We start from the raw sequence: 72,089 nt of genomic DNA, 5'->3' as shown, positions 1-72,089 counted from the left end.
GTTAATGAAACCGAAAAGAAATTTGAAGCGGGACAAACCGATGGGCGGAGACGGGGAAAGAGAGCCGTACGATGTGGTCGGCCCAAACTTTTCGCTGTTTGCTGTGCTATGTGGGCCACCTGATTTGGATAAGAGGGAAGGCGCTACGTGTAACGCTAATCCGTAGTAATATTAGAAGAAAAGGGAAAATAATACAACTTATAATACGTTTTTTGGATAAATTATGATTATCGTACTTTTTTTTTTGTAATTTTATTGTGCGACTTTAACTCTCGTACGATTCTAATATATATATATATATATATATTCCGATAAATATTAATTTTTAATATGAAAGGACCGAATCTTTTCATTTGATAATCACTAATTTAAAAATATTTTGTGTGGAAATCTAGTGATCTTATGTTTCTTTAATCTCAATCTTTCTCACCTCTTTGGCTCTATATTTTAAGAATTACAAATACTCTAAATTAAGATAATATGAATAGCAACAATGGTCCAAAGTTTGTCAGTTTTATGAGATAGCAAAAAACTAAATATCGTTTTATATTTTTTATCCTAACTAAGTTCACTCCCTAATAAATAAAAATAAAAATTAAATTTTCAATATGAATTCAAATTGATTTAAATTTTTTTTTGAAATAACTTAAGTCTATCAATTTTATTTCTTTCTCTTGTCTCTCTCTCCTCTCCAAAACATATTTCTTAATTATAAAAGAGCTCCATGTTTTGCTCATAAAAAAATCATGAAAAATATATCCGTATACACCAGTGGAAAAATTAAAAATTTATTATTTAATATAATTTACTGATAGATTTAATATGAGTTTAAAATAGCTGACTTATATTTATATTTTATAAATTAATAATAATATTTTAGTACTATTTGCATGACACATACTTAAGTTTTCCAAAAAAATAAATATTTTTATTTTTTTCATGTCACATCAAAATAATAATTATACTCTTATTTAAAATCTTGTCTCGTTCCTTCCAAAATAAATACATTTTTTTTTAAAATTTAAAACTTATTAAGTCTACAATAAATTATAATAGTTGTGAGCTTTAAGCCCACGATAACTCCTTTTTTAAATAGAATTCGCAATATCAAGAAATTCTTTAAAAATATTAAAAAAAATATATAGTACCTACCAGCTTATAACAAAAAAAACATGCTTGTAAGCTTATATTATTTTAGAAATAATAATAATAATAATAATAATAATAATAGTAATATGTAAATACATAAGCCCGTTTACTTACATGCATGTTAAATCTATTTGTGTGCTTATATGCTGCTTATAAACTTATTTGCTCGTTTATATACATGCTTGTAAGCCTACAAATGAGAATTAGTAATTTAAAAGTTTTTTATTGATAAAATAATAATATTTTTAGATTTTATCATTAAAGTCAAAGGTATTAATTTTATATATCATTTATTTCTATCCAAAACCAATAGTTATTTTTACCTTTTCATAGAATAATTATATTTAGTCTAGCTCACAATTAAACAATCACATTTTTTAGCCTAGTTCAAGATATCTAAATTAGAACTGAAAAATAGGACTAGCTAATTAAGTTCGAAGCTTAGGCTTAAACTAAACACAACTTATGACAATTTTATATAGAGTATGAACTACAAAGAGAGTTTAATGACAAATAAAAGTTCATGCTTCTTTAGAATTTGATCTAATCATAAATAAGGTTAAATGTATTTCTCCAAAATAATGTTAAAAAAAAAATCTATAACAATGACTTAAGAGGGTACCTAGGATTTTATTTTGGAAGAAAGTCCATAGACTAGCTTACGATCTATTACAATTTGATACATAAGGAAAAGAGGGAAAATAGGACTACAATCTTAAAATATGCATTACATTTGGCTTTGGAACAAATGAGAATAGGTATCAAATACTCAAGCTCAACAAAAAGATGGAGGAGAGGGCGATAGCCTTGAAGCAAGCCTCCAGCTTGGCCAATTGCCGCAGCAAAACAAATAAGAATAGCAAGGGTCTTAAAAGGCAATGGTCTACAACAGAGCTAGCAAAAACCAAAATACAGATTCACAAGGAATAGATTTGGTGAATGCATGAAGACTACTAGAAAAGTAGTCACACACAGACCTGCGAATCAAAGCAAATAGAACCAAAATAAAAAATAAATAAATAAATCAATGAGAAAGAAGAAGGTGGAGGAGGGAAAGGGTAGATCTGGGGATTACATCCACATTCATATATGCACATATGCATGATACTCATACAAATGAAACATATACATATAAATCTCATGCACGTTCACATACATATACCAAACGGAACAAAGCCAAAGAGAAAATGTTATGGTGATGGGGGAGCCTTGGGCGAAGCCGAGTCAAGTGAGAGTGAGGATAGCACAACATAGACGACCGTGACGGAATCATCACTGAGGAGTGAATAGAGATTGAGTAAAATGACAAGCTAGTCGAGGATGATACAATGGGAGTGGCGCGAACATCAAGAGGGAGAGACCATGGAGGATGGTAGCAAGGAGTCTAGAAGAGGCGACAGTAGCGAGGGAGAGGAGAATGTGAAGAGGGCTGTGAGATGTGGATGAAGAGTGAGAGCAAGCTGGGCGACAGAAAGGGAAGCAAGAGGATGAAGAAAAAGGGTGAGGAAAGGAATGGAGAGGGGAGAAGACTCTCCCCTCCACCTAGGCATTTAGCTAGGGGAGGAGAGAAAAAGAATTGTCGGGGTGATGAAAAAACACTCTCAAGAGGAGGAGCCGAGGAGGGAGGAAATCGCCCAACCTTAGCTTAGCGGATCATTCAGCTAAGGCCCACACACCAATAGTTTTAAATGGGGTCCACCTTTTATAGTCAATTTTATAACAATATTGTATTAAAAACCTTTCTGGATTGATTTTATCTTTTGAGTTCAAAATATTGATATTAATAATAATAATATTATTATCCTTAGTATCTGAAAAATGTTTCGCCTACCTTAGAAGGTCTTTTCAAATGCTATTGTAGCAAATTTAACCTACAGTATGGTTTAATTTAATTAACATTACATTTTTAACTCTATCGATATTCTCAATCTTCTATTGCTTATTAGTATCATTTAAAATGATTTTATAAAGGATGCATAGTATTACTCAGATTATTACAAGTAGTGGTAAGTTACAGTCAGAACGTCTTTATAATATAGTCGATGATTATGTCCAGCATGGGAAGGGCAAACTGATAATGTATTGAAGAAAGATGGAATAATTCTATTATGTACGTCATACTTCTCGGTTATCATTTAAAGAGGTTTTATTAATGGTTCATAGTACTAATATTCAATTGCTTAGCTATTGGAATAATCCTAATGTTGTTTACATGAGATAACAACTAGTCACGAAGCTCAGAGACGGCCCAAAGGTCGTGACCATGGGCTTAAAAAAAAGAAGAAGAAGGTGATAGTGCATCCTTAGCCCATAAAGCCCCTCAAGAGAGAAAGTCTAACACTAATAACAAAGCCCTAAGGGCTAAGACCATTGACCTCGTCGAGCCCACAAACTTTCATGAGTTAGGATAAGAGGTGTTGAGTCTAGGGATTAGGGGAGACTGATCGGTGGTGGTCTAGGGATTAGGGGAGTCTAGGGATTAGGGGAGAGGTGTTGAGTCTAGGTTGGGTTGTAGAAGGCTTAGTTAAGTGGTATGAAGTTTTAGGTTTTAGATATGGTAGGTTAATGACTCTGATAGAGTTGTGTATGGCTAGAAAGAAGGCCAGCATGGTGAGGGAAAAAGCCGCAAAGAGAAGAGAACAACAAGATAGAGAAATTTTGATAGGAGAGATAGAAAGAAAGAAAAAAAAAAGAAAGATAGGAGAAAGATCAATCCATACGATAATTCAATGCATACATGAGATACAGTCATTAGACACTATTTATAGATAACTAAAACTGAATAAGAAATAAACTAATAGGCTTATCAAATCAGTCATATGTATCTCTTAATATCTCTTGCTTCATATTTTTCGAATACCAAAATCATAGATCACTACATTATCAACTCAATATCTCTTGCTTCATATTTTTTGAATGACTTAGTTTTTAATTATTTTACTATAACTGTGCACAATTTAAATTATTTTACTCAAACTCAATTTAAGCTTAGACCTTATCAATCCACTACATTTTCTTCCACCAATCTCTGATCGAGAATCCTCAGATAGCTCGTTCTCCTCTAGATCCAACCTAGTCGAGCAAGTTGCTAGCTCCTGCCCAACTCTTAGCCTAACAAAGCAACCTCCATCTACTCTCTTCCCCATTAGATACAAAAAAAAATAAAAAAAATAAAAATGGAACTATAGTTTGTCTCCAAGAAATCCCTTCACCGGCATAGACAATCTCCGTCTCTCTCCCTCTTCACCGACAACCATCCCGTCCTCTACCTCCTCTCGCCATCTCTCTTTTGTGTCTTAATAGTTTCTTCCGCCTTTGATGCTGGAAGTCCAAACGATTAATCTTTGATCTTGAGAGGAATTGCACACTAGATCTAATCCATTGCTAGTATAAACATTTGTCTGACCATCTTTCAGCTAAGCTTTATTCAAGGTTTTATTTTTTGCTCTCTTTTATGATAACTATTCTTCTAATAGAGTATCTCCGAGGGAGAGCTCTTTATTTGGACTCCAAATATAGAGCCAAGAGCCCAGTGCACTCTAATGCACCCGACTCTATATTTATTATTTAATTAATATAATATATTATATTATATTTTAAATCACTTAATAAGTCCTCTTAATATTATTATTTTTTAATAAAAATATATAGTTAGAAAACTCTTATTGATATCTTTATAATAAGATTAATATTTAATAGTTTCAGAAATAATTTTAAATTACTATTTTTAAGTAAATGTACTGAAATTATATTACGCGAAGTAAACATAAAAAAATTAAAATAAAGTTTAACTTATTAAATTATTTAATAAAGAATACAGACGGAATTTAAATTTTTACATTAAGCTTTTGTAAGACAAAAATAATTTTTTTTAAAATTAAATAGTATTGGAGCCAGCTCCAAATTTTTAGATGGAGCTTTAAATTTGGAGCTCCGCTATAGCCGGCTCCTTTGGAGCCCCATTTGAAGCCCGATTGGAGCTTCCCTGGGCTCCAAACTCTAAGCAAGTCTACTTTTGTGCAGAGTCTAAAGAAGGAACGAGTAAGCAATTTGTTGATTGTAAGAATTGAATTTCTGTAATTCATGATTATTGGGAAACGGTTTTGTAGGAGATGTCGGAGATAAAAAATATGACAATTTTTATTCTCTCTTCTTGTGACTAACTTCAAGATTCTTACTTTATTGACTATTTTCTGCATTTATTTTGCCCACAATGTATTTCTTCTTTACTATTTTGCCCATACAAACCCTCTTATGAAACTATATTGTTTTAGAATGCCCACAATCTAGTTCTTCTTTATTTGTTTAAGCAAATACTATAATACCTCTCTAAAATTTATAATTTTAATTTAACGGCTATAATACCAGTTTCATACCCGGTATCGATTTCTCACTACCGGTTTCAAAATTGCATTACGTAAAAATATTGACATATTAATCAAGAATATTGATTAAGTGTGCATAACTTTTAGATTACACATTCTTTTCTTCCTTTAAGATTTATCTCTCTTAGATATGATTGTGATAGATATGATTAATCCTTCATCCAAAATCACTCCAAAACTTTTCAAATATAGATTTTTTGCGACAGACCTAAAATAAATTTCTCACTACCGGTTTCAAAATCGCATTACGTAATCATCTCGGACTACCCGTCTCAATTGTTAGATGGAGAGAAGTCGAGGGTGAATTGTTAGCTAGAGAGAAAGAAAAGGCTTGTATTGAATTAGTTGTCAATTTCACGATGCCTTTATGTTTCATTTGTTAATTAGTCTTCATGAGTGACGATACCTTACGTAAGAATGCGAATACAGTATTCATTACTAGCAGGTTCTCCCTTTCTTCTTAATACTAAACTCTGAGGTTTGGTCAATTTATGTTTATTAGTTGGAAATTTGGAATGAGTTATTGACTATTTGAAGTTTGCCAAATTTTTCCACGATTGTCTATTTCACCGAGCTCTTCCACAGTGAGGGTTCATGTGTCAAAAACTCAGTCAAAAGAGGTTTATATTAAATTATTTGTCTTTCTTTGGGTGCCTTTATTTTTTATTTGCTAAATTGTTTTTATTAAAATTGTAAAGAAAATGAGTGAGGGTGACTGGATTTTAGACATGCCGATGCCTTGTTAGATATTTCTCTTCATACCATATTACCAAAAAAAAGAGAGGTTATTACGTTATTGCCACCTAATTTTCTTTTAAAATATTATTATTGACGCTCTATGCTTCAAAATATTAAAATTACCTCAAAGTCTATTATGCTCCTTCAAAATGCCCACTTAGTGAAATCTAACTAATCATAATTAAAATATAACTTATATTATGAAAACAACTATTTTGCCCTGTATAAATTATTAAAAATAATTTAAAAGCTATTCAATATTATATCCAATATCAATAGCAGAAAATATTTTATTTTATGTAAGATAAAAATGATTGATACTTAGGGGTGGCAATCGGGTCGGGTTAAATTCGGGTCGGGTCAACTTTAACTTGACACGAACACGACTCGATTAGTAAACGGGTTGCATTTGGTAAACACGAACACGACCCGATTAATAAACGGGTAACACGATCCGACCCGCCTAACCCGTTTAATAAATGAATCGGGTTAACACAACACGCTAACACGACCCGTCTAACCCGTATATTTAAATAGGTCGTGTTAACCCGACACGTTAACCCGACCCGTTTAATATAAATCTTATATAAAATTTAATATTTTTTGATTTATAATGTATTATACATATAAAATAGCTTATTACTACTCAAAACTCATACATAATTAAAATTACAATACTAATCCATATATGTTCATCTCCTCAGGCCAAACATGTGTCACATTCCCACCAAAGTATTAACATTTCCTCTACTGGCTCTTCTTCCTAAATTTCAAAATTTTTTTTTAATAATAATAAAATACTTGCTCTTCTTCCTTCTCTGCCTTCCTATTTTACAGGAGACTACGGCCATGGCGTTCCTTCGTCACCTCTCTTCTTCTTCCACCTTCTCCATCCGCTTCCTCTCTGTCACTCCTCATGGCTTCTCCTCCGCTTAGGCGACGAAACCCTAACAACCGAGACGAGCATCCCCTTCACCAAAGAATGGGATCAATCCCCTCTCTTGCTCCGTCGACACGACCTCCTCCGAGCTCCTCTCCTTCCAAACCATATCCACCATGCGTCGCATGGAGATCGCCGCCGACTCCCTATACAAGGCGAAGCTCATCCGTGGCTTCTACCACGTCTACGACGGCCAGGAGGCCGTTGAAGTCCGCATAGAGGCCGCTATCACTAAATTTGTTATCTAACACCATCATCACCGCCTACCATGACCACTACGTCTACCTAGGTCACGGCGGCAGGCCGTATGCGGCAGATAGCGATCGGAGAGAGGAGGCGCGGCGAAGTGTTTTTCCCCTTTTGGTGAGATGAGGCGAGGCTGCGAGCTGGAGGGTGGAGGCGGAGAGTGGAGTGTGATTTAGGTTTTTGACTTTACCTTATGTATATATGGGTTGCAAGTTAGCGGATTAGTGGGTTACCTCGACCCGACAGGACCCAACCCATATACTTAAATGGGTCATACGGGTCAAAACGGGTCACCTATATAAGCCGAACAGGACCCGATTATTAAACGGGTTAGACAGAGTTGACATGTTTATGACCCGAACCTGATTATACTAAACTCAAATCCGATTAAGAGTCGGGTTATCGTGTCGGGTTATCGGGTCAGGTCAAAATTTGCCACCCCTATTGATACTTATTATATATTCTAAATTTAAAAAAGAGCGCTTCTTCTTTGGTTAACAATTAATTGTAATGATATTTTGAAAATGTAAATAATTTCAGTAGCAATTATGATACTTTGAACGATATAATGATAATTTTGAGAATTTCACCGACAATTATGTAAAACATATCGAAAAAAAAGTCTTAAAAAAAAGGGAAAAAACTAGAGTAGGAGGAGAGTCAAGAGGGATATGCCTATAAATCAGGGCAACCAATGGAATCCCACAAACACGATAACATGGCCATGGAAATAGTATTAGCAGAGTACGCCAACTCCTACATCACCATCTCTCTCATCTCTCTCCTCTCCATCTTCCTCATCCGCCACTTCTTCTTCTCTAATTCGCCCACCGGCCTTCGGCTTCTGCCGAGCCCTTTCTCCCTTCCCATCCTCGGCCACCTTCACCTCCTCGGTCCAATCCCCCACCAAGCCCTGTACAAGCTCTCCGTACGCCACGGCCCCCTTCTCCACCTCCGCCTTGGCTCCGTCCCTTGCGTCGTCGCCTGCTCCGCCGATACCGCTAGACTCTTCCTCAAAGATCACGATGCCATCTTCTCCGATCGCCCAGAGTCCGCCGCTGTCAAATATCTCTTGTTCAATTCATCATCCTTCACCTTCGCCCCCTACGGCCCTTACTGGAGATTCATGAAGAAGCTCTTCATGACGGATCTCCTCGGCAACCGCGCTCTCGGACAACTCAATCATGTGAGACGGGAAGAGCTACTCAGGCTTGTGAGTCATATTTCATCGATGGCAGAGCAAGGGAGAGCTTTCCACGTTGGTGGGGAGATCATGAAGCATGCGAACAACATTGTCTCGACAATGGCGCTGAGCATGAGGTGCTCGGAGAATGATAAAGATGCTGAGACGGTGAGGCATGTCGTGAAGGAGGTGGCGGAGCTGACGGGGAAGTTTAACTTGGGGGACTACATTGGAGTATTCGAGAAGTTGGATTTGCAAGGGTTCAAGAAGAGGTTTGAGGTGACACGGAAGAGCTTTGATGAGCTGATGGAGAGGATATTGAAGAAGAAGGAGGAGGAGAGGAGGACGAAGAAGGAGATGGGGTTGAGTGGTGGAGATGGGGAGAGAGTGAAGGATTTCTTGGACGTCTTACTTGATATATACGAAGATAAAGAGGCAGAGATTAGGCTAACCATGGACAACATCAAGGCTTTTATTCAGGTACGGTAAAAAATCAGTCTTCTTTTTCCGTGTCAATCGGCTATCTGCAAGAGCCTCAGGGAATATCTCTAAACTTTGGGAAGAATGATTTCTATATTTTATCTTCTAAGCAAATACTTCTATATTTCACTAACATTTACAATCTTTATCTATTATGATAGCCAATTTTCAAATTAAGTTTAGGTTTCCCGGTACTGGTTCCAACACCATGGTATATTAGTCCAGTAGTTCTTCAACAAGATTACTCATTATTATGTCCTGATTATATGAGATATTATTTAATATTAGGAGATAGAGTATAATTTAAATTTGATTTTTATCTCTATAGAGTTTAGTCTAAATTCGATTTTTTTTTATCTTATCAAAATTTATTTTAAGTTTATTTGAAAATAACAAATATATATATATAATTATAAAAAGAATAGAATTTAATTAAATTTTCATTAAGTTTTTTTTTTTGTTATTGTAGTTTGTTTTGTATATTATCTATAACCTAAGAGTAGTCAAGCAAGACAAATGACAAGAAATATTCAGCAACTCAAAGAAATAGAATCCTCATCAAATATTCCTCATTATTTACAAATGACGAAGCTAGTGCAGAACATAATTTACCATACATAGGATACTTATCTGTTTCATTTCTTAGGATATCTTCGTTGCCGGATCCGATACATCTGGAATAACAATTGAATGGGCATTAGCAGAGCTGATAAACCATCCAAGTGTCCTACAAAAAGTGGTAGCAGAGATCGATTCAGTCGTTGGCAAAAGTAGGCTAGTTGATGAGTCTGATATCCACAACCTTCCATATCTACAAGCCATTGTGAAAGAGACACTACGACTTTATCCTTCTGGCCCATTAATCCCACGGATGTCTACATCGGACTGTACTGTCGGCGAATATGACATCCCTGCAAAAACTAGGGTGTTCATTAATACATGGGCCATTAATAGAGATCCAAATTATTGGAAAGACCCACTAAAGTTTTATCCAGAAAGATTCATGGAAGGAGAGCAACAAGCAATTGATATAAGAGGGCAGCATTTCCATATGCTTCCATTTGGGGGTGGTAGAAGAAGCTGCCCAGGTGCTTCCTTGGCACTACTTGTCATCCAGCCTACTCTTGCAGCAATGATACAGTGCTTTGATTGGAAAGTCAATGGCCCGGTAGACATGACGGAGGGTCCGGGTATCACGCTTCCAAGAGCTCAACCCTTGGTGTGCACGCCAGTTTGTCGTCTAAATCCATTTCCATTGGCATAACAATTTGTTTAGCCAACGGATTTTGCTGCCACAGCCAAAATAAAACTATGATTTTCTCTGAGAAGCTATTAGTAGAGTTGAAGCCCTTATTATGAGCTTTGTATGTGACTAGGTACCTCATTTAAGAATAAAAGAATATGATCCACAATATAGAATTAAACTCTCTAAATGATTGAAAATTAAAGACCTAAAAGATTATATATCTCTGACCATTGGTGTTCAAATTCACATTTCAAACTTTATGAGTTTTCTCATGTTAGTTTTGACTCTTTTAAGCTCTCAAACACTCTAAACTAATGGTGTGGTTTTTTTGAATTGAGTGAATGAGCTTAGGAATCATATTCACTATATATAGTCTAGCTCCCGTCAAGTTTCATGGCTATGAGTTATCATATTGAAAAAAAACGTTCATCTCATAAGAAAATCTTCATCTAATCAATGAGAAAATATTGTAATCAATATGAATGTTTGATATAAGAAAAAAAAAACGTTTGGACCATAATAAATTAGGTTAAAAGTAAAAAATGGTTACATTCTCTCACTTGGTCTATATGTTTGACCTAATTGATCCATTAACTTAATCCCATTGATTATCTTTTTTAAAATAAACTCACAAGTCATGATGATAAGTTCTTTGATAACAAGTATTACTTTCTATGTATTATGATGTATTTAGTTCTCAAATATTATACTTTATATAGTAATACTTAATGAATAAACTCTATGTTTTATTCTTGGTCCTATGAATTTTCTCAAGTAATTAAGGTGCACATTAATATGAGAAAACATTACAATTATAAAAGTTTCATTCATATATTGTGTATATAATTACATAGTGGAATCAATTCTTATTTTCTCTACATGATCTTTAATTTTATTGGTGGTATGCCTTTAGTCAAAGAATCAATGATCATTAATTTAGTGCTTATGTGCTCAAGGACCACTTCTTTTTTCCTTCACACATTCCCTTATGGCTACATACTTAATGTCGATATATTTACTTCAACTTCCACTTTTGTTATTCATAGTTATAAAAACAGCAGCTGAATAGCTATCGAAAATTCTTAAATAGTATAAAAATAGAATCTATAATTCTAAACTTAGATATGAAACTCTTAAGTCATACACCATGTGAAGTAACCTCAAAATAATAAACGAACTCGACTTCCTTAGTAGAAGTGGCAATCAAGGTCTGCTTAACACTCCTCCATAATACAACTCCACTAGCTATCATGAAAATAAATCAAGATGTTGATTTATGTGAATCAACACAAACAGCGAAGTCAGAATCTGAGTATCGAATCACTTCTGAATTTTCTATTTATCTATACATAAGCTTGTAGTCTTTAGATATAGATTTCAGTGAATAATCCTTCATCCAAAATCACTCCAAAACTTTTCAAATATAGATTTTTGCGACAGACCTAAAATGGATTTCTCACTATCGGTTTCAAAATCGCATTACGTAATCATCTCGGACTACCCGTCTCAATTGTTAGATGGAGAGAAGTCGAGGGTGAATTGTTAGCTAGAGAGAAAGAAAAGGCTTGTATTGAATTAGTTGTCAATTTCACGATGCCTTTATGTTTCATTTGTTAATTAGTCTTCATGAGTGACGATACCTTACGTAAGAATGCGAATACAGTATTCATTACTAGCAGGTTCTCCCTTTCTTCTTAATACTAAACTCTGAGGTTTGGTCAATTTATGTTTATTAGTTGGAAATTTGGAATGAGTTATTGACTATTTGAAGTTTGCCAAATTTTTCCACGATTGTCTATTTCACCGAGCTCTTCCACAGTGAGGGTTCATGTGTCAAAAACTCAGTCAAAAGAGGTTTATATTAAATTATTTGTCTTTCTTTGGGTGCCTTTATTTTTTATTTGCTAAATTGTTTTTATTAAAATTGTAAAGAAAATGAGTGAGGGTGACTGGATTTTAGACATGCCGATGCCTTGTTAGATATTTCTCTTCATACCATATTACCAAAAAAAAGAGAGGTTATTACGTTATTGCCACCTAATTTTCTTTTAAAATATTATTATTGACGCTCTATGCTTCAAAATATTAAAATTACCTCAAAGTCTATTATGCTCCTTCAAAATGCCCACTTAGTGAAATCTAACTAATCATAATTAAAATATAACTTATATTATGAAAACAACTATTTTGCCCTGTATAAATTATTAAAAATAATTTAAAAGCTATTCAATATTATATCCAATATCAATAGCAGAAAATATTTTATTTTATGTAAGATAAAGATGATTGATACTTAGGGGTGGCAATCGGGTCGGGTTAAATTCGGGTCGGGTCAACTTTAACTTGACACGAACACGACTCGATTAGTAAACGGGTTGCATTTGGTAAACACGAACACGACCCGATTAATAAACGGGTAACACGATCCGACCCGCCTAACCCGTTTAATAAATGAATCGGGTTAACACAACACGCTAACACGACCCGTCTAACCCGTATATTTAAATAGGTCGTGTTAACCCGACACGTTAACCCGACCCGCCCGTTTAATATAAATCTTATATAAAATTTAATATTTTTTGATTTATAATGTATTATACATATAAAATAGCTTATTACTACTCAAAACTCATACATAATTAAAATTACAATACTAATCCATATATGTTCATCTCCTCGGGCCAAACATGTGTCACATTCCCACCAAAGTATTAACATTTCCTCTACTGGCTCTTCTTCCTAAATTTCAAAATTTTTTTTTAATAATAATAAAATACTTGCTCTTCTTCCTTCTCTGCCTTCCTATTTTACAGGAGACTACGGCCATGGCGTTCCTTCGTCACCTCTCTTCTTCTTCCACCTTCTCCATCCGCTTCCTCTCTGTCACTCCTCATGGCTTCTCCTCCGCTTCCGGCGACGAAACCCTAACAACTGAGACGAGCATCCCCTTCACCAGCAACCGGATCAATCCCCTCTCTTGCTCCGTCGACACGACCTCCTCCGAGCTCCTCTCCTTCCAAACCATATCCACCATGCGTCGCATGGAGATCGCCGCCGACTCCCTATACAAGGCGAAGCTCATCCGTGGCTTCTACCACGTCTACGACGGCCAGGAGGCCGTTGAAGTCCGCATAGAGGCCGCTATCACTAAATTTGTTATCTAACACCATCATCACCGCCTACCATGACCACTACGTCTACCTAGGTCACGGCGGCGGGCGTATGCGGCGAGATAGCGATCGGAGAGAGAGGAGGCGCGGCGAAGTGTTTTCCCCTTTTGGTGAGATGAGGCGCGGCTGCGGGTGGAGGGTGGAGGCGGAGAGTGGAGTGTGATTTAGGTTTTTGACTTTACCTTATGTATATATGGGTTGCAAGTTAGCGGATTAGTGGGTTACCTCGACCCGACCGGACCCAACCCATATACTTAAATGGGTCATACGGGTCAAAACGGGTCACCTATATAAACCCGAACAGACCCGATTATTAAACGGGTTAGACGGGTTGACATGTTTATGACCCGAACCTGATTATACTAAACTCAAACCCGATTAAGAGTCAGGTTATCGTGTCGGGTTATCGGGTCAGTCAAAATTTGCCACCCTATTGATACTTATTATATATTCTAAATTTAAAAAAGAGCGCTTCTTCTTTGGTTAACAATTAATTGTAATGATATTTTGAAAATGTAAATAATTTCAGTAGCAATTATGATACTTTGAACGATATAATGATAATTTTGAGAATTTCACCGACAATTATGTAAAACATATCGAAAAAAAAGTCTTAAAAAAAAGGGAAAAAACTAGAGTAGGAGGAGAGTCAAGAGGGATATGCCTATAAATCAGGGCAACCAATGGAATCCCACAAACACGATAACATGGCCATGGAAATAGTATTAGCAGAGTACGCCAACTCCTACATCACCATCTCTCTCATCTCTCTCCTCTCCATCTTCCTCATCCGCCACTTCTTCTTCTCTAATTCGCCCACCGGCCTTCGGCTTCTGCCGAGCCCTTTCTCCCTTCCCATCCTCGGCCACCTTCACCTCCTCGGTCCAATCCCCCACCAAGCCCTGTACAAGCTCTCCGTACGCCACGGCCCCCTTCTCCACCTCCGCCTTGGCTCCGTCCCTTGCGTCGTCGCCTGCTCCGCCGATACCGCTAGACTCTTCCTCAAAGATCACGATGCCATCTTCTCCGATCGCCCAGAGTCCGCCGCTGTCAAATATCTCTTGTTCAATTCATCATCCTTCACCTTCGCCCCCTACGGCCCTTACTGGAGATTCATGAAGAAGCTCTTCATGACGGATCTCCTCGGCAACCGCGCTCTCGGACAACTCAATCATGTGAGACGGGAAGAGCTACTCAGGCTTGTGAGTCATATTTCATCGATGGCAGAGCAAGGGAGAGCTTTCCACGTTGGTGGGGAGATCATGAAGCATGCGAACAACATTGTCTCGACAATGGCGCTGAGCATGAGGTGCTCGGAGAATGATAAAGATGCTGAGACGGTGAGGCATGTCGTGAAGGAGGTGGCGGAGCTGACGGGGAAGTTTAACTTGGGGGACTACATTGGAGTATTCGAGAAGTTGGATTTGCAAGGGTTCAAGAAGAGGTTTGAGGTGACACGGAAGAGCTTTGATGAGCTGATGGAGAGGATATTGAAGAAGAAGGAGGAGGAGAGGAGGACGAAGAAGGAGATGGGGTTGAGTGGTGGAGATGGGGAGAGAGTGAAGGATTTCTTGGACGTCTTACTTGATATATACGAAGATAAAGAGGCAGAGATTAGGCTAACCATGGACAACATCAAGGCTTTTATTCAGGTACGGTAAAAAATCAGTCTTCTTTTTCCGTGTCAATCGGCTATCTGCAAGAGCCTCAGGGAATATCTCTAAACTTTGGGAAGAATGATTTCTATATTTTATCTTCTAAGCAAATACTTCTATATTTCACTAACATTTACAATCTTTATCTATTATGATAGCCAATTTTCAAATTAAGTTTAGGTTTCCCGGTACTGGTTCCAACACCATGGTATATTAGTCCAGTAGTTCTTCAACAAGATTACTCATTATTATGTCCTGATTATATGAGATATTATTTAATATTAGGAGATAGAGTATAATTTAAATTTGATTTTTATCTCTATAGAGTTTAGTCTAAATTCGATTTTTTTATCTTATCAAAATTTATTTTAAGTTTATTTGAAAATAACAAATATATATATATAATTATAAAAAGAATAGAATTTAATTAAATTTTCATTAAGTTTTTTTTTTTGTTATTGTAGTTTGTTTTGTATATTATCTATAACCTAAGAGTAGTCAAGCAAGACAAATGACAAGAAATATTCAGCAACTCAAAGAAATAGAATCCTCATCAAATATTCCTCATTATTTACAAATGACGAAGCTAGTGCAGAACATAATTTACCATACATAGGATACTTATCTGTTTCATTTCTTAGGATATCTTCGTTGCCGGATCCGATACATCTGGAATAACAATTGAATGGGCATTAGCAGAGCTGATAAACCATCCAAGTGTCCTACAAAAAGTGGTAGCAGAGATCGATTCAGTCGTTGGCAAAAGTAGGCTAGTTGATGAGTCTGATATCCACAACCTTCCATATCTACAAGCCATTGTGAAAGAGACACTACGACTTTATCCTTCTGGCCCATTAATCCCACGGATGTCTACATCGGACTGTACTGTCGGCGAATATGACATCCCTGCAAAAACTAGGGTGTTCATTAATACATGGGCCATTAATAGAGATCCAAATTATTGGAAAGACCCACTAAAGTTTTATCCAGAAAGATTCATGGAAGGAGAGCAACAAGCAATTGATATAAGAGGGCAGCATTTCCATATGCTTCCATTTGGGGGTGGTAGAAGAAGCTGCCCAGGTGCTTCCTTGGCACTACTTGTCATCCAGCCTACTCTTGCAGCAATGATACAGTGCTTTGATTGGAAAGTCAATGGCCCGGTAGACATGACGGAGGGTCCGGGTATCACGCTTCCAAGAGCTCAACCCTTGGTGTGCACGCCAGTTTGTCGTCTAAATCCATTTCCATTGGCATAACAATTTGTTTAGCCAACGGATTTTGCTGCCACAGCCAAAATAAAACTATGATTTTCTCTGAGAAGCTATTAGTAGAGTTGAAGCCCTTATTATGAGCTTTGTATGTGACTAGGTACCTCATTTAAGAATAAAAGAATATGATCCACAATATAGAATTAAACTCTCTAAATGATTGAAAATTAAAGACCTAAAAGATTATATATCTCTGACCATTGGTGTTCAAATTCACATTTCAAACTTTATGAGTTTTCTCATGTTAGTTTTGACTCTTTTAAGCTCTCAAACACTCTAAACTAATGGTGTGGTTTTTTTGAATTGAGTGAATGAGCTTAGGAATCATATTCACTATATATAGTCTAGCTCCCGTCAAGTTTCATGGCTATGAGTTATCATATTGAAAAAAACGTTCATCTCATAAGAAAATCTTCATCTAATCAATGAGAAAATATTGTAATCAATATGAATGTTTGATATAAGAAAAAAAAAAAACGTTTGGACCATAATAAATTAGGTTAAAAGTAAAAAATGGTTACATTCTCTCACTTGGTCTATATGTTTGACCTAATTGATCCATTAACTTAATCCCATTGATTATCTTTTTAAAATAAACTCACAAGTCATGATGATAAGTTCTTTGATAACAAGTATTACTTTCTATGTATTATGATGTATTTAGTTCTCAAATATTATACTTTATATAGTAATACTTAATGAATAAACTCTATGTTTTATTCTTGGTCCTATGAATTTTCTCAAGTAATTAAGGTGCACATTAATATGAGAAAACATTACAATTATAAAAGTTTCATTCATATATTGTGTATATAATTACATAGTGGAATCAATTCTTATTTTCTCTACATGATCTTTAATTTTATTGGTGGTATGCCTTTAGTCAAAGAATCAATGATCATTAATTTAGTGCTTATGTGCTCAAGGACCACTTCTTTTTTTCCTTCACACATTCCCTTATGGCTACATACTTAATGTCGATATATTTACTTCAACTTCCACTTTTGTTATTCATAGTTATAAAAACAGCAGCTGAATAGCTATCGAAAATTCTTAAATAGTATAAAAATAGAATCTATAATTCTAAACTTAGATATGAAACTCTTAAGTCATACACCATGTGAAGTAACCTCAAAATAATAAACGAACTCGACTTCCTTAGTAGAAGTGGCAATCAAGGTCTGCTTAACACTCCTCCATAATACAACTCCACTAGCTATCATGAAAATAAATCAAGATGTTGATTTATGTGAATCAACACAAACAGCGAAGTCAGAATCTGAGTATCGAATCACTTCTGAATTTTCTATTTATCTATACATAAGCTTGTAGTCTTTAGATATAGATTTCAGTGAATAATCCTTCATCCAAAATCACTCCAAAACTTTTCAAATATAGATTTTTTGCGACAGACCTAAAATGGATTTCTCACTATCGGTTTCAAAATCGCATTACGTAATCATCTCGGACTACCCGTCTCAATTGTTAGATGGAGAGAAGTCGAGGGTGAATTGTTAGCTAGAGAGAAAGAAAAGGCTTGTATTGAATTAGTTGTCAATTTCACGATGCCTTTATGTTTCATTTGTTAATTAGTCTTCATGAGTGACGATACCTTACGTAAGAATGCGAATACAGTATTCATTACTAGCAGGTTCTCCCTTTCTTCTTAATACTAAACTCTGAGGTTTGGTCAATTTATGTTTATTAGTTGGAAATTTGGAATGAGTTATTGACTATTTGAAGTTTGCCAAATTTTTCCACGATTGTCTATTTCACCGAGCTCTTCCACAGTGAGGGTTCATGTGTCAAAAACTCAGTCAAAAGAGGTTTATATTAAATTATTTGTCTTTCTTTGGGTGCCTTTATTTTTTATTTGCTAAATTGTTTTTATTAAAATTGTAAAGAAAATGAGTGAGGGTGACTGGATTTTAGACATGCCGATGCCTTGTTAGATATTTCTCTTCATACCATATTACCAAAAAAAAGAGAGAGGTTATTACGTTATTGCCACCTAATTTTCTTTTAAAATATTATTATTGACGCTCTATGCTTCAAAATATTAAAATTACCTCAAAGTCTATTATGCTCCTTCAAAATGCCCACTTAGTGAAATCTAACTAATCATAATTAAAATATAACTTATATTATGAAAACAACTATTTTGCCCTGTATAAATTATTAAAAATAATTTAAAAGCTATTCAATATTATATCCAATATCAATAGCAGAAAATATTTTATTTTATGTAAGATAAAGATGATTGATACTTAGGGGTGGCAATCGGGTCGGGTTAAATTCGGGTCGGGTCAACTTTAACTTGACACGAACACGACTCGATTAGTAAACGGGTTGCATTTGGTAAACACGAACACGACCCGATTAATAAACGGGTAACACGATCCGACCCGCCTAACCCGTTTAATAAATGAATCGGGTTAACACAACACGCTAACACGACCCGTCTAACCCGTATATTTAAATAGGTCGTGTTAACCCGACACGTTAACCCGACCCGTTTAATATAAATCTTATATAAAATTTAATATTTTTTGATTTATAATGTATTATACATATAAAATAGCTTATTACTACTCAAAACTCATACATAATTAAAATTACAATACTAATCCATATATGTTCATCTCCTCAGGCCAAACATGTGTCACATTCCCACCAAAGTATTAACATTTCCTCTACTGGCTCTTCTTCCTAAATTTCAAAATTTTTTTTTAATAATAATAAAATACTTGCTCTTCTTCCTTCTCTGCCTTCCTATTTTACAGGAGACTACGGCCATGGCGTTCCTTCGTCACCTCTCTTCTTCTTCCACCTTCTCCATCCGCTTCCTCTCTGTCACTCCTCATGGCTTCTCCTCCGCTTCCGGCGACGAAACCCTAACAACTGAGACGAGCATCCCCTTCACCAAAGAATAGGATCAATCCCCTCTCTTGCTCCGTCGACACGACCTCCTCCGAGCTCCTCTCCTTCCAAACCATATCCACCATGCGTCGCATGGAGATCGCCGCCGACTCCCTATACAAGGCGAAGCTCATCCGTGGCTTCTACCACGTCTACGACGGCCAGGAGGCCGTTGAAGTCCGCATAGAGGCCGCTATCACTAAATTTGTTATCTAACACCATCATCACCGCCTACCATGACCACTACGTCTACCTAGGTCACGGCGGCAGGCCGTATGCGGCAGATAGCGATCGGAGAGAGAGGAGGCGCGGCGAAGTGTTTTTCCCCTTTTGGTGAGATGAGGCGGCTGCGGCTGGAGGGTGGAGACTGGAGAGTGGAGTGTGATTTAGGTTTTTGACTTTACCTTATGTATATATGGGTTGCAAGTTAGCGGATTAGTGGGTTACCTCGACCCGACCGGACCCAACCCATATACTTAAATGGGTCATACGGGTCAAAACGGGTCACCTATATAAACCCGAACAGGACCCGATTATTAAACGGGTTAGACAGGTTGACATGTTTATGACCCGAACCTGATTATACTAAACTCAAACCCGATTAAGAGTCAGGTTATCGTGTCGGGTTATCGGGTCAGGTCAAAATTTGCCACCCCTATTGATACTTATTATATATTCTAAATTTAAAAAAGAGCGCTTCTTCTTTGGTTAACAATTAATTGTAATGATATTTTGAAAATGTAAATAATTTCAGTAGCAATTATGATACTTTGAACGATATAATGATAATTTTGAGAATTTCACCGACAATTATGTAAAACATATCGAAAAAAAAGTCTTAAAAAAAAGGGAAAAAACTAGAGTAGGAGGAGAGTCAAGAGGGATATGCCTATAAATCAGGGCAACCAATGGAATCCCACAAACACGATAACATGGCCATGGAAATAGTATTAGCAGAGTACGCCAACTCCTACATCACCATCTCTCTCATCTCTCTCCTCTCCATCTTCCTCATCCGCCACTTCTTCTTCTCTAATTCGCCCACCGGCCTTCGGCTTCTGCCGAGCCCTTTCTCCCTTCCCATCCTCGGCCACCTTCACCTCCTCGGTCCAATCCCCCACCAAGCCCTGTACAAGCTCTCCGTACGCCACGGCCCCCTTCTCCACCTCCGCCTTGGCTCCGTCCCTTGCGTCGTCGCCTGCTCCGCCGATACCGCTAGACTCTTCCTCAAAGATCACGATGCCATCTTCTCCGATCGCCCAGAGTCCGCCGCTGTCAAATATCTCTTGTTCAATTCATCATCCTTCACCTTCGCCCCCTACGGCCCTTACTGGAGATTCATGAAGAAGCTCTTCATGACGGATCTCCTCGGCAACCGCGCTCTCGGACAACTCAATCATGTGAGACGGGAAGAGCTACTCAGGCTTGTGAGTCATATTTCATCGATGGCAGAGCAAGGGAGAGCTTTCCACGTTGGTGGGGAGATCATGAAGCATGCGAACAACATTGTCTCGACAATGGCGCTGAGCATGAGGTGCTCGGAGAATGATAAAGATGCTGAGACGGTGAGGCATGTCGTGAAGGAGGTGGCGGAGCTGACGGGGAAGTTTAACTTGGGGGACTACATTGGAGTATTCGAGAAGTTGGATTTGCAAGGGTTCAAGAAGAGGTTTGAGGTGACACGGAAGAGCTTTGATGAGCTGATGGAGAGGATATTGAAGAAGAAGGAGGAGGAGAGGAGGACGAAGAAGGAGATGGGGTTGAGTGGTGGAGATGGGGAGAGAGTGAAGGATTTCTTGGACGTCTTACTTGATATATACGAAGATAAAGAGGCAGAGATTAGGCTAACCATGGACAACATCAAGGCTTTTATTCAGGTACGGTAAAAAATCAGTCTTCTTTTTCCGTGTCAATCGGCTATCTGCAAGAGCCTCAGGGAATATCTCTAAACTTTGGGAAGAATGATTTCTATATTTTATCTTCTAAGCAAATACTTCTATATTTCACTAACATTTACAATCTTTATCTATTATGATAGCCAATTTTCAAATTAAGTTTAGGTTTCCCGGTACTGGTTCCAACACCATGGTATATTAGTCCAGTAGTTCTTCAACAAGATTACTCATTATTATGTCCTGATTATATGAGATATTATTTAATATTAGGAGATAGAGTATAATTTAAATTTGATTTTTATCTCTATAGAGTTTAGTCTAAATTCGATTTTTTTTTATCTTATCAAAATTTATTTTAAGTTTATTTGAAAATAACAAATATATATATATAATTATAAAAAGAATAGAATTTAATTAAATTTTCATTAAGTTTTTTTTTTTTTTTTTGTTATTGTAGTTTGTTTTGTATATTATCTATAACCTAAGAGTAGTCAAGCAAGACAAATGACAAGAAATATTCAGCAACTCAAAGAAATAGAATCCTCATCAAATATTCCTCATTATTTACAAATGACGAAGCTAGTGCAGAACATAATTTACCATACATAGGATACTTATCTGTTTCATTTCTTAGGATATCTTCGTTGCCGGATCCGATACATCTGGAATAACAATTGAATGGGCATTAGCAGAGCTGATAAACCATCCAAGTGTCCTACAAAAAGTGGTAGCAGAGATCGATTCAGTCGTTGGCAAAAGTAGGCTAGTTGATGAGTCTGATATCCACAACCTTCCATATCTACAAGCCATTGTGAAAGAGACACTACGACTTTATCCTTCTGGCCCATTAATCCCACGGATGTCTACATCGGACTGTACTGTCGGCGAATATGACATCCCTGCAAAAACTAGGGTGTTCATTAATACATGGGCCATTAATAGAGATCCAAATTATTGGAAAGACCCACTAAAGTTTTATCCAGAAAGATTCATGGAAGGAGAGCAACAAGCAATTGATATAAGAGGGCAGCATTTCCATATGCTTCCATTTGGGGTGGTAGAAGAAGCTGCCCAGGTGCTTCCTTGGCACTACTTGTCATCCAGCCTACTCTTGCAGCAATGATACAGTGCTTTGATTGGAAAGTCAATGGCCCGGTAGACATGACGGAGGGTCCGGGTATCACGCTTCCAAGAGCTCAACCCTTGGTGTGCACGCCAGTTTGTCGTCTAAATCCATTTCCATTGGCATAACAATTTGTTTAGCCAACGGATTTTCTTGCCACAGCCAAAATAAAACTATGATTTTCTCTGAGAAGCTATTAGTAGAGTTGAAGCCCTTATTATGAGCTTTGTATGTGACTAGGTACCTCATTTAAGAATAAAAGAATATGATCCACAATATAGAATTAAACTCTCTAAATGATTGAAAATTAAAGACCTAAAAGATTATATATCTCTGACCATTGGTGTTCAAATTCACATTTCAAACTTTATGAGTTTTCTCATGTTAGTTTTGACTCTTTTAAGCTCTCAAACACTCTAAACTAATGGTGTGGTTTTTTTGAATTGAGTGAATGAGCTTAGGAATCATATTCACTATATATAGTCTAGCTCCCGTCAAGTTTCATGGCTATGAGTTATCATATTGAAAAAAAACGTTCATCTCATAAGAAAATCTTCATCTAATCAATGAGAAAATATTGTAATCAATATGAATGTTTGATATAAGAAAAAAAAAAACGTTTGGACCATAATAAATTAGGTTAAAAGTAAAAAATGGTTACATTCTCTCACTTGGTCTATATGTTTGACCTAATTGATCCATTAACTTAATCCCATTGATTATCTTTTTTAAAATAAACTCACAAGTCATGATGATAAGTTCTTTGATAACAAGTATTACTTTCTATGTATTATGATGTATTTAGTTCTCAAATATTATACTTTATATAGTAATACTTAATGAATAAACTCTATGTTTTATTCTTGGTCCTATGAATTTTCTCAAGTAATTAAGGTGCACATTAATATGAGAAAACATTACAATTATAAAAGTTTCATTCATATATTGTGTATATAATTACATAGTGGAATCAATTCTTATTTTCTCTACATGATCTTTAATTTTATTGGTGGTATGCCTTTAGTCAAAGAATCAATGATCATTAATTTAGTGCTTATGTGCTCAAGGACCACTTCTTTTTTCCTTCACACATTCCCTTATGGCTACATACTTAATGTCGATATATTTACTTCAACTTCCACTTTTGTTATTCATAGTTATAAAAACAGCAGCTGAATAGCTATCGAAAATTCTTAAATAGTATAAAAATAGAATCTATAATTCTAAACTTAGATATGAAACTCTTAAGTCATACACCATGTGAAGTAACCTCAAAATAATAAACGAACTCGACTTCCTTAGTAGAAGTGGCAATCAAGGTCTGCTTAACACTCCTCCATAATACAACTCCACTAGCTATCATGAAAATAAATCAAGATGTTGATTTATGTGAATCAACACAAACAGCGAAGTCAGAATCTGAGTATCGAATCACTTCTGAATTTTCTATTTATCTATACATAAGCTTGTAGTCTTTAGATATAGATTTCAGTGAATAATCCTTCATCCAAAATCACTCCAAAACTTTTCAAATATAGATTTTTTGCGACAGACCTAAAATGGATTTCTCACTATCGGTTTCAAAATCGCATTACGTAATCATCTCGGACTACCCGTCTCAATTGTTAGATGGAGAGAAGTCGAGGGTGAATTGTTAGCTAGAGAGAAAGAAAAGGCTTGTATTGAATTAGTTGTCAATTTCACGATGCCTTTATGTTTCATTTGTTAATTAGTCTTCATGAGTGACGATACCTTACGTAAGAATGCGAATACAGTATTCATTACTAGCAGGTTCTCCCTTTCTTCTTAATACTAAACTCTGAGGTTTGGTCAATTTATGTTTATTAGTTGGAAATTTGGAATGAGTTATTGACTATTTGAAGTTTGCCAAATTTTTCCACGATTGTCTATTTCACCGAGCTCTTCCACAGTGAGGGTTCATGTGTCAAAAACTCAGTCAAAAGAGGTTTATATTAAATTATTTGTCTTTCTTTGGGTGCCTTTATTTTTTATTTGCTAAATTGTTTTTATTAAAATTGTAAAGAAAATGAGTGAGGGTGACTGGATTTTAGACATGCCGATGCCTTGTTAGATATTTCTCTTCATACCATATTACCAAAAAAAAGAGAGAGGTTATTACGTTATTGCCACCTAATTTTCTTTTAAAATATTATTATTGACGCTCTATGCTTCAAAATATTAAAATTACCTCAAAGTCTATTATGCTCCTTCAAAATGCCCACTTAGTGAAATCTAACTAATCATAATTAAAATATAACTTATATTATGAAAACAACTATTTTGCCCTGTATAAATTATTAAAAATAATTTAAAAGCTATTCAATATTATATCCAATATCAATAGCAGAAAATATTTTATTTTATGTAAGATAAAGATGATTGATACTTAGGGGTGGCAATCGGGTCGGGTTAAATTCGGGTCGGGTCAACTTTAACTTGACACGAACACGACTCGATTAGTAAACGGGTTGCATTTGGTAAACACGAACACGACCCGATTAATAAACGGGTAACACGATCCGACCCGCCTAACCCGTTTAATAAATGAATCGGGTTAACACAACACGCTAACACGACCCGTCTAACCCGTATATTTAAATAGGTCGTGTTAACCCGACACGTTAACCCGACCCGTTTAATATAAATCTTATATAAAATTTAATATTTTTTGATTTATAATGTATTATACATATAAAATAGCTTATTACTACTCAAAACTCATACATAATTAAAATTACAATACTAATCCATATATGTTCATCTCCTCAGGCCAAACATGTGTCACATTCCCACCAAAGTATTAACATTTCCTCTACTGGCTCTTCTTCCTAAATTTCAAAATTTTTTTTTAATAATAATAAAATACTTGCTCTTCTTCCTTCTCTGCCTTCCTATTTTACAGGAGACTACGGCCATGGCGTTCCTTCATCACCTCTCTTCTTCTTCCACCTTCTCCATCCGCTTCCTCTCTGTCACTCCTCATGGCTTCTCCTCCGCTTCCGGCGACGAAACCCTAACAACTGAGACGAGCATCCCCTTCACCAGCAACCGGATCAATCCCCTCTCTTGCTCCGTCGACACGACCTCCTCCGAGCTCCTCTCCTTCCAAACCATATCCACCATGCGTCGCATGGAGATCGCCGCCGACTCCCTATACAAGGCGAAGCTCATCCGTGGCTTCTACCACGTCTACGATGGCCAGGAGGCCGTTGAAGTCCGCATAGAGGCCGCTATCACTAAATTTGTTATCTAACACCATCATCACCGCCTACCATGACCACTACGTCTACCTAGGTCACGGCGGCAGGCCGTATGCGGCAGATAGCGATCGGAGAGAGAGGAGGCGCGGCGAAGTGTTTTTCCCCTTTTGGTGAGATGAGGCGGCTGCGGCTGGAGGGTGGAGACTGGAGAGTGGAGTGTGATTTAGGTTTTTGACTTTACCTTATGTATATATGGGTTGCAAGTTAGCGGATTAGTGGGTTACCTCGACCCGATAGGACCCAACCCATATACTTAAATGGGTCATACGGGTCAAAACGGGTCACCTATATAAACCCGAACAGGACCCGATTATTAAACGGGTTAGACAGGTTGACATGTTTATGACCCGAACCTGATTATACTAAACTCAAACCCGATTAAGAGTCGGGTTATCGTGTCGGGTTATCGGGTCAGGTCAAAATTTGCCACCCCTATTGATACTTATTATATATTCTAAATTTAAAAAAGAGCGCTTCTTCTTTGGTTAACAATTAATTGTAATGATATTTTGAAAATGTAAATAATTTCAGTAGCAATTATGATACTTTGAACGATATAATGATAATTTTGAGAATTTCACCGACAATTATGTAAAACATATCGAAAAAAAAGTCTTAAAAAAATGGGAAAAAACTAGAGTAGGAGGAGAGTCAAGAGGGATATGCCTATAAATCAGGGCAACCAATGGAATCCCACAAACACGATAACATGGCCATGGAAATAGTATTAGCAGAGTACGCCAACTCCTACATCACCATCTCTCTCATCTCTCTCCTCTCCATCTTCCTCATCCGCCACTTCTTCTTCTCTAATTCGCCCACCGGCCTTCGGCTTCTGCCGAGCCCTTTCTCCCTTCCCATCCTCGGCCACCTTCACCTCCTCGGTCCAATCCCCCACCAAGCCCTCTACAAGCTCTCCCTACGCCACGGCCCCCTTCTCCACCTCCGCCTTGGCTCCGTCCCTTGCGTCGTCGCCTGCTCCGCCGATACCGCTAGACTCTTCCTCAAAGATCACGATGCCATCTTCTCCGATCGCCCGGAGTCCGCCGCTGTCAAATATCTCTTGTTCAATTCATCATCCTTCGCCTTCGCCCCCTACGGCCCTTACTGGAGATTCATCAAGAAGCTCTTCATGACGGATCTCCTCGGCAACCGCGCTCTCGGACAGCTCAAGCATGTGAGACAGGAAGAGCTACACAGGCTTGTGAATCATATTTCATCCATGGCAGAGCAAGGGAGAGCTTTCCACGTTGGTGGGGAGATCATGAAGCATGCGAACAACATTGTCTCGACAATGGCGCTGAGCATGAGGTGCTCGGAGAATGATAAAGATGCTGAGACGGTGAGGCATGTCGTGAAGGAGGTGGCGGAGCTGACGGGGAAGTTTAACTTGGGGGACTACATTGGAGTATTCGAGAAGTTGGATTTGCAAGGGTTCAAGAAGAGGTTTGAGGTGACACGGAAGAGCTTTGATGAGCTGATGGAGAGGATATTGAAGAAGAAGGAGGAGGAAAGGAGGACGAAGAAGGAGATGGGATTGATTGGTGGAGATGGGGAGAGAGTGAAGGATTTCTTGGACATCTTACTTGATATATACGAAGATAAAGAGTCAGAGATTAGGCTAACCATGGACAACATCAAGGCTTTTATTCAGGTACGGTATAAAATCAATCTTCTTTTTTCCTGTCAATCGGCGATCCTGCAAGAGCATCAGGAAATATCTCTAAACTTTGCTGTTAGAAATGTAAGCCCGAAGAAATCGACTTATCTTAGACAGGATTTGAACTCAGACCTATCCACCGTATTAATTAACCAACTACTATGAAAATCTATGTTTCTAGTGATTTTTATATTTTATTTTCTAAGTAAATACTTTAATATTCCTCTAAAATTTATAATCTTAATGATAGCCAATTTTCAAAATGAAGTGTAGGTTTCCCGGTACCGGTTCTAACCATGGTATATTACTTCAGTAGTTCTTTAAGAAGATTGCGTATTATTATTTCTTAATTATATAAGATATTATTTAATATTAGGAGATAGAGTTTAATTTAAATTTGATTTTTTTTATCTCTATAGAAGATAGAGTTTAGTCTAAATTTGATTATCTATCTCTATCGATTATCAAATTTTATTTTATATTAATTTTAATATAGTAATATATATATATATATATAACTACGAAAAGATATAATTTAATTAAATTTTCTTTAAGTTTTTTTGTTATTGTAGTTAGTTTTGTATTTTATCTATAATCTTCTAGTAGTCAAGCATGATAGACAAGAAATATCACTGAAGTACTGTTAGTCTCTTAGAGGTAACTTAAAAAAGATTGTTCAACAACTCAAAGAAATAGAATCCTCATCAAATATTCCTCACTATTTATATTTGACGAAGCTAGCGGAGAACATAATTTACCATACTTAGGATACTTATCTGTTTTATTTCTCAGGATATCTTCATTGCTGGCTCCGATACATCTGGAATAACAATTGAATGGGCATTAGCCGAGCTAATCAACCACCCAAGTGTCCTACATAAAGTAGTAGAAGAGATCGATTTAGTTATTGGAAAAAGTAGGCTAGTTGATGAGTCTGATATCCCCAACCTTCCATACCTACAGGCCATTGTGAAAGAGACATTACGACTCTATCCTTCTGGCCCATTAATCCCTCGGATGTCTACAACGGACTGTACCGTCGGCGAATATGACATCCCTGCAAAAACTAGACTGTTCATTAATACATGGGCCATTAATAGAGATCCAAATTATTGGAAAGACCCACTAAAATTTTATCCAGAAAGATTCATGGAAGGAGAGCAGCAAGCAATTGATATAAGAGGTCAGCATTTCCATATGCTTCCATTTGGGGGTGGAAGAAGAAGCTGCCCAGGTGCTTCGTTGGCACTACTTGTCATCCAGCCTACTCTTGCAGCAATGATACAATGCTTTGATTGGAAAGTCAATGGCCCGGTAGACATGACGGAGGGTCCAGGGATCACACTTCCAAGAGCTCAACCCTTGGTGTGCACGCCGGTTTGTCGTCTAAATCCATTTCCATTGGCATAACAATTTGTTTAGAGTTGAAGCTCTTATTATGAGCTTTGTATGTGACTAGGTACCTCATTTAAGAATAAAAGAATATGATCCACAATATAGAATTAAACTCTCTAAATGATTGAAAACTAAAGACCCATAAGACATATATCTCTGACCATTGGTGTTCAAGTTCACATTTCAAACTTTATGATTTTTTTCATGTTAGTTTTGACTCTTTTAAGCTCACAAACACTCTAAACTAATGGGGTGGCTTTTCTGAATTGAGTGAATGAGCTTAGGAATCATATTCACTATATATAGCCTAGCTCCCGTCAAGCTTCATGGCTATGAGTTATTATATTAAAAATAAACGTTAATCTCATAAGAAAATCTTCATCTAATCAATGAGAAAATATTTTAATCATCATGAATATTTGGTATAAGAAAGAAAAATGTTTGGACTATAATAAATTGGGTTAAAAGTAAAAAATGGTTACATTCTCCCACTTGGTCTATACGTTTGACCTGATTGATCCATTAACTTAATCTCATTGATTATTTTTTTAAGAAATAAACACACGAGTCATGATGATAAGTTCTCTAATAACAAGTATTACCTTCTATGTATTATGATGTATTTAGTTTTCAAGTATTATACTTTATATAGTAATACTTAATGAATAAACTCTATGTTTTATTCTTGGTCCTATAAATTTTATCAAATACTTAAGGTGCACATTAATATGAGAAAACATTACAATTATAAAAGTTTCATTCATATATTGCATACATAATTACATAGTGGAATCAAGTCTTATTTTCTCTACATGATCTTTAATTTTATTGGTGGTATGCCTTTAGTCAAAGAATCAATGATCATTAATTTAGTGCTTATGTGCTCAATGACCACTTCTTTTTTCCTTCACACATTCCCTTATGGCTAAATACTTAATGTCGATATATTTACTTCAACTTCCACTTTTGTTATTCATAGTTATAAAAACAGCAGCTGAATAGCTGTCGAAAATTCTTAAATAGTATAAAAATAGAATCTATAATTCTAAGCTTAGATATGAAACTCTTAAGTCATACACCATGTGAAGTAACCTCAAAATAATAAACGAACTCGACTTCCTTAGTAGAAGTGGCAATCAAGGTCTGCTTGACACTCCTCCATAATACAACTCCACCAGCTATCATGAAAATAAATCAAGATGTTGATTTATGTGAATCAACACAAACAGCGAAGTCAGAATCTGAGTATCCAATCACTTCTGAATTTTCTATTTATCTATACATAAGCTTGTAGTCTCTAGATATAGATTTCAATGAATAATCCTTCATCCAAAATCTCTCCAAAACTTTTCAGATATAGATTTTTTGCGACAGACCTAAAATACCTCGAGATCTATCTTTATGAATCTTAGTGCCAATAACATAAGACGCCTCACCCATACTTTCATATCAAAAATTTTAGAAAGAAATTATTTCACCTTATGAAGTAAGCCCTTATCATTAGTTGCAAGTAAAATATTATCTACATATAGAATAAGAAAACATATCTTACTCTCACTAACCTTTTAGTATATGCATTGATCAATGAGATTTTCAACAAAGTCAAAGGATCAACGATCATTAATTTAGTGCTTATGTGCTCAACGACCACTTTTTTTGTCCTTCACACGTTCCCTTATGGCTAAATAGTTAATGTCGATGTGTTTACTTCGACTTCCACTTTTGTTATTCATAGTTATAAAAACAACTGCTAAATTGTTGTAGAAAATTCTTAATGGCATAAAAATAGAATCTAGAATTCTAAGCTTAGATATGAAACTCTTAAGCCATACACCATGTGAAGTAGCCTCAAAATAAGAAATGAACCCGGCTTTCATAGTAGAAGTGGCAGTCAAGGTCTGCTTGACACTCCTCCATGATACAACTCCACCAACTATCATGAAAATAAATCCAGTTGTTGATTTATGTGAATCAACACAAACAGCAAAGATAGATTTCAGTGAATAATTCTTCATTCAAAATCTCTCCAAAACTTTTTAGATATAGATTTCTTGCGACAGACCTAAAATACCTCGAAATCTATCTCTATGAATTAATGGCAATAACATAAGACGCCTCACTCATATCTTTCATATCAAAATTTTTAGAAAAAATTTGTTTCACCTTATGAAGCAAGCCCTTATCATTGGTTGCAAGTAAAATATTATCTATATATAGAATAAGAAAACATATATTACTCTCACTAACCTTTTAGTATATGCATTGATCAATGAGATTTTCAACAAATCCGAATGAAAATTACCCCATGGAATTTAGAATACATTTGAGGGATGCTTGTTTTAAACCATATATGGATTATGGATTCCTCAAGCTTTCAAACTAAATGCTCACCACTATTTGAGAGGAATCCTTCAAGTTGTTTCATATAATTTCCTCCTCACGATCTCCATTAAGAAATATCGTTTGCACATCTATTTGTTGCAACTCAAAATCAGAATGGGCTACTAATGCCAATATAATTCGTGTAATCGATTCCTGCTTTCTAAGTGAATCCCTTAGCAACGAGTCTCACCTTGTATCTCTCAATTTCACTTGGTGAGCCCCTTTTAGTCTTAAAGACCCATTTACAACTTATGGCTTCGCACCAATAGCCAACTTAATAAGATTCCAAACTTTGTTACTCTTCATGGAACTCATCTCATCTTTCATGGCAATTGAACTCTTAATTATAATAGATCTTCTTAATGTCACACTATTCTTTTTTCGAGAAGTATGAGGTGCAACTTATTGTTTAGAAGTTTCATGCATCTCCTAAACAACTTGATCTACCAAAATATTGTCAACTGCTTGAGGAATTTTTATGATTGGTTGTTCAACACTAGTTTGTACTTGAGGGGCCTTATGAATAATTAATAATCTATCACCTGAAGTGGAAGGTTGAAACTCTAAATGATCAGTATCAAAAACTATACTTTCGATTTGATCACTCCTACTCATCAAGTCATATTCAAGAAATTTTGCATTTCTCAATTTTATAATTCTAGTGATATGAGATGGACAATAAAAATCTGTAACCTTTAGACTTTTTGGTATATCCAACGAAATACCCACTATTGGTCCTTGGGTCCAGCCTTTTCTCTTATGTATTATAGATCCTTACTTTAGACAAACATCTCCTAACGCACATATGTTGCAAACTCAGTTTCTATCATTTCAATAATTCAAATAGTGTCTTTGAGATAGTCTTGGTTGGAACTCAGTTTAATGTATATACTATCATCTTTAGTGTTTCAGTCCACAAGGATTTAAAAATATTGGAGCTGCTAAGCATACTCTGCACCATGTCTAACAATGTTCGATTTTTTCTTTCTACCACCATTCTAATTCGGTGAATCATGCATAGTGTATTAGGCAATTATTCCATACTCATGAAGAAACTTAGCAAACAGACCAGGTGCTTGTCCATTCTTAGTGTATCTTGTAACAACCAAACATCGCCATGTGACTCTCACGAGGCTTAACCCTCGCGTAAGAGTGACATGGCGTTTAAGAGCTCAACAACACGCCATCAAAACAAGGAACCCAAATAAATTAATCGAAAAGTAGAGAAGGGAGCCTACAGGCCATAGCAAATTTATCCATAATATAATAACAAAGGGGTAAGAATCCCTTACAAAAGTACATGCTCGGAGTAGCTACAATAAGGGGACATAGATCCCTTAATATAAGTTCAGAATAAAGCATGAAAATAAAAAGCATATCGCCCTACTAGCTAGTTGCTGCTAGGCATCCCGCCACGAAATGAGCCTAACACTCAGCAAGTGGCACGATCGCTAGTTAATCATCATGAATAATAACATACCTAGCTCAAAATAAGATACTAAAAAGTGCACTATGCAGAGAAATATATGACATAAATTGAAGTATACATGTCATGAAATGGCAAGCATGGTCCGACAAGACTACAATTATTTCATCCATTGTTTATACATGACATGCCTCCTTACACAGGCCCTCGACCATCCACATTTGCTCAACAATCATAGTGGCCCTCAAGGGAGGGTAGACCCTGGCGATAGAATAGCCTACCTGTAATCCGACGAATAGCATGACCGCTTGTCCGTCTTTATAGACTAAGGACCTCAGTTATAAGCACATCACCTAAGTCAGTACCGCGCATCGATATGACCATCTGAGCCCGCGGCTCTACATCATTGGATCATGGTGCGGTAATCTCATGAGCCGTTACTCACGAACGCCTTTTCTCTACATCATCGGGTACCACTAGGTCTACGTCATCCTATCCTTACTTTCTAGTTTAAATTCCCTAAAGGGGTTGATTCTCATTGATCGATAATAAATTGCCCATCGCCCAGCGAAATGGCTGCCTAATTATTTGGGATCCACAAACTAAAACCTCAGACGTAGGCTATGATATATAATACTATAAATATCCCCCGCCCATAACCCTAGCTAGGGAAGTGTCGGTGTAGAAATCGTATGCTTTCAGGTCGTGCATGTGTGCAAGTGTAATAGTAAGATAAACAAGACTAGCATAACAGGATAGTAAGCAAGATATCTAAGCATGTGGCATATCATATTTAAATTAATAACAAATCATGTCAAACAACATGTTAATTAGATAGATTTTTGCTACATTGCAATGATTAGTAGGTCATATAAGTTCATGCTGTCATTTATCACATCAAATAATAATTCAAGAGTGGATAGACCACTTGCCTAGACTCGCTTAAAATTTCTGGTAATGAGTAGTCCCCACCTAATCACGACCGACCTTGGGCTGAGTGCTGGTCTTAGGGTACTCTACGACAGGATCACTAGGTCAACACCAAAATCTTAAATTTATGAGGAATAGAAAGAGGGGATAATTAATATTAACGCTATAAATGATGATAAGGAGGAAAGAAAATCCGGTTCAATTCCCTGCCCAGCCCCAAGAATAAGTGAGAAGAAACCCAAAAGGTCTAGCTTGACGAGCAGGGGGTTAAACCGGCACTAAGGCAAAGCTTGTCGGGCTGGGCCAAGCCTAGCTTGCAGCCTAGTGATCAGGTTGAGCCAAGCCCAGCCAAAGGCCGGCACGCTCAAGCTGGCTCTACACCAGCCCGAGATAGGCACTGCCAGCCTGAGCTTGACGAACTTGAGGCGCACTTGCTGTGCTCGGGCTGTGCACAACCTAGCCTGAGCTCGACAGTCCCCAGCTTAGATAAGCTAGGGCACTGCCTAGAGGGGAGGCAACACCTCCCCTCCCCCCACCTACCACCACCCCACGAGGGGGAGAGAGCACCAAAGTCGGCGACCAACCATCATTGTCTTGTTGGGGAAGGATGGACGGTGACGATGCGCAGCTCAAAGTGTCGTGTCGTCATCGCCTAGAAAAGAAAGGATGAGGAGGAGGTGATGCACGAGCTCTCCTCGAGGAGGGGAACAAACACAGAGAGAGAGAGAGAGGGGGACCGCATGGGGGAGGGGGGGGGGGGTTGCGACGGCCCTTTGCCCGAGGTCACCCCCCTCCGTGCATGCCAATAGTGGCATGTGCAGAGGGGCTAGGCCTGCCCTCCTCTCCACTTGGCCTGACAAAGGCATCCCTTTGTGTGGCCAAAATAGGCCAAGGGGAGGGGGAAGTGAGGGTGGGTACGTGTGGGTCACATGCCCCACCCTCTTTTTTTTAGGTGTTACATATCTACCATAGTACTCTCCACCTCTATCTAATCTCATAATCTTAATTTGCTTTTCATATTATTTCTTTACTTTAGCCTTAAATATCTTGAAGACATTTAATACTTTGTTCTTATTATGAAGCAAGTAGAAATATACATATTGTGAGTAATCATCAATAAATGTCAATGTTGATCCACAGTGGCATTTTGATTACATTTATTAACATTTTATGACTACCTATATAGGCCTGAATTTTCAGTAGTGTAACAGAGAAAACAGCACCTTCCAACCGTCCTCATTTTGTTTAAACAAAATATGTTGAATTAATAAAATTTAATAAATGTAATCAAAATGCCACTGTGGATCAACATTGACATTTTATTTAATAAAATTTAATAATTATGACAATTAATAACGATAGTCAATAACTTTACTTCTTTTCCTACTTAATTGACGAAAAAAAACACTGTTCTCCAAGCTTCATCATTTTGTGTGAACAAAATATTAAAATTTTAATATAGATTTAGAGATTAAAATAAGCTTTCAAAGTGGCCCATTTGGTTAGATTATTAACCTTTGGCGCGATTTATTCTTATTTTTGTTAAAGTCTTTTCGCAGACTTGTCATTAGAAGCTAATTTTTTTTATCATTCATAAGTCCCAAAGCTAGATATGGGATGGACAAAAAGCTAACCCTCCCTAAATATAGAAGCGCTAAGTTTCACCAAGCTTTTAGCCAATATAATAAACTACATAATCTAAACTTCAAATTATGTGTATCGTCGAGTAATTGTTCTAAATCAAACGCTGTCGAGATGTATTCCAAACCGTCACGCTGCTTCTCCAAGTCAACCGCACTGTCGAGCTATTAAGCCAAGCCACCAAACTATCAAGCTTGGAGTCTAACTCATGAGTAAGACATCTACCAATTCTATTAGAGTTGATTGGTATTAGAAGCTGAAATTTTTTATGGAGAAATAAATAAGGTAGGTCCAAAGACACATGGAAAGTGTAAGACCAAGACCAAAGGAAAATGCATGAAATCGAGACATGAGCTTTTTAAGGTGGAAAATATTTCTCAGAGAGAAAAAAAAGAAGTATAGAGCTGATCACACACAAATAAATTATAGATATAAGATTCTCCTAAAATTATTTCCACCACACCAATGGCAATTGAATGAACTACTCTGAGAAATTAGGTTCCCTTCGATTGATTGTCTCCAACCTGGATCACTTATGTCTTTGTTCACTAAGACATCTAAGAAATCATGTGTTAGAATATGCGGTATTTGACAAGCACTCAGATAAATAACTTTTCATAATTTTGTAGAAAACGAAGCTCCTTTAGGTGAAAATTTCTTCTATGGATTGGATGCCTTGAATTGCCTCTGGACCCTGTAAGACGTGTTTGGTTCTCAAAAGGTTAGACAAGTAGAAGTTCCTATGAAATTTACTTCTTTGATAAAAATAAATCACTTCCTACACATCTATTCCAAGACTCTTAATTGTCTTTCGGACACCACTTAAAGTTTTCTTTCTTGATCTTGTGCTAACATCCAGATGTTAGTGAGTCCTATTTGGATAGGGTTCTAAAACATCATGCTGAATTTGTTTTCCCACTCACTTGACTTTGATTTATTCGCACAATTTAATTTTTCATAAAACTTTTGATTTGAATATGCACATGATTATAATTTATATAACTCTAATACAAGTAATTTTATTTACGAATTTGTTATTATAAAATAATTGCACATTTAGTTTTCGGCAAATTTATACGTAATAATAATAATTTCTCCATGAAAATATGTGTTTTGCGACAATACCATTTATTGTCCCAAAAATGTTATTTTCTCCTGTAGTTTGAGAAAATTGTCATTTCCTGTCATTTTGCGACAATACCATTTATTTGCAGCTAAGGAATATGATATTTTTGAGATTTTTATAATTGTGCAAATTGATTGATTATGCTCATTAAATATTGCATTGATTGATATTTATCTTCTAAATTAATACATGCAATTTTGGGATGAGTTCTGAAATTACGTAATATGCATAATATATGCAATATAAATATATTCTCGTGTAAAACTTTGAAATTTCAGCAAAGTCTAATAAGTGATTTATATGATTTTATTCAATTACACGATAGCCACAGCATCTTTAATTAAATAAAATTATATATTATAGTTTAAAGATCACATAAAGTAATTAAGACATTAATTGTAATTAATTATTTGAATATAATAAATTTTATCTCACATGAATTTCTATTATATATATAAATAATTAATTAGGATAGTATATCAAATTATTTTTAATTTAACCACAGGAATTATGAATTAAGTTATGATTTGATAGGTTTATCATAAACTTTAATGAAAGATAGAAAATATCAAATTATACTCATACCATGCACTTAGAATTATGAATTAAGATAGTTTGATCAATTCTATTATAAAGGATAATGAATCTTATTGATGTGAATTGCGTTAGATCGGATCGCATCAGAAGGACATTGAGTATGATAGATTGAGCTTATTTATCTTTTAATAGATTCATGCTTATGCAAGCTCTTAATGCAAGTCTAATCAAGTCATGTAAGTCATTAAGACAAGTTCAATTAAGTCATATACGTTACTAAGGCAAGTTCAATTAAGTCATATAAGCCTTTAAGGCGAGTTTTAGTTAGAATCGTTTAAGCCTTTAAGGCTAAGTCCGAGTATGACTCATTATACCCGACCTCTATATATATAGGGGTTGAGTTTCTTATTTTAATAATTCAAGCATCCAAGCATTGAGAATTAATTAACTTCAGTTATTTTCTTATTATCTTATTTATCATTTTTATCGAAGTCGTTAGATCGTCTTTATCTTTATAATAGTAGATCGTAATCGTAGAACCCTTCCAAGCATCCAAACCTTAGCCACCACTTTTCTCCGATAGCCACCCTGCTATACGGTCGTCCACCATTACCATTGGCCATCCGTCACCTTCCGACGACCACCGCAACGTCGAATATTTATTATTCTACCCCGTTTTGATCTTACTCCACTATTTTTATTTATATCTTTTCATCCAAAACTCTGATTTAGGTGAAACTAGCATCATTATAACCCTAACTCACGATGCTACCACCTAAATTTTCATAATTTTCTTACGTTTAGATCGGTCCACATCTGGTTCGTAACATTAAAGTCAGAGCTGACCCTCTAAGCTTCATCCACTTTTTTGAAGATATCTTCTAATCTAGCCATCTGATATATAGAAAATTAGATTCAATAGAAAGACCTTTCCAGGGCTACAACCTATCAAACATTCATATCGATTCAATAACCAGATCTACTGAAAACTCTCTTTAAAATTTTATATAAATTTCTATCCAAAAACTGAATCAAATCGGGTCAAGCCGGTACGTATCAAATTGGTATCAGGAACTCATCATGGAGGACCAAGAACCCATCTCTGCTCCTGTGGGTGTTTCCTCGGCGCCACCACCATCTCCAGCAATCTCCGGCAAAGAGCCATCGGCATGGGCGAAGGCATGGGTAGTGTCCATGGACTCGTTGCGAAAATCATCAAAGAGAGCCATGGAGAGCTCTGAGAGGATCGATAAGGCTGTCAAAACCTTGACGATAATTATCTAAGCTCGACACCACCCTCTTGCGCAACTAGAATCATTGGCCACGTCGAAACCGGCCACTCATGTCGAGACAAACTCACCCTTGAAAGAGATGGAGGGGAGCTCCAAACCGCCACAACCACTCCTCCTCCAACCGGGTTGGAGTCCCTACCATCCCCATAGATGCTCCCAATAGCCTCTGCCGCGCCGGAAAAGCCCACAGCAATGGCCCCAACATTGTTTTATCTAGGCGTGGCAAAAGCTAGCACTAAAAACCCTAGCTTTTCACCGGCAACGATCCAAGTGCTCCCGACCCAAGCCGCCAAATGCGATACCTTCAATGGGACACCTATACCCAAACCATGGCCTAAACCGTATGCACTAGTGCCTTAGCTCGAACAACTCATGGCTAGAATTTGGCCCAAGCCACTTGCGGCTAGGGTAGACTATGACTTGAACAAGTGGGACCTTAAGCAGAACCCATTGTAGGGCTCTTCCATGTGGTAGACAAGACCCACATGAAGATCAAGGACATATAGTTCAAAAGTGAAGGAAGGTATGAAAACCACCATGGACACCCCGAGGACAAGGTGGTCAGAAGCATGGTTGATTAATGTGAATTGGGTCAGATCAGATCAAATCGTGAGGATATTAGGCTTGATGGACTGAGCCTATTTATCTTTTAATTAATTTATACTTATGTAAGTCTTTAAAGTAAGTCTAGTTAAGTCATGTAAGCTATTAAGGCAAGTTTAATTAAGTCATGCAAGCCACTAAGATAAGTTCAATTAAGTTATGTAAGCCTCTAAGGAAAGTCCTAGTCCAAGTTGTATAACCTTTAGGGTTAAGTCCGAGTAGAACTCATTGTACCTGACCTCTATATATAGAGAGGTTGGGCTTCTTAGTTTAATAATCTAAGCATCCAAACATTGAGAACTAATTGAGTTTAGTTATTTTCTTATTATTATATTTACCATTTTTATCATAGCCGTTAGATCATTTTTATCTTCATAGGAGTATATCGTAACCATAGAACCCTTCCAAGCATCCAAACCCTAACCACCACCTTCCTCCAGCAGCCACATACTATATGGTCATTCACCACCACCCTTGGTCGTTCGCCACCCTTTGATGACGATTGTAACATTGAATATTTACTGTTCTACCCCATTCTGACATTACTCCACTATTTTATTTATATCTTTTAATCAAGACATGCGATTTAGATGAAACTAGAACCTAGAACCATTAGAACACTAACTCACGAGGCTACTACCACCTAAAAATTTATAATTTTTACACATTCAGATCAGTCAAGATCTGGTTCGTAACACTTATTGAAATAAAATTTAGCCCACAAGCAATTTTATGTCATTTGATTCATTTGTAAGGATGATTTACATTGGTAAAATATGATATCAATAGGCATCTAATATTAAATGCAACTTCACGGTAAATTTTATTTGATATCCGTTGTAATATTCTAAAATTAAAAGGGATAACTATAAAGTATGGAAGGAGAGTCCTCCTTCACCTAGGGTGGATGAACATTGATTATGCAGTTAGAAAAAATGAACCGCCTGTAATCATTGCCACTAGCTCTTCAACGGACATGACGCTTTATAAATGTTGGGAGCGATCATCATCTAAAGTGTGGTATTTATTAAGATCAAAATATTTGCTGGTTTTTGTGGCTCGGTGGGTTAATATGAAAATGCCCACAACTTGCTTAAGGCCATTGATGACCGGTTATCATTTTAGAAAAGGCTTTAGCAAGCACTCTAATTATGAAGTTTTTTTCTCTAAGGTTCACCGATGTCAAAGGTGTGCGTGAGCACATCATGCAGATAAGAGATATTGCAGCTTAACTCAAGAAGTTAGAACTTGAGATGCTTGAAATCTTTCTAGTGCGCTATATCATTAACACTCTCTCACAACAGGAAAAGTCTTTCAAGATCTTGTACAACACATATAAGGAAAAATGGCCAATCAATGAGTTAATGACCATATGTATTCAAGAAGAAGGGAGGTTGGTGATAGAGCTAGGTGAAAGTGCAATACTAACTACAACCCATAAGAAGGGAAAGACTCAAGCCAATTAGAAGGGAAAAGGGTAAAACACCACCCCAAGTTGATATCAAGAAAAAGGTAAGTGTTTCTTCTGTAAAAAGAAAGGATACATGAAAAAAGAAAATGCCAAATTTAAAAAATGGCTTGAGGATAAATGTAATCTAACCTCATTTGTTTGTTATGAATTTAATATAATTAATATTAATATTAGAAAATTTTGCATATAACATGCTGCTTTTTAACGTAATTGTGCTTACACCATACATTTTCACTATTTGTAAATCAAGCCCAATGATTTAGTGAATATGTACAAACAATATCTTCAGTTAGATTTGGACTAACATCATGAGAATATTCCGTTAAGTAGAGATTCTGTATTTCTAAAATAACTAAATTGCTCTTATTTCTAAAATAATTAAAATACTATTAGTATGACTTGGTTGAGGATAGTTTCATAATTTTTTTTAGTATAGTTAACTTAACCCAGAGGTTTAGTTAAGTTTAACTAAATGATATAATGGTACGATGTTTTCTGCATATATTCGTTAAATCATAGGGCTCAATTTACAAATAGTGAAAATATGGGGGTAAACCATAATTTGTTAAAAGACAGGGTGTTATATGCAAATTTTCTTAATATTAACACCTATGAGTATATAAAGCTTAAGAAAGCTAGTGGAAAATGAGCAAAACATCTGGAAACAAGATGAACTCACTTGTGAATGCTATAGGAACATGTTTATTGACTTTAAGCAGTGTTTTTCTTTACAATTAAATAGGACATTTTATGTTCCAAATTTTTCATGAAATTTGATTTCAAATTCTAGATTTGCACCATTGAGATATTCTTTTAATTTTTCAAACACCTCATTCAGTATATCTAATTATGTTGAGAATGGTATTTTGTCTAATGGTCTTTATAGTATTAATTTGCAAGATAATGACACTTAGAGTTCAATGCATATTGACACTGACACTAAACGATGTAATATTAGTGAGAACTCATCTATGTTATAGCACCGGAGATTAGGACACATCTCCATAGAAAAAATTAAGATATTAGTGAATGATAGAGTACTAAGTACTATATATTTCACTGATTTTGAGACATGTGTAGGTTGCATTAAGGAAAAGCAAACTATTAAGTCTAAAAAATATACCATTAAAATTATGTTGGTGTTGATCAACACTGATATTTTTGTTATATTCAGCGGCATATAATATATTGAGTCCTAAATGTCACTTGTCAAACAGGAATACAACATACTATTCGAAGTAGTCGTGCTCCCAAAATTAGAGGGATTGGATGTTAGCTCTAAATACTATTAATGCTCCCGAAATGCTGCCTATTCCTTATGTGGTCCACAAGCTGAAGTAGACCCTGATATTATCCTGAAGCATCCGAAGAAATAAAAGAAAGGAGGAGAATGACCACAAGTACTTACCTCTGTAGGCTTTTGGAGAGGCATTTATGTCCTTTGGGTACTTAGTAATCAAGAGTGCCAAAGACTTGTCCTATGCCACGCTAAACCTGATTCCAATAAAAAAAGGCAGTCCTCTCCATCAGTTATACTTACAAAAATATATGATGAGCCCAGAAAACTAAGATATGGCAAGTTGACTGTATTCAACTATACTTGAAGGCATCCTCATCAATGCGATCATCACCAATATACACCGGCAAAACATTATTACAATCGTCAAGTACTAGAGAAGTTATAGAAGAAAAGAATATAAAATCAATGGTTTTGGCTGTAACAAGTTCAACAAGCTCATGAAAGTGGTGCTCATGTACTGCACTTTCAAATAGTGGACAACTTACCAAGTGACTCGAACAAGAACTCGAGGGCCTTCCCCTTGTCCTATTTAATAGTAGGAAGAAACTCTAATACCTAGTGAAGTCAAGAAGCCAACAGTCCACGTCAGATTCATGATATAGTGACCATAGTCTTGTACATTTTCTTATGAAAGAAGAAACCAAGTTTCAGAATGGTAGCATAAGAAGTCTTATTCAAAGAAAATGATATATGAAACTATTTATATAAATTAACATATAAAACTGTGTACTATAGTACAAGATAGATATTTCTTCAAATATTCTCCATGGATTCTTTTAGAGATAAGATAAATAATAGTAAATTCAAATATAAGTCAAGTCAGCTAAGACTGTTCGAATGCTTGCAAGACCTATAGTGCGTTTATGCTCTCGGAAAAATGCGTTTAAATGCCCGATGGTCTGTTCAAATGACTAACAGATAGTTGAATACAGAGTTGTAGTTTCTATGCTCTTGATTATCTTTTATACTATTTTGACCATTATAATATCATTTAAGTACTTCAATAACAATTCTAAACCCGTTTCAAATACTTTGACTCTAAGATCAATCTTCCACTTCAAATATTTCATAACTTGTCATAATTTGTGCATATGCTCATACATAAAATTTAGATACATTACATAAATAAAAATTATATTTTGAAACACAATTTGCTAATTATATTAGAACAATAAAATCTAAAGATCAACATCGATGGTTATTGAGGTTTGAAAACCTATCATATGAAGTAGTGTATTGCGAGTCTAGCGAGCAAGATTGATATAGATTGAGTTGTGGAGATCAGCGGTGGGTGATATGTGAACTTCTTGTTAATTACTAACGGTTTTAGTGATTGGTTTTAATCTGAGTTTACATCCGTAATTTTTTTCCCATTTTGGAATATTTTTTACGTATATAAATTTTGTGTTTGTGATTGTCTTGTTCACGCTTTAGTTTCTATATATTAATAACGATAGCGTGTGATAGATCCCATCTCCTAAGGTATTTATTATATGGTATCATAGCATACCTAAGAATTCACGTACGATATTTTTTTCATATATTATCCAACTCCTAGCTCACCTCGTCTTTACTCTAAGATATACTTCACAATATCTTAAATTACTATCAGATACCACATATCTAAGATTACAAAAGAAATAAAGAGAGTAAATTAAAGGCTCAGTGAATAAATATCACCTCGAATTATGGGAGTCAAATAGAGAGTAAATTATATATTAGATAATGTAAATCAGAAAGAAGCATAATGTCATAAATGAATAAGCAAATATATCCTCTATAATTTATAAAGGGATTTTTACAAATCACACCATACATTTTACCTATTTTGTGATTCGCACCCCGTCTTTGGGGATTTTATAACACGACCCCTCATTTTTTCTATAATGTTTATTTAACACCCCAACGTTACTTTAGCTAACTGACATTAACCACGTTATATAGTTTATGTGACTCTAGTTCAAAAATTACTAAAATACCCTTAAAAGTTCTGACATAACCTAAATCTCTACAAAATCCTTCTTCTCCAAACTAAACTCTAACCCCACAAAATCTCAATTATCTTATCTATAACTAAACCCTACCTCACAAAATTATAATATCAAAACCCACAACCCACAAGAATCCCCCAAAATTCCTACTACGTATAAGCCTTAGAAGCTTTCCCCAACTTTACCTATTTTTCTTCATCTCTCTAGCTCAAACTCTTTTTTTCTCCATCTTTCTCCAAATTTTCTTCATCTCCCTCCCCATCTTTGAGGTCGCAAGCAACAAAATTGGCTTGGCGTTTCTGGATCTCTAAGATCTCCATGACTTCTAGTTTGGAAGCTCTATGATTGGCTTGGCATTTAGGTGATTTTCTCCATAATTTGAGAAAAAGAAAAAAGTATGGATGTTCATGTTATGAATAAAATTAGAGATAAGTACAAGGGTAATTTAGGAATGTTATAAGTTATATAGTGGATTAAAATAGTATATTCTCTTTCTGGTATCATTCAGTTTGATTATGGTTAGATTAAGTTAACTCAGGGTGTTAAATGAACATTATAAGGAAAATGAGTGGGTCGTGTTATAAAATCCCCAAATACGGAGTGCGAATCATAAAATAGGCAAAATATAGGGTGTGATTTATAAAAATCTCATATATAAATATAATACGTATTCTGTCATGAATGGGCATCTAAATATATATCATCACAAATATATATATATATATATCATAATAGTATCATAATATAGCATCACCAAATATTGCAGTATATGATGCATAACAATCATAATCAAGTGATAATAATTTCAAGTACAACTACATATGATGCATGCCAACTACTCGATAATCATATATGTTAAAATCTAATATAATTAATTTATGTATGTTAAAATCTAATATAATTAATTTACTTCTCAATTTCTTAATCATCAATGAACTCTGAATGATACAATCATACTAGACCATCGTTAACCACATTCTGTATCCAGTTTCACAATTCTACTTGCCCAATCATACTTTGTCAATCATATGAGTAAATTAATCATACATCTAGACCAATTTACTAATCTAGCTGACAGAAAATATATGGCATACTAGGCCAACATACCAATGATCATCATAACATATAACTACCCCTTGCATACAGTGAGCAATGTATACATCATAAGCTAACCCTCATATATAGTGAGCAATATATGTATCATATAGCTAACCCTCGTATACATTGAGCAATGTATATATAACATGTGATTATGCAACATGCGATCTAACTTTTTATCATGTATTATTATAAGAATGAGATGTCATGCGTGTTTTAGAACTTGTCTATTGGAATTATATTTGTTCTTTTTGGTATGACAGTGTGTAATGATCCAACCACGGGAGTCAAGTCAGTTCGGTTATATCGAGTTGAGTCAACTTGAGTTAGTTAGCTTTATCTTGTTATTTTTAATATCAAATAAATTACATAATCTGCATGTGGATCCGATCTGTTAAGATTGTTACTCCTATAAATAGGAGTGGTCATTTGTTGATTAAGGAAAGGGGAGGAATGAGAATTAAGTTTAGTTATTTTTATCTCATCTTTATCTTTTACTATAGCCGTTAGATCGCATTTATTTTTCTAGGAATAGATCATAGCCGTAGAAGCATTCCAATCTTTCAAACCTTAGCCACCTTCTTCAACCAGTAGCCACCTTATCTTGTGGCCATCCACCACCACTCTTGGTCATCCGCCACCCTCCGACAACCGCTGCAACGTTAGATAATTACTGTTCTACCCTGCTCTGATCTTACTCCACTATTTTATTAATATCTTTTCATCCAGATATCTAATTTAGGTGAAACTAGAGCCATTAGAACTCTATCTTGTGATGCTACCACCATATAAAACATCATAATTTTTTATGTCCAAATCGGTCCAAATCTAGTTCGTAACATAATATGTTAGGAATCTTCTTATATTCAACTTTGTAAAAGTTGTTGTCTACCCAAAGTGTGAGAATTCCTACAATGTCGCTAGCTGCCTTGACCCATTAGCAAGGTTATAATCTCGCAAACCCTAAGGCTCGCAAGGACTATGCTATATAGAGAATGTTGCTTGCTAGCTTAGAAACCATTAACTAGGTTATAACCCTGCACATCCTTTGAAATATGCTCTTAAAACCACAAAAGACTATAATAGGCACCATATGTTATAATGACCACCATCACGAAAATAAAAAGGCATTTTCATTTATCAAATTTACATATTATCAGGTTCCCTCCAAAACTTTTTTCTTAATTTTTCTAAATCACATCACAAATAATAAGTAAATTCTTAGTCTAGTTCAAAACTAAACACTACATAATCTTTGCCTAGTTCAAGGTACCTAAATTAGGACTAAAAAATGAGGCTAGCTAATCAAGTTTGTAGCTTAGTTTCAAACCAAACACAATCTAAGAGATTTAGGATTGAAGGCACTATATTATCTTAGCCTAGTTTAAGATACCTAATTTAGGACTAAAAAGTGAGGCTAGCTAAAGTTCGGAGTTTAGCCTCAAACCAAACACAACCCAACTGTAACGTCCTTGTCTGGTACCGACACGTGCACGCTCACGCGCCCACATGGTGCGCGCGGTGCACACGATAGGACGGGCAAGGCCGCCATGCACAAATAAGCCTTGAGCTCACATACTCAATTACAAAGGAAATTATAACATCATCAAATAAAATCTACTAATATATTCATATTTAAATCCATAACAATCATACTACACAGCTACATAATCTGGTAGGTCTAATTTAGTAGAGCCCACACAAGCAACGATAAATCATCAAGATATAACTAAATCAACTAATACATGAATACACTATATTTCGACCTGGGAGGTCTAATCTGGTTAGGCTCACACAAGCCACAACAAACCATCAAGATATAACTAAAACAACTACCACATAAATACACTATATTTCGATTTATATTATATAAATTATCGTCTAATATAATAAAGTACAAATATAATAAATAACGATACGACTCAATTTCTATATAAACTATCATCTCTACCGTCTCACACATATAGCTCACCTCATTATTATTCTAAATATCTTCTTAGGATATCTTAAGTCACTATCATATACCATATATCTGAAAGGGTTAGAAAAAAAAAGAGTCGTAAGCAAAAGGCTCAGTAAATGGACCTTACTCCGAATTAGTGATGCAAAACAAAGAGTAAATCATATACCGGATAATATAAATTACATAGAAGAATTATGTCATGAATGAGTATATGAATATATCCTCAATACTAAATAAAAGAAAGGTAGATATTACGTCATAACTGGTCAAAATATATAATTCTCGACAATGTATAAATAAATCTTCATGTCATACCATTATCATAACTCTCTCTCAAATATGCACATATGATGCATGCCGACCATGGCCATACTATGATATCAAATACAACACATATGATGCATATTGACAACACGATAATCAAGTATATCAAATGATAATGAAATCATATATATTGACAACACGATAATCAAGTATATCAAATGATAATGAAATCATATATATTTCTTAACATCTCATTCATCAATGTCATCTCTGAATATCCTCATCATACTAGACCACTGTGCACAGTCAACACTCGGTACCGATCTCATCAGTATGCCCGAAGGCTTAGAGCATACTATATTATTTGCAAAGGATATCTCAATCATAATTATACCCTACCATCCGCTAAGGGTATCAACATTCATCTAGACTAGGCATCCTTCTAGTTGATAGAAACTACGTGAGGATAACTCACCACATATGCCCTAGCGAATGACATGTGTTCGAATGTCTGCTATGCACACAAACTAATGACCTCAGACGTAATGCCATAGGATCGCAACTATGTCGAGCGATCAATCATCCACCAAGCACGTCCTAACTCTCACGCCCATTCGGGTATCCTCACTTTTTCTATCAACTATTATATCAATTAGATTTTATGTTTTCCTTCTAAATGGCAGATCATATGCATTTTATCCAGTACGATAATAGATCATGCAACTCAAAAATTTAGATGGTAAAGATGCCAAGAGAAAAATAATGTAAAAGTAGTCTCCAACCATGTATCTAATATATGCATACCCACACCAGTCTATCACATGCATACTAATGCTAGAGATCATCTCAATATAAACTCATAATAGTATAGTCATCTCTAATCATTTCTATATATTATCAGTATACTCATATCATAGATTAGTCTAATTAAATGCATGATAAAATATGCTCAATTGAAATCATTTATAGATAAGGTTATGTAATCATGTTGGAGGCCAAAACATGCATATACATAATTATATAATAAATTCTAATTTAAAAAAGACGTTTAGCGAATAAGACTACTCACATCTAATCAGAAAACATGAATCATGTATCCCTCACATTCGTCAACAGAATGTTAACTCATTAATAGCAGGGTCAATGGGGTCTCAAATAAAGGATTCAAAATCTAAAAATATTTAAGTTATATGAAATTAGCCGTTTATCTAATTAAAATTCCGTTCGTATGAAATATGATAATTTATTATGTTTTAGAATTTCTACTTATCTTTATAACTAATTAGATTTACATTATAAATAAACATCTAATGTTAAGAATATACTATTATAAAAGGTTAGATATGAATTAAGAAAAAAAAGGTTGCTCTTTTTCAGATAAAATAGTCTAAGAATGACATTATAAAATAAAATAAAATAAAAGGCCAAATATATATATATATATATATATACTTATAAACAAGCATATAACTATAGATAAAAAAAACCTAATTATAACTAAGTTGTGGTTCTCACTCTATCATGATTAGTTAGGGACTATGTAGTCATTACTTTATAAAATAATAAATAAATAAGCCTAGTATTTTATTTGTTATAAAATAATAGTATATAATAAATTATTAGAATTGCTTAAAATGTATATCATAAAGGTATTAGTATACCTCAATAAATCTAATGATTATAATTTATGAATCTATCTATTAATCTAATAAAAATATAAATAGATAAATAAATATAAGTATTATCTATATTTAAAAGTAATAGCTTATAAGAGAATTAATCATTAATTATACTAATTGTAATTAATAACAATCATATTGATGAACATATATTATTAATAAAATAATTAATGTCTAAATAATCTATTTCATTAATTAAGAAAGAAAAGACATAAATAAATAAATAAACAAAAATAAAATAATTTAAGAGAGCATTGCAACTAGTGCTGGGCTCAGCCCAGCACTATTGCAAAATAGGAGGAGAAATCGAGGAAGAAGGAGAAAGAAGAAAGAAGAAGAAAGGAAGAGAAGGAAGAAGAGAAGAAAGAAAGAGAGAGAGGGGAGGGAGGGAGTAGAGCCATGTCGGCGGGGAGGGGCTCGGCCGCTATTGGCTAGCCAACGGTCGGCCTATCGCCGACGGGTCGGTTCTAGCAAATCGGAGAGAGAAATAGAAGAAAGAGTGAGAGAGAAAAGGAAACGAGAAAGAAGGCTCACCGGCGCTCAATAAAGGTGGGAGCGGTGGGTTCCAAGGACGGAGACGATAGGCTGGCATTAGCAAGAGAGAGAGAGAGAGAAAGAGAGGCTTAGAAGGAGAGAGAGCGGTGGAGGGAGGATGGTGGCGGCGGCGGGGCCCACCGCGCCAGCTAGTCGGGCCAACGGCACATGGTGCCCCCACGGCTTGCCACAACAGGTGAGAAAATTTTAAGGTTTTATCAATATTTACTAAATACTGATAATTATTTCAATTTAAATTAGTGGCATTTTTAAAATTACCCCTTATTTAAATATTTACGGACGATTATGAAATGCCAGTAATTATGTAGGGCATATGTCATTTGTTCCGGCATTTATAAATGCCGATAAAACTTAGATACAATGATATTTCAGTCCAAATTAGTGGCACTTATAAAAATATCATTCAAATAATACTTACTCCAACACTAGGTAAGAAATACCGGTGAAACTTAATATTAGTGGCATTTTGTTGTGACTATGGAGTAGTAAATACCATTGTTGACCAAATTTTTTATAGTGACTAGAATTGTTTATTTAGTATAAGTTCCCATATGCAAGTATAAAAGATTATAATAATTATACTAGCATTTACCTTATTTCACAAGTAAACAAAACAACACTCTAAACTGTGGCATGAAATTTGCAGTAGAGTTACAATACATAATCTATTTCTATAATTTAGAATGAGTTTTCGATTATTTTAAGCTTATCAAAAATTTTCTATACGTATCTAATTCATTTCGAAACTTATATACTTATGTATAAGACTATGTGAATTAATAATTTGCTAAGTTGGATGGTGAAACTGTTATGAAAATTGCTAAGGTAAAAGGAAATTTTTTTTTTTTGTTCGAAATAATTCTCTCACACTCAATGATTTTTAATTTTTTATAGATAGTTTGGTCAAAAACATCATGCCCCGCCGCCAAATAAATGTTGAAGGCATTGCTCCAATAACGGAAAAAGAGGGTCACTTTTTTTACGATGGGAAATCTGCCAGCATATCTTGTGCGATTACGGTCTATATTTTCTAGATGTACTTCACCTACATAGATAGTCTCAGTGGCAAATTTGGACCAGCATACTATAATGCTGTAGATAGTTTGTCTTTCTTTTTTGGCGTCTTTAATTTTCATTTTTTAATTAGTCTTGATTAGTTGACAACTTGACATCCTATCTAACCAGGAAAGTAAAAAAAAAAGAGCGGCAGTTACGTGACTTTGTGACCGTACCCTTTTTTTCTCCTCATAATTATATTAAAAAGAAAATCTAAAATATCATAATTATCACTCTATTCTTCAAAATATCGAAAGTACTACAGTATGTTCTTTCAAAATGTAGTTCAGTTAGTTAAATCTAAGATTAAAAACACAACTTGGAGTTAAAAAGACTATTTTACTCTTGGATAAATTTTTAAAAATAATTTAAAAGTTATCTAATATTATATTCAATATCATAGTACGATAAAATATATCTTATTTTATATTCTGAAATTAAAAAAGAGAAATTTTTTTAGTGATTTATATATATTTATTAATTTAATAATAGTCTGTTAGGATTATTATGTAATTATATATTTAAAATATCATAATAATTTCTCATAAAGGGCAAATTTGAAAATTTTCACTAGCAATTATGAACAAATTCCATAAAAATATCTCAAAAGGGAAAAATAAATAGACTAGAGGGATATGCCTATAAATTCATGGCAATCCATAGAATCCCATACACAAAATATTATGGCCATGCAAGTAGTAGTAGTAGCAGAGTACCTCAACTCCTACATCACCCTCTCTCTCATCTCCCTCCTCTCCATCTTCCTCATCCGTCACTTCTTCTTCTCCAAATCCCCCACCGGCCTCCGGCTTCTGCCGAGCCCTTTCTCCCTCCCAGTCCTCGGCCATCTTCACCTCCTCTCTCCAATCCCCCACCAAGCCCTCTACAAGCTCTCCCTCCGTCATGGCCCCCTTTTCCACCTCCGCCTTGGCTCCGTCCCTTGCGTCATCGCTTGCTCCACCGACACCGCTAGACTCTTCCTAAAAAATTACGACGCCATCTTCTCCGATCGCCCGCAGTCAGCGGCTGTCAAATATCTCTTGTTCAATTCATCATCCTTCGCCTTCGCCCCCTACGGGCCTTACTGGAGATTCATGAAGAAGCTCTGCATGACGGATCTCCTCGGCAACCGCACTCTTGGACAGCTCAAGCATGTGAGACGGGAAGAGCTACGAAGGCTTATGAAGCATATTTCATGCATGGCAGCGCAAGGGAGTGCTTTCAACGTCGGTGAGGAGATCATGAAGCATGCGAACAACATTGTCTCGACGATGGCGATGAACATTAGGTGCTCAGGGAGCGATAACGATGCTGAGGTTGTGAGGAATGTCGTGAAAGAGGTGGCGGAGCTGGCGGGGAGGTTTAACTTGGGGGACTACATCCCAGTATTCGAGAAGTTGGATTTGCAAGGGTTCAAGAAGAGGTTTGAAGTGGCACGGAAGAGCTTTGATGAGCTGATGGAGAGGATATTGAAGAAGAGGGAGGAGGAGAGGAGAACGAAGAAGGTGATGGGGTTGGTTGGTGGAGAGGGGGAGAGAGTGAAGGATTTATTGGACATCTTACTTGATATATACGAAGACAAAGAGGCAGAGATGAGGTTAACAATGGACAACATCAAAGCTTTTATTCTGGTACATATTTTGCTTCTCCTCCTTTATATTTATCAATAATTGTTTTATTAATTCACCCAACACTCTGATAACTCGTTGTTAGAGTAAGTCCATGATTTCAAAGGACCTATGAACTCATTCCTACCATATGAATTCAATTTTTATATTTTATATTCTAGCTAAATACTTTAACCTCTTAAATTTATACTCCTAATCTAATTGCTATGATAGCCCATTTCTATACTAGGTAATGCTTTTCCATTCCAATACCGCATTATGTAAAAAAGGGCATATTAATCCTGCAAAAAATTATATGCACCAAACTCTCGTGTTATTCACTTGTACTTTCTTGTCTCCCTTTAAATTTCTCTTTTAGGTTATGCGGTAGATATGATTAGACCCTGCCTATAGTACATAACACTTAATATTAGAAATAAAAATCAATTTAATTTTGATTCTTTATCACTCTGGGTGAGAGAATTTAAATTAAATTTAATTCTCTATTTCTATCTATTTTTAAATTTTATTTTAAATGAATCATAAATTAATAAAAGTAAATAATTAAAAGAAGATAGAATTTAATTAAACTTTTATTAGGTTAAGTTTAGATAGACATAAATTCTCCTATTCTGATATATATATATATATATATATATAATATAAATTAACTCTCAAGGATATATATCTCATTCGTTTGATAAATTGCTAAATAGTATAATTGTAAAAAAAATAAAGAAAAAGGTAAATATGAAATTTTTAGGACATACATACAACAAAATACTAATTAATTTTAAACTGAAATTATAATCTAGAAATTAGTAATCACCTATTTAATCAGTTATAGTACTAAGTTTTTCAGTATTTTTATTATATATATTAACTATTAGATCTCTCTTCATGCAAAAAAGAAAAAAGAAAAAGAAAAAAGATAGAATCCTCCCATCAAATATTCCTCACTATTTACATTTGAGCTCTATTTGAAGTGGAGAATATAATTTATTGACTTAGGATACTATCTGCTTTATTTCTCAGGATATGTTCGTTGGTGGCTCCGATACTTCTGGAATAACAATCGATTGGGCATTAGGCGAGTTGCTCACTCATCCAAGTGTGTTGCATAAAGCAGTAGCAGAAATCGATTCAGTTGTTGGAAAAAGTAGGCTGGTTGATGAGTCAGACATTCCCAACCTTCCATACCTACAAGCTATTGTGAAGGAGACACTACGGCTCCATCCTTCTGGCCCATTAATCCCTCGGATGTCAACGGAGGACTGCACCGTTGGCGGATATGATATCCCTGCAAACACCAGATTGTTCATCAATGTATGGGCCATTAATAGAGATCCAAATTACTGGAAAGACCCACTAAGATTTTATCCAGAAAGATTCATAGAAGGAGAGCAACAAGCAACAGATATAAGAGGACAACATTTCCACATGCTTCCATTTGGGGGTGGTAGGAGGAGCTGCCCAGGTGCTTCATTGGCACTACTTGTCATCCAGCCTACTCTTGCAGCAATGATACAATGCTTTGATTGGAAGGTCAATAGTCCGGTAGACATGACAGAGGGGTTGGGAATTACGCTTCCAAGAGCTCAACCCTTGACGTGCATGCCAATTTGCCGTCTAGATTCATTTCCATTGGCATAGAAGTTTGTTTATCCAACAACTTTTTCTACTATAGCCTAAATAAAACTATGATTTTGTAGACTTCTGTTTTACAAATCGATTGCATTTTTTATTTTACTAAAACTTAATTAGTGACACAACCTTCTACCAAGGTTCCCCACAAAAAAAACCACAAAACCTGTCACAATTTTTGATCTTAAAAAGTTTCTCTAACTATAACAACCATAGTAGACCATAACTAAGATAACCGCACATTCTACATATCCAAATAAGCTATTGAAAATCCTATACCAATAACTAACATTAAACTGATAGATTATCACAACTATAAATCCAAAATATTATAGAATATCTCAAAACATCATATAGGAAGAACATATATGGATTGAAAGATAATTCTACAAGCATGCCCAGCCAGTCCCTCAGCATCACCTTTAGTCTTCCTCTAGATACACCACATTGATCATGTAGCCTTGTGTTAGTGGGCGAGCTTGTTTCGCCGCTTTCTCCCCTTGAATTTCTACCTAGCAGAGAAATAAGGAGGCCACCTTATGAGATAAAGTTTAGCAGGATTTGGCAGAGTAATTAAAGATTCTATTATCCTTTTTCAACCAAAAAGCCCACATCATTGTATTCAACCAAATAAACCACCACCTTTTCTTTTTTTTACCCAGTTGCAAATTGTCTATTCAAAATAAATCTTACGTATGCTTTGTAGTGCTTCGAATTCCCCAAAGTTTTTTCATTTGCCTCAATAGGTTTCCTCCATAGTTACAACGCAAGAACAAGTGGCCCACCGACTCATCTCTCCTATAGGAAACACAAGTAGAGCATTTAGTCCACCCTTTCTTAATCAAGTTATCTCTGATCAACATCTTGTTATTACAAACTAACCATAGAAAAGCTCCAACTTTCAAGGAAATCTTCAACTTCTAAATGTTTGGAAAGCTTTTAGAAATAATACCCCCATGATTTAAGAACCTATAGAGCTCTTCATAGTGAAGATGTCGTTGTTATCAAATCTCCATCTAGCTCTATTTTCACCCTTTTCACTCTGACTGCAATGAGTAGTTACAAAAGTTAATAATCTATTGTTTCTCCAATAAAAGATTCTTCGGTAATATTGTTGTCTATTTAAGTTGCCAATTTCTCCTCTCAGGCCACACCTCACACACAATCACCTCTTTATCTCGCAAGAGACAGGCACCAACCTAAATGTCTTTTCAAAATTTCACCCCTTTTATTATTGTAAACCTCCCATTGCACACCAGCTTTAAACATTGTACCAATCTGATAAACCCCACCAAGAAAAGTAAAATTCTATCAGAATTGGCCAATTTAAAAGACTTCGATTTTTTTTTAAATAATATCTCTGCATAACAACTGAAGCCCACAATTGATGTTCAGAATTTAACATCCTCCATCATCATTTAGCTAGTAAGGACATATCCTGAAGATTAACAATCCGCATGCCCCTAAATTCCTTTTTGTTACACACTTTATCACAATTAGTTAGAGTATATCCTCTTTTATTTTCCACCGTACCATGCTGATCGAAATTTCTTCTCAATTTATCAATTCTTTTCTATATCCAAACCGACATACTAAAGAAAGAGAGAAAATAAAATGGAACGACACTTAAAACAAAATTTATTAGAGTAATACGACCCTCAAAGATAGTTATTTGCCTTTCCACCCAACTAGTCACTTTTCTACTTTTCAATAACGGGCATCTAAGACTTCTTTCTTAGCTTGTTTTAGACATGATCATTAGACCCGACTCTTCCAAACTCGGCTCGAACTCGCTCGGTTTTAATCGGGCTAAGTCCGGCCTGAGCCCGATTTAGGCCTGGCCCGACCCAAGCCCGATATGGTAGTGGGTGACATGGCTTAAGCTTTTGCTCGCCTGGCCTGGCCTGAAAGCCCGATCCATTACTCTCATCTATAGCCCAACCCATAATATATACATATTCATATAATTATTTTACTCCCAGATTGGATATTTAGTAAACTATATATCAATATATATATATATATATATATATATATATATATATATATATATATATATATATATATATATATATATATATATATATATATATATATATATATATATATATATATATATATGTTTCCATAAAAGATAACTAAAATATCTTCATATAAGCCCATTAAACTAAGCCCAATAAAATATAATAATTTTTATATTTAACGCATTACATTAGAGCCATTATACCCAACCCAAGCCCAAATATGTAATGGGCTAATGGGCGGTAACGGGCTAGAATATTCTAGTCCGGCCCGAACTCGGCCTGGCCCGAGTGATTGATGGGTTAGGCCATGAACAAATATTTAAACCCGGTCGGCCTGAAAAACTCGGCACGCATGATGATCACGTCTAGCTTGCTTTCATGTTATGGGGGGGGGCCAAGTACTTAATTGGGGACTTTTTAATCTTACAATTCAAGAGTCATCTTTTCCTATTTCCTTATTTGTCCCCAAGTAGAGTGAAAACATCTTCTCAAAGTTAAATTTTAGGCCCGACATTGCCTCAAATCCATATAATAAGAACTTGAACACCATCACATCTTTTTTATTAGCTTGCGTGAAAAGCATAGTATCATTAGCATATTACAAATTAATAATTTCATTCTACAAACATCAATACCTAGACCAGTAATTAGCCACACTATTTAGCCTTCTCCAACATTCAATTCAAGCCATAAACAATAAAAACAAACGGTAAGATGACAAGGATTTCCTTCTCTTAAACCTTTCTTATATTTAAAATATTTTTCCATCTCCCTATTTAAAGTAATTGCTGGGAGCCGGTCGTCACAAAATGCATCATTCAATCCACCCACTTTCTTAGGAAACCTCTATAGTGAAGAACATCGGCAAGAAAAATTCCACCTCATTTTATTATAAGCTTTCTCAAAGTCCAATTGTAACATAATGCTTTCACTTTTTTGTTTCTTAACCCAAAAATAACTTTATCATCACTAATATATCCCCTTTTAATAAAGGTTCTCGTATGCTATCGTGAAATATTAGAATAACTATATTAGTGTTGAACTTATTTCACAAGTAAACAAAACCACCTCTAAACACCAGTCATGGAAGTTGCATTATCGTTCCAATATATAATTTATTTTTATAATTTAGAATGAGTTGATGATCATTTTATGTTTATCAAAATTTTTTATAACGTGTCTAATTTATTTCGAAACTTTAATACATGAGTTAAAAACTAATTCAATGACATACCGAAATTTAAATCTGTTATGGACATTGCTAAGTACAAGGGAAAAAAATTGTTCGAAGTAACTGAATTGTAAATCGACTTACATAAAAAGATCTCTCACACCCAATAATTGTTAATTTTTCATATAGTCTGGTTGGAAGAGATAGTTTGGTCAAAAGCTTCAAGCCGCCGCCAAATAAATGGCAAAAAGAGGGTCACTATTACCACGGAAATTCATGGCAAATTTGCCAGCATCTTGGTGTGAGATCACAGCCTATATTCTGTAGATGCACTTCACCTACATAGTCAGTGGCAAACTTTAGACCAGCATACTGCAATACTGTAGATAGTTTGTCTTTCTTATTTGATGTCTTTATTTTTCATTTGTTAATTAGTCTTAATTACTTTGCATCCTATCTTACTTAAGAATGTAAACAAAATGAGCAGCAATTACTGATCACCTGCGAATCTGTGACCACACCCTTGTTTCTCTTCATAACTATATTACCAAAAAAATATAAAAATTACCTTCGAAGCGTTATGCTCTTTCAAAATATCATTCAGTTGGTTAAATATAAAATTAAAAAACAACTTAGAGTTAAAAAAAACTATTTTACCCTTACAATAATTATTAAAAATAATTTAAAAGCTATCTTATATTATACTCAATAATATAGTACAACGAAATATATCTTATTTTTTGTGAGATAAAAAATTTTGATAAATATTTTACTATCTAAACTAAAAAAGAGAGAGGATATTTTAGTGTTATATATATATATATATATATATATATATATATATATATTTATGAATTTTGACAATAATATGTTAGGAGTATTATGTTAAATATTAATTATAATAATGTTTTTGAAATAGCACAATAATTTTGGTAGCAATTATAATATTTTGAAGAATATAGTGGCAATTTTGAAAATTTTCATTAGCAATTATATAAAAATTCTAAAAACAAATCTCGAAAGAAAAAAGATTTAAATATATTTTACCCCCTCTATACTTATACCCAAAATCACTTTACTCTCTTATACTTCAAAAAGTCTTAAACAAATTTATATACTTACGATTATAATGAAATTATTAGTTTTTTCTATTAAAATTAATGGAGCGTGCCTATCAGTTTCTACAATTTGGAGCGAAGGACAATAAAATACATACCATTTAGGTCTCTCCGAATATGAAATATAATATGCACTTATTGTCCTAGGGTCTAACTTCTTCTCATGTTGAATATATAGCTTAGCCTCTACTATACACCCCCATGTATGAAGGTGGTTTAAACTATATTTCTTCCTATCCACAACTCACAAGAGTTTTAGATACAACCTTAGAAGGAATCCTGTTTAACAGATAAATATCAATCTTTAAGGCTTTGCTCCATAAATACAAAGGAAGTGAACATTTACTGATTATACCTCTAACCATGTCTATTAGGGTTCGGTTCATTCTTTTAACAACACCATTTTGACTTAGCTTGCTAAGGTAGAGTATTGGGCTTCAATGCCGTACTCTTCTAGGAACTTCCCAAAAGGACCTATAAATCTACTTGCATCGATTTATCTATCATAAAATTCATCACTCCAATCTGATCTAACTAGTTTGATCATTTTACCAAGTTGGTTTTCGACACTCTCTTCGAAAACTTTAAAGATTCTGAGAGCCTCTAATTTTTCAGAGAGCACGCTCCATTAATTTTAATCAGATAAGTCAAGAGAAGATAAACTACCCTCTTTAACTAAGAGTGGCATTCTTCCTTTAGAAACATGTCCTAGCCCTCTATGTCATAGCATAAAAGATTTCTTATTTATTCTTTTACGCTTAGCATTTCTATACCGGGTTAAATGGGTTTGGTGATAAAAACCATCAAGATGAAATATATAAAGGCCATTAATCAAAATTCTAAAACAAATAAGTTGGGAATCAAAATAAGAGTAAAACCATAATTTTTGAACTTAAATGAATAACCAACTTGGTCCAATTTGACAATAGAAATTAGGTTCCTAAAATACTTGGGAATATAAAAGGTGCTCCAAGATCTAAATGAAAGTCAATGTTCAAAATAAGTCTAAATGTCCGTACAGACAAAAATCCTTGCATAGTTATGGAAACTTAGATTGGTGTTCCTAAATCAATCTACCAATAGTAATATGGAACATATACTATATTTAGTTAACATACAAGAGATCTATTGGCTATATGATATCTTAATGTTACTTTAGGTTTAGTGAATTTGAGCCATTAATATAAGGAATGTCATTATCGGTATCAGGAGAAAAATCTGAAAGAAAAATAAACTAAAAATTAGATAATTACTATCAACTATAATTAGCCACATATATATATGCAATTTTATTCATTCATTCTAAAATCATAAGTCATGTATCAACAAACATTTCAAGCGAGTCCTAATATATATAAGAAAATTTTATTTATTTATATTTGGTGAATAGCTAGGTAACAACATTATATACCCCTCCTTTGCAACTGAGTTACAACTAGGGGTGAAAACGGATTTGATATGGATCGGATAGTGCTCAACCTATATTCGGATCCATATTTTTAGTCCGGATACGGATTCGGATACGGATATTAGACGGATAGCAAAATTTAAAACCATATCCTAACTAAACGTATAAGGATAATTTTCGAATAGAGGATCGGATCTTAAACGGATATTGATTGAATTTAAAAGAATTATAATATTTTATTTAGATATAATTAACATAAAAATATTAAGAGTTTTACAACAAATAAATTTTTTGTATGTCAAATATGTAAAATTAGAGAAATTAATCTCTATAAATAATATATAACGTATTATTAGTAACAATATTAATATTTACTATTTAAATAAGTAAACTAAAAATTGTAAATCATTCATAAAAAATGCGAGTAAACAGATATCCGATATCCGTATCCGAATCCGAAAAATATATCCGACCTGTATCTGAATCCGTATCCGAATGGGATAGAAATTTTCTATCTGAATCCGATCTAAATCGGGTCGGATAGTGGGTCGGATCGGAGTTAATCCGATCCGTTTTCACCCCTAGTTTTACAACTGATATTAAGCCTATTTAACTTAGTGGCGTGATCCACCTGTAGAGACAAGTAGCAAATCTGAAGTCTTTGGCGAAAGAGAATGGCACCTTTCAGTCACCTAACTTTCTTTGGACAAAAAGTATAAAACTATTACTAGATATAGAAAATTAAATTTTATATTGCATATATAAAATTGCACGCAATTGAGATTAAAACAAATACTTTATGTTTATAAATAATTCTATATGTATGTATGTTTTATAACCATCATTAGTATCGTGATCAATTATGTTAATTATGCACATGCATACGATTGTCTATACTTATAAACAATACTCAATATTACAATCATATCAAATATATTGCACGCCCAATAATTTATATTAAAAAATAAAATTTTATATTTATAATAATCTCATGAGCATAGCGATAATGAGCTAGGTTATTCTAGCTCGACCTAGCCAAACGCACTCACAGATAGATTAGCAAACATAGTGCTCAGCCTGATTGGCGCGACCCTTGACTCGCTGGATGATCACCTTTAGATTGAGAGAAAGTCCAGGCTCAACTATTAGCTAGAGAGAAACTAGAGGCTTTTATTTGAATTAATTGTCTCTTCACGAAGCCTTTACTCTTCATTTTTTAATTAGTCATCACTAGTGACATGATACTTTACCTAAGAATACGAAGACATTAATTACGAGCACATTCTCCCTTGCTTCTTAATTTAGCCAATCTATCAACAGTAGTTGGACATTTGGATGAGTTTTTTTTTACTATTTTAAATTTGCCAAAATTTTCTATCAAGTCTATTTCGCAGTAGCTCTTCGACAGCGAGGAACATGTGTCAAAAACTCAGCCAAACTAGAGGTTTGTATTAAATTATTTATTATCCTTCTTTGTGGTTGTCTTCGTTTTTCATTTGTTAATTAGTCTTCGTTATTAACATGACAATGTAAACAAAATAAGAAGCAATGACTTTCCTGATCTATTGATATGCGAATCACTAGGACAATGCCGTGCCTTGTCGAATGTTTCTCTTTCTAATTATCTTACCAAAGATAGAGAGATTTATACGTTATTACCACCAAATTTTTTAAAAATATTATAATTGTCGCTCTATTCTTCAAAATTTCCACAAACTGTTATGCTCTTTCAAAATATCATCGGTTAGTTAAATCATGATTAAAATACAACTTATATGAAGAAAAAATTATTTTGCCCTTTAATAAATTATTAAATATAATTTAAAAGCTATCTATATATATATATATATATATATATATATATATATATATATATATATATATATATATATATATATATATATATATATATCAATACCAAAAGCTGCATATATCTTATGTTATGTGAGATGAAAGAAATTTATAAATATTTTATACTCTAAATTAAAAAAAAGAGTTATTTTATAACGAAATTATGATTTACATCTTATATTTTCATTGTTTATAAGTCGAGCCTTATGATTTAGTGAATATATAAAAAAATATTATATTATTAGATTTTTTTGCTAACCTTAATTAAATCTCTAATTTAAATTAACTATATTAGAAAGATTACTAAGATACCCTCAACTAAGTTATATTTATCCAATCTATACTTAACTCAATTAAACTCACCATAACCTAATTCAACCCAACCTAACTAAACCCAATCCAATCTAACTCAACTCAAGCTACTTAACATAATCCAACCTAACCCAACCTAAACTCAAATCTATCCTAACCTAGAATAATTTCCATTTGCCTAAATGATGTTAGTTCAAATTTAATCCAAATTATATTTTGCACATATTTATAAATCATGATGGTTGATTTGTAAATAGTGAAAATATAAAGTGTAAACCGTAATTTTATTAAAATACAAGATGTTATATGTAAATTTTCCTTAATAATAATTTATTCGGATTATTCTATTAACAATTAATTATAATGATATTTTTGAAATGGCAGAATGACTTCACTGGCAATTAGGAAATATTGAAAAATTTAATAGTAATTTTAAAAAATTTCAATGGGAATTATGTTAAAAATATTAAAAAATTCTCAAAAAGAGAAAAAAAAATAGTAGACTAGGAGGAAAGTCGAGAGGGATATGCCTATAAATAATGCAACCAATAGAATCCCATACACAAGATAACATGGCCATGGAAGTAGTATTAGCAGAGTATGCTAATTCATACATTACCATCTCTCTCATCTCCCTCCTCTCCATCTTCCTCATCCGGTATTTCTTCTTCTCCAATCCCCCCACCGGCCTCCAGCTTCTGCCGAGCCCTTCCTCCCTCCCTATCCTCGGCCACCTTCACCTCCTCACTTCAATCCCTCACCAAGCCCTCTACAAGCTCTCCCTCCGCTACGGCCCCCTTCTCCACCTCCGCCTTGGCACCGTCCCTTGCGTCGTCGGCTGCTCCGCCGACACGGCTAGACTCTTCCTTAAAGATTACGACGCCACCTTCTCCGATCGCGCGCAGTCCGCTACTATCAAATATATCACGTTCAATTCATCATCCTTCACCTTCGCCCGCTATGGCCCGTACTGGAGATTCATCAAGAAGCTCTTCATGACGGATCTCCTCGGCAACCGCGCTCTCGGACAGCACAAGCATGTGAGACGGGAAGAGCTACACAGGCTTATGAAGAAAATTTCATCCATGGCAGAGCAAGGGAGAGCTGTCCACGTCGGTGAGGAGCTCATGATGCATGCGAACAACATTGTCTCGACGATGGCGCTGAGCATGAGGTGCTCGGGAAGTGATAAAGATGCTGAGACGGTGAGGCATGTCGTGAAGGAGGCGACGGAGCTGGCGGGGAGGTTTAACTTGGGGGACTACATCCCAGTATTCGAGAAGTTGGATTTGCAAGGGTTCAGGAAGAGGTTTGAGGCGACACGGAAGAGCTTTGATGAGATGATGGACAGGATATTGAAGAAGAAGGAGGAGGAGAGGAGGACGATGAAGGAGATGGGCTTGGGTGGTGGAGAGGGGGAGAGAGTGAAGGATTTCTTGGACATGTTACTTGATATATACGAAGATAAAGGGGCAGAGATAAGGCTAACCATGGACAACGTCAAGGCTCTTATTCAGGTACGGTAAACGTTCAATCTTCTTCTTTTTTCGTGCCAAACGGCGATCCTGCAAGAACCATCAGGAAATATCTCTAAACTTGCTTGTAGAGATGTAGGCTCAAGAAATTGACTTAAATTAGATATGATTTGAACTTAGGAATTAAGACTGATTTTTATATTTTATTTTGTAACAAAATATTTTAATAGTCCTCTAAAATTTATAATTCTAATCTAACTACTACCATAGCACCGCATTATAAAAAGGGTTATATTAATTCTTCAACAAGATTATCTATGATTAGGATTTGATTATATGAATGTAACTTAATAATAGGAGATAGTGTTCAATTCAAATTAGATTTTTATCTCTATAAGAAATAGAGTTTATTCTAAATTTGATTCTCTATCTTTATCTATTGTTAAATTTTAGTTTAAATTAACTTCAAAGTAACAAGATATATATAAATAATTATAAAAATATTGAGTTATTAAACTTTTATTAAATTGTGTTGTTATTGTAGTTCATTCTGTATTAGTCAAGCAAGATAAATGACAGGAAATTTCACTAGAAATACTATTAGTCTCTCAGAAGTAACTTAAAAAAGATTGTTTAGCAACCCATACAAATAGAATCCTCCGCATAAAATGTTCCTCACTATTTACATCTGACATCGATCTAAAGCTAGTGGAGAACATAATTTACTGACTTAGTATAATATCTATTTCATTTCTCAGGATATCTTCATTGCTGGCTCCGATACATCTGGAATAACAATTGAATGGGCATTAGCAGAGCTAATCAACCATCCAAGTGTGCTACACAAAGCAGTAGCAGAGATAGATACAGTCGTTGGCAAAAATAGGCTGGTTGATGAGTCTGACATCTCCAACCTTCCATACCTACAAGCTATTGTGAAGGAGACACTACGGCTCCATCCTACTGTCCCATTAATCCCCCGGATGTCAACAGAGGACTGCACCGTTGGCGGATATGACATCCCTGCAAAAACCAAGTTGTTCATCAATGTATGGGCCATTAATAGAGATCCAAATGACTGGAAAGACCCACTAAGATTTTATCCAGAAAGATTCATAGAAGGAGAGCAACAAGCAACTGATATAAAAGGACAACATTTCCATATGCTTCCATTTGGGAGTGGTAGGAGGAGCTGTCCAGGTGCTTCATTGGCACTACTTATCATCCACCCTACTCTTGCAACGATGATACAGTGCTTTGATTGGAAAGTCAATGGCCCGATAGACATGGTGGAGGGGCCAGGGATCACGCTTCCAAGAGCTCAACCCTTGGTGTGCTCGCCGGTTTGTCGTCTAAATCCGCTTCCATTAGCATAGAGGTTTGTTTATCCAACAGTTTTTGCTGCCAAAGCTAAATAAAACAATGACTTGTTGAGAAGCTACTAGTAGAGTTGAAGCTCTTGATATGAGTGTTGTATGTGACTAGATATCTCATACATGAATAATAAATGAAATATTATGTTAGTAATAGCAATTTTTTTTGGCACAAGTCTAAGCTCTTAAATCATGAATAGACATTTTGAGGCTGGAGAGAGTGTCAACTCCACTAAGCATGCCTTCCCCCATTTCACCAATTCACCATTGGATCACAATAAAACCTGCATAACTTGGTTCAATCTAGTGAATCAACTGAATATTAACTTGGTTAAATCTTGTAATTCAATTGAATATTAACTTGGTTAAATCTAGTAATTCACTTTAAAACTGTTATTCGGTTCAGACCCGAAATAGTGCATCCATTTGTGACTTGTTGCATCCCTTTGAGCCTTTTTAAGGCCTATAAATAGCCTGTCAGTCTACATTATTTTTCACACTGATTCTTTGGTTCATTCATTCTAAGTCTAGTTCGAGTTTTAAGTCCTTAATTAAGAGAGAGTATAGTACGGTTCCAGTTCGACAAGATTGTTATGGACCAGATCTGGAATGATCCGTCTGTAGGATGATTATGAAAATTTAGGTGGAGGTAGCCTCATGAGATAAGGTTCTAATAGCTCTAGTTTCACCTAAATCGGAGGTTAGGATGAAAAGATAAAATTAAAATAGTAGAGATAGGTTAGGGAGGGCAGAACGGTAATTTCTAACATTGTGGTGGTCATCGGAGGGTGGTGGACGGTCGTGTAGTAAGTAGGGTGGCAGCTGGAGGTAGGAAGTGGCTAGGGTTTGGATGCTTGAAAGGGATCGACGGTTAAGATCTACTCTTATGAAGATAAAGACAATCCAACAGCTAATGTAAAAAAAGATAAGGACAAAAATAATAACCGACTAAACTTAGATTTCTCTCAATGATTATTATCAACTCATGTCCACCCCTATTTATAGGAGTAAAATCCCTAGCAGATCGGATTTATTTGAAATTCAAAATAGAAAGACAAAGTTAAGTAACTAATTTGACTCGACTCGACTTGACTTAACCCATGTGGTCGAATCGTAACAAAGACATTCAAATAGATACTTCTTTTCAAATGCAAGGTAGTCGTTGTATCCTAGGAGAAAGATGTCCATTATTCTAAGGAGATAGTATTCAATACTAGACTCAATTATACAAATTTTACATTTTGTAATCTATAAGTTTATTTAATTTATTAATTTATTTTAAAATAAATTTCTTCTGACTTTTGAAATCAGATTGTTACCACCAACAAAATGAAGCAAGGAATAGATCAAAACTAATTTGACAGTGTGCTCATAAAAAACTTCAAGAAAATATCGGCTACTTCATTAGTGATAGGCTAAATAGCTGAAGGGATATTAAGCAAGAAATCCCTATATATATATATATATATATATACTGTCAGAGACAGCAAGTAATAAACTAATAATCTCTATATTCTGTGCCAGTTCAATACTTTATTGAGAAACTTGGTGTGGTTGCAGGTTTGTCGTCTAAATCCGCTTCCATTAGCATAGAGGTTTGTTTATCAAACTGCTTTTGCTCCCATAGTAGAATTGAAGCTCTTGATATGAGCGTATGTGACTAGATATCTCATACATGAATAATAAATGAAATATTATGTTAGTAATACCCTTTTCTTTTCTTGTTTTGCACAAGTCTAAGCTCTTAAATCATGAATAGACATTTTGAGGCTGGAGAGTGTATCAACAACTCCAATAAGCATGTCTTTCCTCCATTTCACCAATTCACCATTGGATCACAATAAAACCTGCATAACTTGGTTCAATCTAGTAAATCAGCTGAAAATTAACTTGGTTATATCTAGTAATTCAGTTGAATATTTCACACCATTAAAAAGTTTGTTGGGATCTGTTCACTTTCACAGAAAGCAGAAAAAAAAGGAGCAAATGTACTAACTACTTTCCAAATTGCTTTGGCGTGAATTAATGATATTGGCTATTGGTTTCTTCTACATACGCTCGAGTCACTATAAAATACTGAACATGTTAATAATTTGATTAGTGGACTCATATGTTTAATAAAATGTATATGAGTCTGTCATTAATGTTAAGCCAAATTAAGTGATCTATAAGTTTAAATTTATTTTGGACTTTAGAAATATAATTAAGTTGATATGGTTCTAAATGTGTAGAAGCCCATGTCACAATTAATGGGCTTGTGATAATAAAACTTATTGGGTTGCGATCCCTAAGGGAGGTTCTAACAAAATATCGATTCAGTTCCTATTTCCATTACGTGTGAAACTGAAAGGTGTGAAAACCCATCCCTTAGAATTTCTTAACCATCTCCTTCATCTTCCTTCTTCCTTCTGGTATTAATGGCAATGACTATCGATTCAGGCTAATTTTTATATTATTTGAATATCTCTAGAATTATATATACATGATTTAACTGATCCTGTTTATTAGATTTATTGAAAGTCTTTCAATTGATATCAGAGCAGTGTTAACTATGTTTGATATAATTTTTGGGAGTTAAGCTTACCATCATTTTCTTCTTCTGAAATTTTGGAAATTACGGTTTATAATACAGGATATATGAAAATGATCATTTTTTTTATTTTGGAAGACTAAAGCAATTTATTAGATCTGTTCCTTTGTTCATCGAAAGGAGATGTTTTTTGTTTTATATGGATGTATGCAATTGGTAAAAGATTAAATAAATCTTTTCATGTTTCAATGAATACTTTACTGAATTTTTTAATCGAGATTCAAATTCAGGGTCACGGAAATCCATTTTAGTGAATTCATGTTTCAAGTTTTTCTTCTCACGGCATGGATCACGGGATCTCTCCGTGAGGAAAGTCGCTCGGCAGTTGCGTTATTTGCAATCGTTCGTTTCTTGGACTTCTGCTACGGGGGAGACTGTAATTTAGTTTGCAGTGATTATTTAAGTTAATTTTTTTAATTATGGAAATTAAAGATTTTGTCCATAATTCTTTTGGATTTTAAGGATAAACTCATAATCATTCTAGAAAAATAATTCAAAATAGATTAGTTGAAACAATATGTTGCCAAAGTGACCGCTATTGTGTAGATTAGTCTGTTGTGAATAATTAGTTAGTTATGTGTGTATGTAAATTCATGCGGATATTAGTTGGCCTAAAGGAAAATTAATATTTGGCCAAATTGCATATATAGATATGATGATAAATATGTGACGATTATGAGGTTTTTATGTAATTAATAAATTTGTCCAAAGATAGAGTTATTAATTGACATGATTTATTATCAATGTTTGATAACTATAACAAGAATTCCATTTACAATTAATATTAATGTCCAAAGACTTGATATTAATGTTGTGCTAGGTATTTTTTTTTTTTGGAATTAATTATTTAACAATTGAGAGTTTTCTTTATTTTATGCAACAAACTCAATATTTGCAAATGTTAACAACATCCCTGTACTTAATGGTACAAATTTCAAGAAATGGAAAGAACACGTTATGATCGTGTTAGGCTGCATGGATCTTGACTATGCATTCAGGCATGATCGCCCTACAAATTTGAATAGCGAAAGTACAACTGAGCAGAAAATTGCATTTGAGAAATAGGAGCGATCAAATCGCATGAGTCTTATGATCATGAAGCTGCCCATTCCAGAATCCAATGGAGGCTCAATTCATGAAGAGGAAAATGGCAAATCTTTCCTCAAACAGATAGCAGATCGATTCACTACAAATGAAAAGGTCGAGACAAGCACTATTCTGACTAAACTTGTCTCAATGCGGTATCGAGGAAAGGGAAGTATCCGTGAGTACATTATGGAGATGTTCAGTCTCGTAACAAGACTTAAGGCACTAAAGTTAGAGATGTTTGATGACATACTCGTGCACTTAATCTTGATATCTCTTCCTACACAGTTCAGTCAGTTCAAAATCAGTTAAGACACACAAAAGTAAAAGTTGACTTTGAATGAGCTTATAGCTCAGTGTGTGCAAGAGGAAGAGAGACTAAAGCATGAGACATCTGAGAGTGCTCATTTAGGATTCACCTTAGAGGACTTGAGCAAGAAAAGAAAGAGGACAAACAATAAAGATAAAAGTAAGAAAAATACAGAAACTGGGACTTCAGGCCATAAAGAGCAAAAGAAACAGAATAAAAAATTTAACTGTTTCCTCTACAAGAAAGAGGGCCATATGAAGAAAGATTGCCCCAAGTACGCCCCAAGAAATGTATGCTTCTCAACTTTGTCAATTCAGAAGTTAATTTAGCAATTGTGCCTAATGACACTTGGTGGTTGGATACTGGTGCTACCACTCACATAAGTGTTACTATGCAGGGTTGTCTCACGAGCCGACAGCCAACTGATGGTAAAAGATACATCTTTACAGGAAATGACGAAAGGGCTAAAGTAGAAGCTATATGTGTTTTTAGGCTTTGTTTATGACCTAATGTATTTCTAGATTTGGAAAATACTTTTGTTGTACCGTCTTTTCGACGGAATTTGGTTTCTATTTCATATTTGGACAAATTTGGTTACACTTGTTCACTTGGAAATGGAAAATTTAATATTTTCAAAATTCAGTTATGGTTGGTACAAGTTCCTTGATTGATAAGTTTTACATGTTAAACACTTTGACTTCTAATGACAACGAAATTATGCATACAAGTAACATAGGTATAAAGCAAAAATTGACAAATGAGAATTATTCTATGTTGTGGCATAGGCGCTTAGGGCATATATCAAAGCAATGCATAGAAAAGTTGATGTCACAAGGAATTCTTGAATCTCTTGATATGTCAGACTTTGATGTTTGCATAGAGTGTATTAAAGGGAAAACAACTGATAAATGAAATAAAGGTGCAAACATGTGCAATGACGTCTTAGAACTAATACATACAGATATATGTGGGCCATTTTCTAAAGCTTCATGGAATGGTCAAGCATACTTTATTACGTTCATAGACGATTATTCACGCTATGGTTACTTGTACCTAATCTATGAGAAGTCACAATCCCTAGACATGTTCAAGCTCTTCAAAGCCGATGTTGAGAATCAACTAGGCAAGAAGATTAAAGCCATGAAATTTGTCCGTGGTGGTGAATACTATAGCAGATATGACGGATCAAGAGAACAACGTCCTAGGCCTTTTGCACAATACCTTGCCGAATGTGGTATCGTTCCTCAATATATCATGCCAGGAAAACCAAATCAAAACAATGTAGTTGAGCGACAAAATCAAACCTTGAAGGACATGGTAAGAAGCATGATGAGTCATTCTTCTTTGACAGAGTCATTGTGGGGTGAGGCAATAAAGACTGCACTTTACTTACTAAATAGAGTACCTAGTAAAACAGTGACAAAAACCTCTTATGAGTTATGGACAGACAAAAGATCTAGTATTAGGCATTTACATGTTTGGGGATGTCCAGCTGAGGCTAGGACTTATAAGCCGAACGAAAGAAAATTGGACTCAAGAACTGTCAGCTGCTATTTTGGGAGTTATTCTGAAAGATCGAGAGGTTTTAAGTTCTATGACCCCTCAAACAGGTCCTTTTTCGAAACGGGCAATGCCAAATTTATTGAGGATAGTAGGAGCACTAAAATAAGGAATATAGTATTTAAGGAAAGTATCAACTTTCCTATTATAGACACTACTATTGCTATAGAAGGTGATCGAGTAACCATTCCTGACACTATCATTATAGCAAATCCGGATGATGTAGTGAACTTAGACACTATTGTGCTACCTTTAACCCAGTTGGAGGAAACATCCACTCAGGTTGAGGAATCACCTTCAGTGATAGCGGAAGTGTCTCAACCACCTCAAATAGTAGTGCCTTTAAGGAGATCTACTAGAGAAAGAAGATCAACAATTTCTGATGATTATTTTGTCTATCTCCAAGAACATGAGTTTGATACAGGATTGGAAGATGATCCTACATCTTTCAATCAAGCCAAACTATGTGCTAACTCTGAAAAGTGGATCGAAGCCATAAAAGAAGAGATGAAATCTATGACGTTTGGGACCTTGTAGAATTGCCTGAACGTACGAAACCGATTGATTACAAATGGGTTTTTAAAACCAAACGAGATTCAAAAGGCAATATCGAAAGATATAAAGCACGTCTTGTTGCCAAAGGCTTCACTCAAAAGAAAGGCATTGATTACAAAGAAACTTTCTCACCTGTTTCAAGGAAAGATTCTTTTAGAGTAATCATGGCACTTGTGGCTCATTATGACTTTAGAGCTACATCAAATGGACGTAAAGACTGCGTTTCTCAATGGAGACATTAACGAGACAATTTATATAGTGCAACTAGAGAACTTTGAATCTAAGGATTCAAAGCACCTAATATGTAAACTAAAGAAGTCCATTTATGGTTTAAAGCAGGCATCCCTCAGTGGTACCGGAAATTTGATCAAGGGATTACTTCTTTTGGTTTTCAGGAGAACACTGTTGATCAATGTATATGCCTCAAGTTTTGTGGGAAAAAATTTATTATCCTAGTGCTTTATGTGGATGACATACTACTGGCAAGCAGTGATAAAGCCTTATTGCATGATACCAAGAAATTTCTATTCGGTCACTTTGATATGAAGGATCTTGGTGATGCATCTTTTGTGCTGGGTATACAGATCCATCGTGATTGTTCAAGGTGTATACTTGGGTTATCACAAAATGCCTATATTCAAAAGGTGCTTAGTATATATGCAAGTTAAATTAATTAAATGACAATGAGTGTGAGATGTAACAAGAAAAGCATCCATCACCTACGTGTTCTGGCTGCTCTTTCCGAAAATGGTGTTACTCGGCTTACTATTGAAACCGGTATTTTCATAATCGAAAATGGTTCCTCTTGAGAAAAGAATATCTCTCTCATCAATACAGTTTTCTTGTTTTATTAACATCATTTTCCAACTGAATGGTTTGTTTTCAAACTACGTATGAGCACTAGGTGTGGTAGTTCGGGATGACACTTAAATAGAACCAGGATTTTTCCTGCATTCTCTTGTAAAAGTTTCTATTCAAACTCTCTATTCTTCCGGAAAATTTCCATTCAAACCGTAGAAAATATCTTTCTCCTTTTATTCCCCTCCAAAACAATAAATGTTAGTGCAAACTTTTGGACGGATCCTATTTAAAAATTTTATCTTTCGTGGAATAAAAGTTGAAGGAGCAGACCCTTCACTCCAACAATGACTAAAGATGATCAGTAGTTTCGTGGAATTTCACAGCAAATTTGCTAGCATATTGTTGACTGTTCCAACTCTACATTTCTGAGGAGCTTTTGACCAAACTAATCTAGACTTGTTTTCAATTTCTTTAACCGAAATGACTTACATTTCAAACTTAATACTAAAAGGGTTCTATTTTATTATAGCTCTAAATAAAGTGCTAAACTATTAAACATTTTACTATGCTCGAAGTAAAATATTGATCAAATTAGGATAAATACTGATTTGATTATTAGCATTATATTAAGTATAACGCTAATCTGATCAGTGTTTTTATTGAAAGAGAAAATGTTAAATATTTCAACGATTTACTAGAAGAAAGAGACACTTAAAACATAGCAAAATTAAGTGTTTTATTGTTAAAAATACCACACGAGAAATATAAAGATAAAAATATAAAGAAAAGTTTATAACGTCGTAACTTTGTGCTTAATTATTTATTTTTGTCATAAAATATGTCGTGACAAAGATATAGAAGAGTTCTATAAGTTGTAATAATGCAGTAATTCGATAAAGCCAACTACATGCATAATTGTAAAAAAAAAAAAACTGTTTACTTTACCGTTTAAAATTTTTAAAGATAAAACGCTCAATTTTTTAATATTTTCTATATAGAAAAAATACTGAAAAATTAAGTGTTTTATAAAATAAATTTTTTGATATTTTTATCTAAAAATAAAATGTTAAACTTATCAACATTTTATCTAGGACTAGTGCCACAAACTCGTTTTAGTATTAAGTTTGAAGAGTAAGTAGTCGATTTAGATAAAT

The 72,089-nt window shown here is 35.0% G+C and overlaps 5 protein-coding genes and 1 pseudogene across 9 annotated transcripts in view; 5 read left to right on the top strand and 1 right to left on the bottom strand.

The window, feature by feature from the left end:
• LOC140794194 (uncharacterized) overlaps nucleotides 1-95 on the bottom strand; it is a 5,801-nt gene extending 5,706 nt beyond the window's left edge. Inside the window, exon 1 of one of the 3 annotated variants that reach the window (XM_073146109.1) lies at nucleotides 39-95. The gene's annotated coding sequence lies outside the window, so the exon portion shown is untranslated. The other 2 variants (XM_073146107.1, XM_073146106.1) reach the window with 2 other exon arrangements.
• An 8,056-nt stretch (nucleotides 96-8,151) lies between these two features.
• On the top strand, nucleotides 8,152-10,594 carry LOC140794414 (3,9-dihydroxypterocarpan 6A-monooxygenase-like). Its single transcript, XM_073146429.1, has 2 exons — nucleotides 8,152-9,121; nucleotides 9,768-10,594. The coding sequence occupies exons 1-2, from the start codon at nucleotides 8,153-8,155 to the stop codon at nucleotides 10,383-10,385; spliced, it is 1,587 nt and encodes a 528-aa protein (XP_073002530.1). The 5' UTR covers nucleotide 8,152; the 3' UTR covers nucleotides 10,386-10,594.
• A 3,628-nt stretch (nucleotides 10,595-14,222) lies between these two features.
• On the top strand, nucleotides 14,223-16,660 carry LOC140794337 (3,9-dihydroxypterocarpan 6A-monooxygenase-like). Its single transcript, XM_073146346.1, has 2 exons — nucleotides 14,223-15,189; nucleotides 15,834-16,660. The coding sequence occupies exons 1-2, from the start codon at nucleotides 14,245-14,247 to the stop codon at nucleotides 16,449-16,451; spliced, it is 1,563 nt and encodes a 520-aa protein (XP_073002447.1). The 5' UTR covers nucleotides 14,223-14,244; the 3' UTR covers nucleotides 16,452-16,660.
• Nucleotides 16,661-20,292: 3,632 nt separating this feature from the next.
• On the top strand, nucleotides 20,293-22,737 carry LOC140794454 (3,9-dihydroxypterocarpan 6A-monooxygenase-like; annotated as a pseudogene).
• Nucleotides 22,738-26,364: 3,627 nt separating this feature from the next.
• LOC140794520 (cytochrome P450 93A2-like) lies at nucleotides 26,365-64,190 on the top strand. 3 transcript variants are annotated; one of them, XM_073146616.1, is made up of 2 exons: nucleotides 26,365-27,335; nucleotides 63,419-64,190. In XM_073146616.1, the coding sequence occupies exons 1-2, from the start codon at nucleotides 26,367-26,369 to the stop codon at nucleotides 64,034-64,036; spliced, it is 1,587 nt and encodes a 528-aa protein (XP_073002717.1). In that variant the 5' UTR covers nucleotides 26,365-26,366; the 3' UTR covers nucleotides 64,037-64,190. The 3 variants fall into 3 exon arrangements, with proteins under 3 accessions (XP_073002717.1, XP_073002716.1, XP_073002718.1); XM_073146615.1 differs by lacking the exon at nucleotides 63,419-64,190 and adding an exon at nucleotides 28,134-28,857 and having other exon boundaries at nucleotides 26,367-27,335; XM_073146617.1 differs by lacking the exon at nucleotides 26,365-27,335 and adding an exon at nucleotides 61,756-62,702.
• On the top strand, nucleotides 50,699-53,370 carry LOC140794479 (cytochrome P450 93A2-like). Its single transcript, XM_073146527.1, has 2 exons — nucleotides 50,699-51,681; nucleotides 52,693-53,370. The coding sequence occupies exons 1-2, from the start codon at nucleotides 50,734-50,736 to the stop codon at nucleotides 53,308-53,310; spliced, it is 1,566 nt and encodes a 521-aa protein (XP_073002628.1). The 5' UTR covers nucleotides 50,699-50,733; the 3' UTR covers nucleotides 53,311-53,370.
• Nucleotides 64,191-72,089: the final 7,899 nt, after the last annotated feature.

The sequence above is a fragment of the Typha latifolia genome, chromosome 8, assembly GCF_019914945.1.
Source record: "Typha latifolia isolate L0001 chromosome 8, TyphaL0001v2, whole genome shotgun sequence".
NCBI classification, from domain to species: Eukaryota; Viridiplantae; Streptophyta; class Magnoliopsida; order Poales; family Typhaceae; genus Typha; species Typha latifolia.
The sequence above is the reverse complement of the archived record's forward strand: the minus strand, read 5'-3'. Positions and strand labels throughout refer to the sequence as shown.

Excerpts from the sequence above, each read along its gene's own strand:
- LOC140794414 (XM_073146429.1), top strand. The coding sequence starts at position 8,153 with ATGGAATCCCACAAACACGATAACATGGCCATGGAAATAGTATTAGCA. Across the intron at positions 9,122-9,767 it reads ACATCAAGGCTTTTATTCAG|GATATCTTCGTTGCCGGATC; the intron begins GTACGGTAAAAA and ends TTCATTTCTTAG.
- LOC140794337 (XM_073146346.1), top strand. The coding sequence starts at position 14,245 with ATGGCCATGGAAATAGTATTAGCAGAGTACGCCAACTCCTACATCACC. Across the intron at positions 15,190-15,833 it reads ACATCAAGGCTTTTATTCAG|GATATCTTCGTTGCCGGATC; the intron begins GTACGGTAAAAA and ends TTCATTTCTTAG.
- LOC140794520 (XM_073146616.1), top strand. The coding sequence starts at position 26,367 with ATGGAATCCCACAAACACGATAACATGGCCATGGAAATAGTATTAGCA. Across the intron at positions 27,336-63,418 it reads ACATCAAGGCTTTTATTCAG|GATATCTTCATTGCTGGCTC; the intron begins GTACGGTATAAA and ends TTCATTTCTCAG.
- LOC140794479 (XM_073146527.1), top strand. The coding sequence starts at position 50,734 with ATGGCCATGCAAGTAGTAGTAGTAGCAGAGTACCTCAACTCCTACATC. Across the intron at positions 51,682-52,692 it reads ACATCAAAGCTTTTATTCTG|GATATGTTCGTTGGTGGCTC; the intron begins GTACATATTTTG and ends TTTATTTCTCAG.